The following is a 71,747-nucleotide window of genomic DNA, read 5'->3' as shown; positions in this document are numbered from 1 at the left end:
AAGCATTGTTTTCAGTTTCACTTGGGGTCATTTTAACTCGCAAGAGAAACTGAAGACAGTGCTTACGCAAAATTTTGGGGTGACAAACAAAGAGCATTATGGCATGTTATGACATTTCTGGAATGGGTTTGAATTCAGGATGAAAGACTTGAAGGGTAAAAGAAGGTAAATACATAAAAACCAGTTAGTTCGCCAATGGGTTCAGGGGCACATTGTTGTAACTAGTGGTGGCGTATCTGGCATTTGTCTGCTAATTATTCCCTTTCTATTTTTATTTTCAACGACCCCAGTTTTATTAACTTCCCCACCCTAATTTTTATTCATTAAAAACATTCGAGAAATCTTTAAATTCTCAAACATTAATTAAACCGATGACTCTGACCTTATTGAGTCATTCAGTTTTGAATGAAACAAGGGTGGATAAAGGTAAACACATAAACCTGTTCGTCTGCTAATGGGCGGACCCAGGAGACACTAGTGAACTTACGCAACAGGACGGGTAAGGAAAGACGACGGCTAACCTAGTGTGACAAGTGTGAAAATAATTTTGCTTGAAAAAACCTTCCGCCAAACTTCACATTCCTTTAAACAGATCTTTTTGTAGAAGAGCTTTAAACAACAATGTTAAGTGAATTCTTGACAAAACACGCAAGTTATAGGCCCGTCACGTTTGTCACACTCAAGCGTTTTGCCGTCCTCTTCTTTCTACCGTCCTGTTGCGTAAACTCACTACTTTGCGAGAGACGATTTACAGTCAACACTCTCTGAGACGGACACTTTTGGAATGGGCACAAAGTGCCCATCTTACACTCGACTCGCTCTTAACGGACACCTCAGTCTGTAAATCGGACACCTAGAGTTGGTCCCTGGTTTTCTTTACCCCTATAGTTTGGTCTGTAAGAGGGACACCTCCGTAAAACGGACACCTAGAGTTGGTCCCTGCCTTTATTAACTCACTTTCTTTGACTCTCTATAAGAAGAACACCTCTGTAAAACAGACACCTAGAGTGTTGCCCTCATGAATGATTAATGAGTTTGATTGGTCCCTGCCTTTCTTTACTCACATTATTTGACTCTCTAGAAGAAGGACACTTCTGTAAAACGGACACCTAGAGTTGGTCCCTACCATTCTTTACCCCTATATTCTAGTATATAAGACGGACACCTCCGTAAAACGGACACCTAGAGTTAGTCCCTACCTTTCTTTACCCCTTTATTTTAGTCTATAAGAAGGACACCTCTGTAAAAACGAACACCTAGAGTTGGTCCCTGCCTTTATTTACTCACTTTATTTGACTCTCTATAAGAAGGACACCTCTGCAAAACAGAGACCTAGAGTTGATCCCAGCCTTTATTTAGTCACTTTATTTGACTCTCTATAAGAAGGACACCTCTGAAAACTAGACACCTAGAGTTGGTCCCTGCCTTTATTTAGTCACTTTATTTGACTCTCTATAAGAAGGACACCTCTGTAAAACGGACACCTAGAGTTGGTCCCAAAGTTGTTCACCCTAGAAAGAGTTGACTGTAGAGATGTCCCTTTTATAGAGTCACTGAAAATAAGAGGGGTGGAGAAAGGCAGAGACCAACTCTAGGTGTCCGTTTTACTGAGGAGTCCGTCTTATAGAGGTGTCTGTTAAGAGAGAGTCTACTGTATTCATGGGCCAAACTGTTAAGTAGCGTGAACTTTGTCTGCTAGGATTTTGCTCTTAAATACAAAAGTCCGTAGACGCAGTTTACTGTCACTGGAGCTTGCCTACCTCAAGGTACGAATGACGCTAAACGTAAGGGTAGGCCACCCATTCATGGCTGGCGGAAACAAATTAAGTTCGAACCATTTCTGGTCTAAAATAAAAGGAGGAGAATAGGCAATCAGCCACGACAATATCATTCCCTCTCCAGACTCCGTAGCTAGTGCCACCTTGTGGAGAATTCTGCTGAGAAGTTGTCTTTAAAATCGTCACAATTACTTTTTCATGAAACAGTCAGGAGATGCTCCGTTCAACCGTGCCATGCTGTTTAACGTTGGCTTCAAGGAAGCACTTAAGTTTGACGAGTACAAGTGCTTCATTTTTCACGATGTGGACCTGTTGCCAGAAGAGTACCGCAATAAGTATAACTGCAATTCATCACCGAGACATATGGCAAACGCCATGGATACATTTCACTATCGGTAAGTATTTAGGGCCTGTCCACACTGATGCGTTTTCGAACGAAACCGCATCGATCGTTTGACGCCTACACTACCGTTTTGATGCGTTTTCGACTGTTCAAATGCACCAAAACGTTGGAAAACGATAGAATTGCACGTTGTGACGTAAGCTGAACTCTATGCGCATGCTACAAACACACGCACCCGCGACACTTTTTAGTCATCGTTTTCGTTTTGAGGCGTTTTTAGACCGTCTGCACTAATACGATATGTATGCTTATCCTTTTTTTCTTTTTCAAATCGACGCGTACTCAATGAAAATGCTCAGCGTATGTATATCAGGAGAGGACACAAACAAAAAATAAATTATATGTGAATCAGTATAAGATTGTGGGTGAAACTGCTCATCACCTACCCCTCTCCTAACTCAACGTTAACACTTACTTTCCCACTTAGGCCAAAATGTTGGGTTTGGGGAGGGGAGCTTTTAAAGCTATATTGATCAGTATATTAAAGATTCTAGGAATCTGCACCCCCACCCCCTCCCGTAACGCAACGTCAACACTCACTTTCTCACTTCGGCCAAAATCAGGTTGGGTTTGGGGAGGGGTAAGTAGACCTTCTAAAGCTACACGAATCAGTAAAAGATTCTAGGAAACTGTCCACCTACCCCCGGTATGTAAGCCTTCGTTTTCTATCCCTTGCTCGTCCCGAGACACACAGTAATCTTTCTTATTTCATCGCCGAACGTCAAAGTCACCATTTTCATCATTATTTATTATTTATCTACAGTTTACCGTATTGGTATTTCTTTGGAGGAGTAGAGGCGCTTTCACGGGAACACTTTGAACTCATCAATGGATTTTCGAACATATTTTGGGGGTGGGGTGGAGAGGACGACAACCTCTACTTCAGGTAAGTTTATTAATAATGGGATCAATTACCCCTCCCCTAAGCTAACATTAACACTTACTTCCCACTCAGGGCAAAATTATGGCTTAGGGGAGGGGTAGGTGGGCAGTTTCCCAGAAACCTAAAGTAGTGTGGCTGTATGATATAACAAACTCTTTTCATTGATTGGAAGATGCATGTGCCGGTCTACAATTACCATTTATTAACAAATACTAATCGGCTCCTGACAAATATAATTTTGCCTCCACTACACACCTGAATCCCAACACATTCATGGCAGCTGCATGGGACATTTGTTAACCAAAGTTATCCGCCGGGAAACTGAGATAAAGTCGAATCTTTTGAGTGCGCGACATTTGCAGTGTTCGAAGAAGTGCAAAGTGATCATGTGTCCGCGCGCTAAGCTGAGTTTCAGAAGAAATGTTTCGCTCATAGCCACTTCATCAATCTTGGCAAACGTTACATTTGTTACACTATTCGGTACGTTCAGTTGGGTTCAAATGTCCAGAGGTAACTAGCATGGTTATGGCTTTTTAATATTTAGGGCCTGGTTCCGCGAAAGATAGTTAAGTTAAACCCAAGATTAAGCAAAATTTTAAGCAGGGTTTTCTTGTCTAAGAACATGTGACTCAAACTTCCAAAATACTCTTGAGCCTTTATTCTGAGATACAGTAATTCCGTGGGATGCCTGTGGCACTCCCACGGTAAAAATCCGGTTCGGTTGTACCCAAAATTGCAAAGCCAGCCAATAGGATTGCGTAAAACCTTTATCGATTATCTCTTCTTCCAAGCCGACCAATCAGATTGTACAAAATCTGTATCGATTTTTAATCGATTTGCTTCCTCTGAAGAACGTTGAAATCAGAACGTTCCTTGCCAAATTTGCCGCGCTTGAGTTTTCCCACTCGTGGTTTAGGATGGCTTGTTAACCGGCGAAATCCTTCGGGATACTGGCAAGTCAAGAAAGGCGACCTATGCCAAATTATTTCTTTCCTTCATGATTCTTTTTTGTTTAGGTCTAGCTTTTTCAGAAGGTTTTAGTAGCGTCTGGTTGCGGGCGGTCATTTCCGATAGATTTTTCTATTCGGAGTTCGCCGGTTGTTGCCGAGCACAGCTGGAGTTCAGTTTTTTTCTTTTCTTATCGAAAACACCTTGACGATGGGAGGTTAAATCGCGTAAATTTCAACTCGTACCCTTGACGATTGGCGTTGAAATTGCGAAAATATTGTCCTCGTCGATCGACGACCCGCTCGCGGCATGGACTGGACTTCTGGATGGGACACGGATCAGACATGAGTAAACTTAATATGCCTTGGAATCAGGGATAATCATTGGAACTATGTTAACTTTAAGACCTTGGAAACACATTGCAACTAATTTTTAACCGTGTCAAGATCATCTTGGAATATTAAACTTTCATCTTGCATTAAAACATTGGAACTTTATCGAACTTTGTAACCCTGGGTTCGACCCTGGATAAAGCAAGCGGAAGTTTTGTTTTGTTTTGTTCCATTAACCTAGATAGAACGCCATTATGCTTCCATAGACCAACGCATCCCACGGAAACGACTTTAAGCGTCTTGTTATAACATAAAATGTAACTATAAGCAGTGCAAAGGAAGGTAAATACAAAAAGAGGAACGAAATTTTAATCCTAGATTAGCCCTAATCGGGCCTTTTAGGAACCGGGCCCACATTTTTTATATTTTAATAGCTTGATTAGCCTGTTACAGGCTCCGAGATAGTCGGGTCCGTTGAATTGAGAAAGAGCAATCACGTAAACGGGTGTGAGGTAACCTCTCAAAGTGATCTCTCATTTTAATTTGATCACGTTTACATGATAGGTGGGGTGACCATATGAGAGATTTTATGGACAGGCGGGTTACCCCACCTAAGCGTGTTACCTCACCTACCTGGGGTCCCCCACCTACATGTAGACTGGCTCTTAGACTATGACAAGAGATGACGGTGGGTAGGGTAGTACAAAAAGCCCCCGCAAGATGCAACCAGAGCGGTAGGTCCTGCCTGTCTACGTAGGGCGGTTTTAGCCACGTCCCTGACAGTAAACTTATTGTTGTTGTTTTGATTAGGGTAACCAGGAAAGGACTGAAGTTAACGCGTCCGGCCGTAGAAATAGGAAGATACAAAATGATAAAAGAACATCACACAGTGGAAGAGAAGCCTCCAGTAAATTTACGGTAATTTCTACAACAGTCCGCTCACGGGTGGCGTTCCGTGGCTTGTTTTAGACGTTCAAGTATTTATGGCGCGAAATGGAAAGGAGAGAAAAAAAAACGTCAGAGAGGGACTGGGAGAAAGGAAAGATTCTCTCTCTCCCTCTCCCTGCCCCCCCCCCCCCCCCCATTCCCCTCGTTTTTTCTCTTTGCCCTTCCCACGATCTGAACGTCTGGAACAGGCATGAGTCCCGCAATTGGTTCTGGGATTGTTACAGGGGACGCGCTGGTCAGCTATTGGCCAATTTTTCCCCTTCACCCAGTAGAAAAAGTCCCAGCGTCTTTGCGCAAAAGATAACTCGGCCCAGTTTCCTTATTTTTTTTTTTCTAGTTGCCTCTCATTTTTTGGTTGACTGACTTCTTAGAGTCACAACAACCGCGTAGCATGATACACTACACAACACCCAGAAAAAAATGAAAACCTGTCAGATTTTTCACCATAGCAGAGTTTTTCTCTCTGTTTTCTATCAGGCTTAGGAGAGTACGTGATGCTTTCAATCAGATGGATTCTGATGGACTTAATTCTCTTCAATACAACGCAAAGGTGATTGAAAACCGCCTCTATACCCTAATCAGAGCTGATCTACCTTACGAGCATCACACACAAGACAATGTTAAGAGGTGAAAAAACTGACGACTTTTTTAAAAACAGAAAAGCTAGTTGTGATTTCTGTTGTTATTGCAAAAACCTCTACTTATCTAATTTAATTTGTCCAGAAATGCACCTTACTTGGACTTTGGACCCTAGTAATTTCTAAATGAATTCATGCTTGCCTGCGTTTAGGCGAGCATCCACGCATATTTCAGATGTAAACAGGAGAGGAGGCCATTTCCAAAATTCTCACTTTCAAAACGAGGTCAATGCAAAACCGTACATGTAGAAATTGAGTTTTACTGACGGTGAGAATAACACGTATTTTTTGCACTCATCCTCGTTTGGAAAAGAGGCAACTTTAGCTTTTTTTCCGGTATAGGGCCTGTAGGAGGCTGGTATCCACTCTTTTGTATCCATTTCTGATCCATTTCTCACTTGAGAAAAGAGAAATAAACTGGAACCGATATGCGTCCCGCAATTGTTTCTGGGATAGTTACTAGGGAACGGCCTATCAGCTATTAGCTATTTTTTCCCTGACCCTAGCAACAGCCCCAGGAATATTTGCGAAGGTTTACTCCAGTTCGGCCTTTTCGCTTTCTAAGTGGCGAATTTATAACCTTCAGTTTAACGTCATACATTGTTATAACACCAAGGCTGGAGGGCGTGTAAACTGTGATTAGGCTTTGTTTAAGGGAACAGAACGCCATCCCTGCCACGAAAGACATAAAGATCACAAACGGGGAGGACACATGAACCCATCAACTGGAGCGTGCAACTTTCATACTAGGCCTATGTCACGGCGTTTTACGAATCGTTTTATTTAAGATGCATTTTACAGTACTCTCTATCGCGAAAATGGAAGCTCCGTTCCGTTCATGAGCGCATTATAAATATAAAGGAAAACCAAACGTCAGTAACAGGTTAAAAATGCCATTTTTAGGGGTTTTAGTTTTGGTGACTGGTTGGTGGGACCTGAAAGATATTCTTAATTCGCGCCAAAATCGTTATTAAAATAAACTGGTCAGTGAAAACACCGTTACACGGGCACATGGCAATTGCTCACTCCGGGTTATGGGCTCCTGGAGGACATGATTCCAATGAACCTCCTAATTTGGCTGAGGTACGAGTCCCCCGCGACCAGCTCAACAGCCGCGACTAAATCCTGGAGTCTAACTGTTAAGAAGTCATTGGCGACGAATTAGCCCAGGCTCCTGATCAGCTATACTCATATTCCCTCGTGTACGCTTAGAATAGACCTCTTTAGCTTTTATGTTTTGTCTTCCCAATTTCGGTCATGTGATAATACTCTAGGGAACTGTTTTTTTTTTTCAAATTTGGTCTTATCCACCTGCACATATACGCAAAATTTGTGAAAAGAAAATGAAGCAAATTCCCCTGAGTCCTGTTCCAAACATCGTACGTGCTTCTGCCCGTACAGAACTTAGCCTGCGAGCGTCTCCTTTCGCGTGCGGCTCTTGTGTAAATTCTCGCGACTCCACCAAGCTCGCAGACTATTCCGAACTCAATGGATCGACTTTAGCACGAAGTAGTACGACGTTTTTAACCAAGTTGTACGACTGCCGTGTATCACGGTGTAGCACCTTCATTGGTCTATTGAAGGTACATTTGAGTTTTCTCTGCCGATAGCAGTCTACCTATGAAAGGCCATGTTCGAAACACGATAACGCTGGGAAACGTCTTGAGATGCGTGTTTCCCTTTCTTAAACGGTCGTTGTCATCAGTGGTTACCAAGCCTCCAGTCATGATAAAAGAAATAAATGCTGTCAGTGGATAATGGTACAATAAGGGCGTCACAGCTAACAAAGAACTCAAGATACACGCAAAAATACGAGAGATAACATGAAGTTATACACTTATATAATTATATAGTGCGAGATACGAGAAGTTACAGCTGATAAAGAACTAAAGTAACAAGGTTATTGTGGTATGAACAATGTTAAATGTTTTTCACTAGATCAATAATTGAAGATGTCGAAGGGTACGAGTTTTCAGATTTCAGGATATTGGCTGTGGCCGCACTTGGCAAGTTAACCGAGTTAGTTTTTGAAAAACCCGGTAAAGAATTATTCAGAACGTAACCTTGTTAAAAGAGTTTAACCAGGTTAACTTTTATCAGCGGCCGGACTTAATTTAGACTTTTACAAAGTCATTCAATGTCACGCAAGACTTTTTTTTTTCGCTCGCTTGAGTCGCTCATGATGCTCGCCTAAGAGTGACTGACAAAATGTGACCCCTTATTAGTACTGAATAAAAAAAGAGTGGACTTCTTAAAACTCTTAACTCAATTGTGTTAAGAACGAAAAACTGAACTACTTGGAGGGAAAGAAGTACTGTAATTTCGAACTCAGTTGTGTTAAGAAAGAAAAACTGAACTTGGAGCGAAAGAAGTACAGTAAACTTTTGTGCTTGCGTTCATGGTAAAGCCAAAACGCGTAGACGTAGATGATCGACTGATTGGCCGTTTTTATACGAAGACGCATTATCCGTCTGGACGAATTTGGGCAAACAATTTGTAGTTCGTCTGGTTATACGTCTCCAGTATAAAGAAAGGCATAAGACGCATTATGCGTCTAGACGAACCAGCTTTCGTAGTGGTTCGTTTAAGACGTTTTTCGAAGGAAAGTTCGTCCAAACGCATAATGTGTCTTGTGCCCGTCTTTATACTTGAGACGCATAACCAGACGACTACAAATGTTTGCCCAAGTTCGTCCAGACGGATAATGCGTCCTTAGTATAAAAACGGCCATAGATGCATTACCCGTCTCTACGGATCATGCGTCCTGTAGTATGAAAACGGTCATTGATAAAGTTAACCCTTTAAGTCCCAATATTCACATACAAATTCTCCAAACTGGTCTCTATACATTTCCATAAAGAATGAGTTAAGAGAATTTGATAAAAGATAAATACAATTTTTCCTCAGGTGATTATTTTTTCAGTTCTCACAACCTATTCTCTTGATTGTGTATTATTTATTGTTGGGAGAAAATTGATGTTGGTCACTCTTGGGACTTAACGGCTTAAACTTCCTCGTGAGGTGGTTTAAAAAAACCTAACCAGGTTAAGAAAATCTACTGTTTTAGCTTGATTTGCATAAACCGGTTAGAACTGCGGCCGCACCCATTTATGAACATCATGATACTTATCTTTTACACATTTGTGACGGATCAGAGTCAGAAAGGTATAAAGTATCGGCGGGATTATTATGCCCGGTATATATTTTTTGGCTAGTAGCTCAAGAAACAGACGAAACAGTTTTCATCTCCTTGGAAAACCTAAGGCCGACGGCGCGCTTATTATACCATAATCTCTACATCAGAGGTCCGTTTTACGGGTATTTAGAGATACTAAAGCTAGGTATATGGAAATAAAAAAGTCCAAACAAGTATTTTGGGTCGCACCTGGGATCGAACTGACAACTCGGAACATCTCGCACAGAAAAAAAGCGCACCAGCCGTACAAGTCTTTTATCCTTGGCAATGCAGGAGGAGTACGGGTTCGATTTACGGTGATGATTTTTTTTTCATTGGTTAAGACTTTCAAAATCGCTTGAAAAAATAAAGGCATCTACCGTTTACTGAGGGAAAGTAACGGCAGAAACACCGTTTAACGTTTCCGTTTCCAGTCGAATTACGAACGCAGGGTAAAATTTAAAAAAAGCGAACGGCAAATTAAAAGGTAACAATTTTGCATTTTGTTCTATGAAAAATAAATGGAGAAAGTTAATTTTTCTGCTCTTTTCAAGTAGCAGAGTTGATCTTTTTGTAAAAAAGCAGAATTGCCGGAACCTTTCACTGATAAGAGCGGACAATATTGACGTCAAAATATCATTCACTCGAAAGATGAAAATACCTGACTTCTTTTCCAAAAAAAGGTAACTTTTCTTAACTTTTAACCTAAACGACAAGCATAGACATTAAAAAGGTAACAAGTTTGCATTTTGTTCTTCGGAAAATGAATGCAGAAACTTAGTTTTTCTGCTGGTTTTAACTAGGAGAGTTGAACTTTTTGTTAAAAAGTACAATTGCCGGAATCTTTCACTGATTGATGGAATTAACCATATTTTGAACTGCAGATAAAGCCTAAGTGAGCGTGATCTTCGCGGTAGAATGAACAGATACGATCTGAACAACCTAAGCAGTTGAAAAAGAGCGTGAAAAAAAATCATATAGGCGATCGAGTTTTATTTCCGAATAAGAAGAAAGCTTGAACCAAACCAGAAATGACACGGAACACATGAGCAACCCAGCAAATAGAAAGGAAATTTAATGTTTTGAATTTTAGAGTAAGGGTTTCTGTTTATCTTTTTCATTTTACCAATGAGCGGTTTTTTTTTTGCCGTGTTGTTTTGATCCGTGTTGTTCAGGGGTGTTGTTCTGGGTTTTAGTCATGCCATCCAAGAAGGTTTGTGATCGCAAAAGTTTTTGAAAGATTGGAAACTTCACCACCACATAAAATCATACTACGTGTTTGGAAGAAAGTTTTCGTAGCTAAGCAATATCAATCAATGTAACAAATCATTTTTTATTATTTGTTTATGCATTTCTTTAACAATGCTTATTGCGATCCAGTTGACTAAGGAGACCACAGAAAGCCAATAAACAGGTCGACTTTGTGATTAAAAAGATAATACATCGATTGCTTGGCTTCTTGCTTCAGGGGACAAAAAGCATGAAGTCAACGCCGCTTGTGTATAAACCAGAGTTTATTAGTAGTTGTTACTATTAAAATTAAAATCCAAGAAACAACAAAAACCTGTCACAGATCGCTTGAAGGCACAGTAACGGTCAGAAACACAAGGTTTATGACAGATAAGCCTCCCAGTTCCAGACTGTCCTGTCCAAAGAACTTACCATAAAAGGTATATAACTTTCTAATTTATCATCCTAAAAGAAATGATTTAGCCTTTCGTTCTCCATCGATGTGAATTAAATTCAGCCGTAACAGTAGGGATCGATGTATGCAAAGTAAAATCTCTCGCTGTACACAGATCAATCGTGGTGAATTATAGTGGCCAAGTATTCGTTCACACAAAAGAGCTGAAAATGCGGCGTTGAGACAAGACACTTAAGGTGGCCCGAACCTATTTATATGCTTGTTGGTTTTGTTTTTGATTTGCGTTTTTCAGAATGAAAGATTCAACCGATTTCTATGATACTTCCGGGTTTACCCAACGAGAATATAGTTCAAAACCACTTAACATAGCATTGTTGAACGTATTTTAGTATTCAAACGGTAGATATAGGCATATTTTTATCTCCTAAAAACTTTTCAACTGTTCGGATTTCCTAGCTGAAAGTCTAGTGATCCGAAAATTATAGGGATAAAAACTTACCTTCTCGAAAATTTCAGCCAGGAAAAGGCTTTCGAAAATTCTAGGTGGCCTTTTTTAGGGTCAAAATCCGTTAAGAATGGGTAATTATACCATTTTGTAGATGCTAGAAAATCCTAGGAGAGGCAGGCAAGCAAGAAATTTTACAACAAATGCTCCGAAAATTCTAGATGTCAAATCGTCTTCCGAACAGATATTTTCCCGAAAATTGCCGTTGGGTGCCCCTGATTTTTGGAACTTTAAGAAAATGTTATTTTTTTTCTTGTAGGTATAAAAACCTTTGAGATATCGGCATTTATTTAAAACCCAATTTTTGCGAAAAATGTAAATAACTTCGAAATCCCACGACAGATTTTTCCTCAACTTCAGTAAATGAGCCTCAGAGCTCTCTAGTTTTACATCTGCAAGTTTGAAGGCAATCGTGACCGTAGAACTCGCTGCACAAAATGCTCGTCCAATTTAACCTTAAAATGCTACGCTAACTCATTTGTGAAAGTTGAGGCACAAATAGTGGAAGACTGTCGACATACTATCTCCTACCTTAAAGAAAAATTTCGACCTAAAGCTTTATTGCAAGGAACAGAGGAGTGCGCGGTGATATTAAAGAACTTCTATTCATCAAACTTACGTTGTATTTGTCCCTCTCTTTTGGAAACAAATCTTAACAAAGCAAAATATAGCTTCTACGAAAAACTCTTAAGAGTTTTTAGCGTCGCAGGGTCCCGTTTTGAAGAGAAATAAGCCCACCAACTCCAGTACTTCTAACCATCCATTTTTCAGCTGCAATGAAAACCCTTGTATTTGGTAATTTAAGGCTTACTATCACATTGGCACTGACAGTTTGCTGTTGGGGATAATGAGAAGAATAAGACGGTTGCCATATACCTACGCCGCTAAAAACTCTTGACAGTTTTTCGTAGACGCTGTATTTTGCTTTGTTTAAGAGCCCTCTCTCACCGCCGCGTCTCGCCTTTCTCGCGTGGAATGATTTTCACGCGCGCTCGCGTTTCGCTCGATCTACTATCCTTGAGGAAAAATGGGGACTACTCGTAGTCTAAGCAAAGCCGTGAGGTGAAAAAAGTTGAAATCCGGGTCATTGTTTACATTACTGAATTCATCATGTTAACGACATCGAACGTCTCCAGGGTTTTCTTTGAATGTAAGTTGTCACCTAAATAATAAAAGGCTGTTAAATCTGCCATGAACAGAGGGATTATCTTTGCAATTATAATAAGGCAAATGTGTTAGGCTTTCCTTCAAATTGATTTTTTGACAGGAAGCCATCTTTTCTAGATTTAACTAGGTACTTAGCTCATCTAGATAATCTCATTCAAGTTGAACTATTCGTTAGCCTGCCTAAGTCTTCTATTGACTTTATAAGTTTGATCACTCTAGATTCGTGCGTCTAACGAAGAAGAATTTGGCCATTTTTAGCCCAACACTACTGAAATTGATGCGCTGTCTTGAATTTATTTGATAAAGGTGCTCTAACCTTGGTGTTAAGTGATCATAAATCTTTGCTTGCGCCAAAGAAGTTTCTGAACTGTAACCCAGAGTAGAGGGAGAAATACTTTACACTTCTCGTCGGTGGTTCATAACATTTTCCTTCGCCAATCTTCGAACAAATTTACAGATAATTGGCTGGGCCTAAAAGTCAGTTCCGGATTGGACAAGGTGAGCGATATCAAGTTGACCAGTTAATTCACTTGCACCGGTGGCTTTAAAGATTTCGAGGCATAGTTCAGGGGCACCCAACGTCAATTTCCGGAAAATATCTGTTCGGAAGACGATTTGAGATCTAGAATTTTCAGAACATTTTTTGTGAAATTTCTTGCCTGCCTTCCTCTCCAAGGATTTTCGAACATCTAAAATATGGTATAATTGGCCATTTTTAACGGATTTTTACCCTAAAAAGGTCACCTAGAATTTTCGGGAGCATTTTTTCTGGCTGAAGTTTTCGAAAAGGTAAGTTTTCATCCCTATAATTTTCGGATCACTAGACTTTTAGCTCGGAAATCCGAACAGATGAAAAATTTTTAGGGGATAAAAATATGCTTGTATCTACCGTTTAAATACGAAAATACGTTTAAAAATGCTATGTTTGAGTGGTTTTGAACTATATTCTCGTTCGCTGATTCATGTTCTTAGAGTTCGGGGAATCCCAAGTTTCATATTATATTGGTAGCTGTAATTTTCCATGCTTTCGAATGCTTTATTGATGTTTTTTACTTTTTCATTATAACAGCTTCAACCTTCTTACCGAGTCGCTCTAGTTCGGCCATTGCATTTGTTTTGAACCAAATCAATTCATCGCGCTTATTGCTAAAAAGGAAGCTTAAGCTGAGTCTTCTCACACCTTCACGACTCGGAGTAGCGTTCGTGTCAGTTGGTGGTTCACCCGGGAATTGCATGGAACTCTGTTGAAGCAAAAGTTTCATTTGCTCAACCTCTTTGGATAAAGCTTGGATTTGATCCTTCAACCTTAGATTTTCTTGTCTAAGCCTCTGGGACTTCACCCATAACATCGATGTTACAGAACCTACTCATGCCGCCATCTGCTATGACACTCTACATGCGCCTCGCCTCGACCTTTCCTTCAGGAATGAGACGAAAAAAAAAATCGTAAAAATTCAGCGTTGCTTTTAATTTGCCACCAAATCTGGTAGACAAAACGTAGACAGTTTTAGCCAATTACAGGGCTAGTTTCAGCTCCTCCGACCAGGAAAGTCTTGAACACACGAATTTTTGAGAAATATAAGAAAAATGTTAGCCCCCATTTCAAAAAACGCGATCCTTTGTGCGAACTGCATCCTCGGAGACCCAGGGGCGGTCAGTCGGGCCGGGAGAAATAGCGCGACAAACGTTTTCAAGTACAGGCGGAAAATCCCCTGGGTACCGACTCTCACCGGACCATTTCCAAACGGTCAAGCGAATGCTGGCTCCTGATTGGGCACAAAAAATGCTTTGTATTATTGTGCCCAATCGGCGAACAGCATCTCCTGAGTTCTTTTCGTGAGCTCGTACACGACGGCTATTATTTCGCCACAGTTGCCCGGTTCGTTCACCAAGCTTTCCTATGACCAGAAACAAAGGAACTACCGATGAGTCGAAAAACGTTTCGGATGCTATCAGCAGGAGCCGATTTGCACTGAGAAAATTCTGTTTCTGACGGATCACAATGTATCGTAAATATTAGGAAGTTCAAGATGAAGCGGCGACGAGAAAGTAAAAAAAGCAATAGCTTGACAAGGCAACACAACAACTTTGCACGTGCGTCACCCTTTTTGCATATATTTCTTTGCCGTCAATGCACGACTACCACGTGAAAATGCCTAATTTCACACGTTTAGTGAAGGACGTAAACAAGCAATGACAAAATTTTCTTTCTCTTTATGAACTTGGATATGGTTGATAGAAATTTAATTCGAGAAGATGTCGCTTGCATTTGACAAAGTAAGTGAGTTGGAATAGTCTAATCACGATAGAGACTGAAAAAATGTGAGTTCACTCTTCATGCGACGTTTTCGTGGTTTTTAGCTGTCGCGGCATATATTTAAGAAAGCTTGATCGATGCAAGCGTAAATACCTTTTGTAAGCTCGTCAAGCTTGTATTTTAGGAAAAGCGTCATTAGTTTTCGTGTGGAAAGTGGTTGTCTTTACACTAGGCTGTTAAGTAAGACTTAAGAGCTGCTAAGTTTTACTTAACCAAAATTGCGCGTGCGAAGGCCTAAGCAAAATCTCAAATAACTTTGCTTTGCATCTCATTAAAACCGACATAGCAAACTTGCGGTTTCCAAGCTTTCAGAAAGGCGAAGCATGTCAATCAATCTTAATTACGTTGCGTGGGAAAAACTGAAGTAAAAAGGATAGGTTGTGTGTGAAGCTTTCTTTTACTTGAAGAATTTAAAATTTACTTGTCTTGAAATATTTGTTAGCTTATGTAGGCCCTAGTGTAAAGACTACCAGTATTTTGAAATGCAGCGGTTATATCAAACTGAAAGATTCCTGATCGCGTGCATTTCTTTGGTGCATGAGCGCGAGCCAGACAAGCCGTAATTGAGTCAATAGCCGTCGTGTACGAGCTCACGAAAAGAACTCAGGAGATGCTGTTCGCCGATTGGGCACAATAATACAAAGCATTTTTTGTGCCCAATCAGGAGCCAGCATTCGCTTGACCGTTTGGAAATGGTCCGGTGAGAGTCGGTACCCAGGGGCTTTTCCGCCTGTACTTGAAACTTTTGTCGCGCTATTTCTCCCGGCCCGACTGACCGCCCCTGGGTCTCCGAGGATGTGCGAACCGCTGCCCTCAAACCCTGGGTTGTACACAGAGGTGGGAGGGAGAATGGTTTGTGATGGGCCACGAGATTAAATTTGTACGTTTGTTAATTAATGTTATCTACAACATTATAAAGAACTGAAATTTTCTTTTAAGGATACATAACGAGGCTTAAGCGGTAACATAGGACTTTTTAATTCCCATAAGTTGCCGAAATTTTATCAATACGTGTCCTCATTAAAGGTGTAGAGTTCGCAGATAAACTTCCCGTTCTTGAACGTCTTTCTTTTCAAATTTATTTCCACAAAGAACCCCGATCTAAATCTGTAATATACCCGATGGTGGAAAGGACATGATTAGAAATGAATGGAATATATTAATCATATTTTGAACTGCGAATAAAGCTTAAGTGAACGTGATCTTCGCGGTAGAAAGAACACGGAACACATGAGCAACCCAGCAAATAAAAAGAAAATTTAAGAGCGGCTTTCCGTAAATATCGACCCACGGTCGGCACAAGTTCAAAATTTGATTTCACTCATTTTTGGCTCATCGATAACCTTTAATGAGTAATGAATCATGCCGTAGTTAGTTTTCCCAAATAACTTGTTCTTTTGTTAAAATTCGAGAAAACGCATTTTGCCCGTTCTGAGCTCGAAATCCACTTCCGGTAAAGCGAAATTTTACACAAATTCCATTGACTCGTACGTCAAACCACAACGATTTGGCAGCCTTTGAAAAACATGAATAGTTTTTATGACCCTTTCTTTCTTATAAGTCGATAAATTTGTGAAAGCTGTAATAATTTTGTGGCGAAAAAGGTATTGTTAAGAATAGGCCCTATTGACAATTTCTGCAGTTCAAAATTATAGGGATAAAATAATGCAAATTTTTACAATGCGCCATAACTTGAAATTTCGCAAATTGACTTTCTACTGCTTCACTAGGCCCCAATCTGTCAGAAAATCGAAACATATCTCTGGGCAAACGATTTTAAGTAGGCCGCAACAGGGGCGGATCTAGGGGGAGGGTGCAGGGGGTGCGCAACCCCACCCCCTGAGATGACCTGCGGTTTTCTAATACAACTGGTATTCTGCAAAAAAAAAAAAAAAAAAAAACTATGTGGTTTATTGGTGTTGAAGTAGAGCAAGAGACGAGTGCACCCCCTCCTAAAAAAAATCCTGGATCAGCCCCTGCGCAAGACGTTGAGTTCAACCCTAATTTTGCGAAAAAACGCGACATTCCAGTGGTTAAAAATAGCGTTACACGGCCCGTCACGCCAGTGTTACCGATAGATACGCTTAAAGGCAGATTAAAAGCGAATTCGAAATTAAATTTTTCAGTAAACCTATTATTGTCATTGATTGCAGCATTTTCTTCAGATACAACATATAGGGTCGCAGGGATAGCGTCACACACTTTCAAGTTCAGTTTCAGACTGGCGATTTCTCTCAAAAAATGGTACATAAACAGAACAAAATCTAAAAACTAAAACTGATTACTGAATGAATTTTTGCATTGAGAGATATTTACGAATTAAATCATCGCCAATCAATGCCATTTGGTTTATAAAAACTAATTTCCTTGAAGCAATTAAATATTTTAAACTAAGTATTGGTGCAATAGTTCTTTTCGAAGTTTTTACCCTTGCGGGTTCTCAAAACTGAAAAAAAAAGCTACGTGGATGCCAAAGAGGAGCCTATATACTTGTATGATAACGTGTATGAATAATGAAGCTACTGCACGACTGTATATTTGACCCATTCAAACAAACTAAGAGGACACTTTGGTGCTTTGCCAGGCTTACCATTAACTCAGTTTCGGGTTGCTTTCGACGTTTCAGTGGAAAATTCCTGAAACAAATGGAACGTCTGAAAAGGCATTCGCCTGTTTTCCTGGTTGGAAACATCCAGGCTGAAATTCGGATTTCATGTCTTCAAACCTTTTTTGAGTGTTAGTTTCAGACTTTCGCGGCCGTTTTTCATTAAACGAAACTGACTTAGGCAAATGGGAAACGCGATTACCGAAAGGAATCAAAATTTATCGGTCCTGAATTCTCCTCACCATTTGCCCAAACCGTGAAGGAAGCGACCGGTTTACCCGTGTAAATAGTAGAAAAGCCTTGTGTCTAAAAGCCTGCGATACAGCTTCCTCTCATCGTTATCTGCCGCTAGGGACATTTCGTCAAAGAGCGGTGAGAGGCGGTGTGTCGCAGATTATGCGTCATATATCTTAAGTACCTTGAGGGGCCTTGTTAAGTGCATAGTAGATCGTAGCAATGGCAGATCGTTGCAATATCTCTAATTACTTATTAAGAGACACCAACAGAAAACTCGCTATTCCTGTACCCCAGACAAATGTTAAGCAAAATAGTTTTTCTGGAGCAGTTCTTTGGAATAGCCTTCCTATATATTGACTAGCAGCAGGCGAAGTCTCTTGGGGTTTTGAGGGCCAGCTGCAAACGATTCTTCTGGAGATCTACACGGTACCTACGTAAAGCAGACTTAGCTTTCAGTCTTATTCGGTTTGTGACAAAGACAAAGGTAAGGTTTTGGAGGCCTGCTTGGGCGTCTAAGTTGCATGGACTAAGGCTACAGAGGATGAGGAAAGTCCTCAAGTCTGTCTTTCCTTTTTAGGTGTTCCATTTCGTTCGTTACAAGATTCTTCTTAGCTTTAGTATTATACTTTATTTTGTTTCCCTATTGTTCGTTATTGCTTTTTTTTTTTGCGGAAAAGACGATGTTCTCTTTGCAAACACTGTTGAAAGAAACTTTCAATCTTTTAACCTGTCATCTGCAGTTCAGTATTACAGCTAGAGATTCCATGATACTAAAAAGTCAATCAGTGCAAAGTCTTTCAGACCACAAAGCAGCCCGTACTTTTTCCTTAAGCCAAGAACGCGGAATATTCGAGCAAATGGTCTGGAGCGGAACAAAATGGTCGTTTTCTCTTGTCTGGAGCAGATGGGGGGGCAGGGAGGAGAGTGAGTGAGACTGGGAGAGAATCAAAAAATACGTCTAAAAAATACGAAAGAAACAATAAAATACGATAGAAAAAATAAACGAAAAAACAAAAACAAAAAAACAAGAAAGAAAAAAGTAACAGTTTCGCAGTCTAAAAGCAGTTGAAAAGTTAGTACTACCAAATCAAATCCGTTTCTCCTGATAAATAACAAAGCACCAAAAGTGCTCGACGCTCAAGTTGAATATACACCATAAAAATTTGTAAATGAAGGACGTAATTAATCTGTAACAGGCCTTCAGATAGTTGGGAAAATGCAAAGAAAGGTGAGCTAGAAAAAAAGGCGAAGGGGCGGGGTTAGGGAGAGAGGGCGAAAGGTCTTCCTACTCTCTCCCTCTTACTCTCTTCCACGTTTGTTTTCCTCCGTTCCCCATTTAGCGCCACTGTCCACTATCCACTATCCACTATCCACTATCCACTGTCGACTACGCCTGAAACAGGCTAGTTCATAGTGGGCCAGAGAATTTTTTTTTCCAATGCCAATGCAAGGGATCTATAGATGTCCATATAGGAGCATCTGACATCTTTAAAAGCTCATACTCACGCTGCAACTATTCCTGCTTTAGCATTAGTAAAACGCGACTTTTTTTTCTATTTTCCGTTTTGCTGTAGAGGAAAGTTTTTGGCGATTTTTTTTTATTATGGTGTTTCATCGTCGATCAAAACGAGTTAAAATGTTTTTTACAATGTACCTTTATAAGCGTGATAGTAATACATCAAAACGTACATGTACACTTATACATAATTACTTGAAAGAGAAAACTCGCAAGAAAAAAAAAGTGTTCTAAATAGTTAATATTGGTTATCCCCGTCTTAAATTTAACGTATTTATGCCTTTTGACGCATGCTTCAATCAATAAAACACACCACTGTACTTCTTTAAAGTTTGTTTTCGTTGGGCTCGGTCGTCGACGTCTTGCCGACATCGCTGAAAAAAGCCGACTTTGGCCAATTCTACACTATATACTGTATCCAAACAAAATGACTCTTCTAAATAAGATAAGTGTGTTGAAAGATGTAATATAGATTGTATGCTGGAATTTGGCGTGTGATCAGCGTTGAATAGAAAGTTAAAAGTGTATCTGTCGCTAACACCGCTGGCGTGACGGGCCGTGTCACGCTATATGTCGCGATTTTTCGACGTCTTGCAGGCTACTTAAAATCGTTTGCCCAGAGATTTGTTTCTATTTTCTGATAGATTGGGGCCTAGTTAAGCCGTAGAAAGTCAATCTGCGAAATTCTAAGTTATAGCGCATTGTAAAGATTTACATTATTTCAACCCTATAATTTTGAACTGCAGAAATTGTCAATAGGGCCTATTTTTAACAATACCTTTTTGACCACAAAATTATTATAGCTTTCACATATTTACCGTCTTATAAGAAAGAAAGGGTCATAAAAACTATTTGTGTTCTTCAAAGGCTGCCAAATCGTTGTGGTTTGACGTACGAGTCAATGAAATGTGCGTGAAATTTCGTTTTACCGGAAGTGGATTTTGAGCTCCGAACGGGCAAAATGAGTTGTCTCGAATTTTAACAAAAGAACACGTTATTTGGGAAAACTAACTACAGCATGTTTCATTACTCATTAAGGGTTATCGATGAGCCAAAAATGAAAGAAGTTCGAATTTTGAATTTGTGCCGCAAAAAGTCGATTTTAGTCGATATTTACACTGACAGTCGCTCTTAATGTTTCAAATGAGAGTAAGGGTTTCTGTTTATCTTTTTCATTTTACCAATTAACAGTTTTTTTTTGCCGTGTTGTTTAGGGGTGTTGTTCCGGGTTTTAGTCATGCGATCCAAGAAGGTGATTGCAAAAATTTTTGAAAGATTGGAAACTTCACCGCCACATAAAATAGACCTTGTCACGGTTTTCGACGCCATCTTGACGAGTAGGCAAACGCATGAGAAATTACAGTGTTTGTATGAGAATCTAATGCCGAATAATTTCCGTAGAACGGCTGCTCTGAAAAAAATATGATTTGTAAACTAAAGCTTCACTCCTAAGGATTCTCCTGAAAAAAATTTGAGGGCGTTACATGCACTAGAAGACCTAGAACCACTTTTTAAAATTGTCTATACATTCTGTAAGTCCCGGGAAAATTACAGACAAATATATGGAAAATCTAAAGCAAGCGTCTGGAGAAATTTAAGCACGGGTACACCCTCCAATTTTTTTAGGACAATCCTTTGCTTTGTAGCTTTAGTTTACAATTGATTTTTTTTTTCAGAACAGCCGATTTACGGAAATTATTCGACATTAGATTCTCATACAAACACTGTAATTTCTCACGCGTTTGCCTACTCGTCAAGATGGCGTCGAAAACCGTGACAAGGTCTATTATACTACGTGTTTGGAAGAAAGTTTTCGTAGCTAAGCACTATCAATCAATGCAACAAATTATTTTATGCGTTTGTAAATTTCTTAAACAAGACTTATTGCGATCCTTGATTAAGAAGACTGCAGAAAGCCTAAGAGATAAACCGGACAACTTTTTGATTAGAAAGATAATAAATCGGTTGCTTGGCTTCATGGTTTAGGACGCAAAAAGCATTGTTTGGCAAGTGAAGTGAAGTCAACGCAGCTTGCGTATAAATTTAAGCCACTACGAGCCTCAGCGCTCCGGAAGTTAAAAAATTCGTACCGTCTGGTTGCTATGAAGTGACGTAATCATCCAGTTGAGTATCCATCACCGTAACACTTTTGCGGTCAACTACCGCAGCGCTCGTAAAGTACTTTAATTAAAACCGTGTTCAAAACCCTGTAGGAAGTCTGTTTATTTTTGAGTCGATTAATGCACTGCTGACTTTCACGAGGTCAACTTTTGCATAAATTATCAAACATTATGTTAAGCGGGAAATCTACCTTTTGGTTCGCGGGAGAAGCAACTTCTATAGCGGCGCAAGACAAATGTTTCGAGAGTGGAGGATGTGCTCACAAACTATTCACTATGTGACAAAAGGAGAAATCACTGGCATGATAGCTGCATGTAATAGTAATTTTATCAATCCAGGTCGCGCCGTGCTCGCTCGAGAACGCTGTGATAACCTCGTTTTGCGCGCTTCTCAATACTTCCAAAACATGTTGTAATCGGTAAGTAGACTTAAGCACTTAGTATCGCCAAGCCATTCGAATCAGTGTATACCCAATTCTTTGTCTGAAGATTCTCGCAAACACATATACCAAGTAAATCTGGCTGGAAGAGGAAATTGTCTCCTGAAACGCAGCCAGATTATATTTTGAAGGATGGCGGCACAATTCAACGCGTCTTCCAGGTCAGCCCTAATTTATAGTTCGTAAGAGTATAAATTGCGATCTCCCTATTAAGCTTTCTTTGATAAAACTTCAGTAGAAACAAAACAACGCAGACATGACAATCTCCTGCATAAGACACAATCGGCTGAAGGAAATATCTGTTTACAAGTCGGGTATTAAAATTATCCATTCTTGCGCACCGCGAAATCAGCTAAAATCAGTCGCTGGAAACCTGGCATATTATTAAGCCTGAGCGCTTCTAAGAATAACACGTTTAGAACTTCGACACGTAGAAAAAAAAGGTAGTTGTTCTATATCCTTTCTTGTTCATCCAGGTAGAAGTCCTGGCATATTATTATGCCTGAGCGCTTCTAGGATATATAACACGTTTAGCATTTCGACCCGTAGCCGTAAAAAAAAAAACATTAGGCAGTTGTTCTATATCCTTTCTGGTTCATCCAGGTAGAAGTCCTGGCATATTATTATGCCTAAGCGCTTCTAGGATATATAACACGTTTAGCATTTCAACCCGTAGCCGTAAAAAACAATTTAGACAGTTGTTCTATATCCTTTCTGGTTCATCCAGGTAGAAGTCCTGGCATGATATCATTATGCCTGAGCGCTTCTAGGATATATAACACGTTCAGCATTTCAACCCGTAGCCGTAAGAAAAAATTTAGGCAGTTCTTCTATACCCTTTCTGGTTCATCCAGGTAGAAGTCCTGGCATGTTATTATTATGCCTGAGCGCTTCTAGGATATATAACACGTTTAGTATTTTGATCCGTAGCCGAAAAAGAAGCATGATTAGGCAGTTGTTCTATATCCTTTCTGGTTCACCCAGGTAGAAGTCCTGGGTTGATGTTATTATGCCTGAGCGCTTCTGGGATATATAACACGTTTAGCGTTTCGACCCGTAGCCGAGAAAAAAAAATTAGGTTGTTGTTCTATATCCTTTCTGGTTCAACCAGGTAGAAGTCCTGGCATGATGTTATTATGCCTGAGCGCTTCTAGGATACATAATACTTTTAGCGTTTCGACCCGTAGCCGAAAAAAAAAAATTAGGCAGTTGTTCTATATCCTTTCTGGTTCACCCAGGTAGAAGTCCTGGCATAATGTTATTATGCCTGAGCGCTTCTAGGATATATAACACGTTTAGTATTTTGATCCGTAGCCGAAAAAGAAACATGATTAGGCATTTGTTCTATATCCTTTCTGGTTCACCCAGGTAGAAGTCCTGGCATGATGTTATTATGCCTGAGCGCTTCTGGGATATATAACACGTTTAGCGTTTCGACCCCGTAGCCGAAAAAAAAAATTAGGCTGTTGTTCTATATCCTTTCTGGTTCACCCAGGTAGATGTCCTGGCATGATGTTCTTATGCCTGAGCGCTTCTAAAATATATAACACGTTTAGCATTTCGATCCGTAGCCGAAAAAAAGAAATTAGGCTGTTGTTCTATATCCTTTCTGGTTCACCCAGGTAGAAGTCCTGGCATAATGTTATTATGCTTGAGCGCTTCTAGGATATATAACACGTTTAGCATTTCGATCCGTAGCTAAAAAAAAGAAATTAGGCGGTTGTTCTATATCCTTTCTGGTTCACCCAGGTAGAAGTCCTGGCATGATGTTATTATGCCTGAGCGCTTCTAGGATATATAACACGTTTAGCATTTCGACCCGTAGCCGAAAAAAAAATTAGGCGGTTGTTCTATATCCTTTATGGTTCACCCAGGTAGAAGTCCTGGCATGATGTTATTTTATAAAATAACTAAGATAGTACGCGCGCTCTGATTGGCCGAGAGCAGTGTTTGCATGAGAGTATGTAAACATGGTTGTGGCGTCAAGTTGTTTGGTTTTTCGCGCGCTAATCACGCAAGCACAAATTTGAAAAAGTTTTCGAGTTCAAAACTCAAAAAGTTTACTTTATTTACCCATTCCTTCGTCGGCTGAAACTTGGAAAATCGTTACAAAGAAGGTGTGTACATTTTTCTTGGCTTAAGCTGACCGTTTTAAGCGAGAAAAATCCGTATTTTGCAAAGCATCTTTTTGCAAAACAAGAACTGATTACGCGTGCAAGACTTCGTGGACAAGATTTTGCGACTGGTAAGAATTTCTCTTTTAATCAGTGCCTTACAAAGAGTTTTGCGTTTTTTTCTCGGGAAAGTTATTTTATAAAAGCAATAGAAAACTTTTTTCCTGTGTTTGCGTAGCCTGATATAAACACTTGAGGCGTTGGGAGAATTCTCGACAGTTATGCAAACCCTCGACTTCGTCTCGGGTTTGCATAACTGTCTCGAATTCTCCCAACCCCTCTCGTGTTTATATCAGGCTATGCAAACATGGAAAACGTTTTCTATTGCTTAAATGCCTGAGCGCTTCTGGGATATATAACACGTTTAGCGTTTCGACCCGTAGCCGAAAAAAAAAAATTAGGCTGTTGTTCTATACCCTTTCTGGTTCACCCAGGTAGAAGTCCTGGCATGATGTTATTATGCCTGAGCGCTTCTAGGATACATAATACTTTTAGCATTTCGACCCGTAGCCGAAAAAAAAAAATTAGGCAGTTGTTCTATATCCTTTCTGGTTCACCCAGGTAGAAGTCCTGGCATAATGTTATTATGCCTGAGCGCTTCTAGGATATATAACACGTTTAGTATTTTGATCGGTAGCCGAAAAAGAAACATGATTAGGCAGTTGTTCTATATCCTTTCTGGTTCACCCAGGTAGAAGTCCTGGCATGATGTTATTATGCCTGAGCGCTTCTGGGATATATAACACGTTTAGCGTTTCGACCCGTAGCCGAAAAAAAAATTAGGCTCTTGTTCTATATCCTTTCTGGTTCACCCAGGTAGAAGTCCTGGCATGATGTTATTATGCCTGAGCGCTTCTAGGATATATAACACGTTTAGCATTTCGATCCGTAGCTGAAAAAAAGAAATTAGGCGGTTATTCTATATCCTTCCTGGTTCACCCAGGTAGAAGTCCTGGCATGATGTTATTATGCCTGAGCGTTTCTGGGATATATAACACGTTTAGCATTTCGACCCGTAGCCGAAAAAAAAATTAGGCGGTTCTTCTATATCCTTTCTGGTTCACCCAGGTAGAAGTCCTGGCATGATGTTATTATGCCTGAGCGTTTCTGGGATATATAACACGTTTAGCGTTTCGACCCGTAGCCGAAAAAAAAAATTAGGGTGTTGTTCTATATCCTTTCTGGTTCACCCAGGTAGAAGTCCTGGCATGATGTTATTATGCCTGAGCGCTTCTAGGATACATAATACTTTTAGCATTTCGACCCGTAGCCGAAAAAAAAAATTAGGCAGTTGTTCTATATCCTTTCTGGTTCACCCAGAAAGAAGTCCTGGCATGATGTTATTATGCCTGAGCGCTTCTAGGATACATAATACTTTTAGCATTTCGACCCGTAGCCGAAAAAAAAAAATTAGGCAGTTGTTCTATATCCTTTCTGGTTCACCCAGGTAGAAGTCCTGGCATAATGTTATTATGCCTGAGCGCTTCTAGGATATATAACACGTTTAGTATTTTGATCGGTAGCCGAAAAAGAAACATGATTCGGCAGTTGTTCTATATCCTTTCTGGTTCACCCAGGTAGAAGTCCTGGCATGTTATTATTATGCCTGAGCGCTTCTAGGATATATAACACGTTTAGTATTTTGATCCGTAGCCGAAAAAGAAGCATGATTAGGCTGTTGTTCTATATCCTTTCTGGTTCAACCAGGTAGAAGTCCTGGCATGATGTTATTATGCCTGAGCGCTTCTAGGATACATAATACTTTTAGCGTTTCGACCCGTAGCCGAAAAAAAAAAATTAGGCAGTTGTTCTATATCCTTTCTGGTTCACCCAGGTAGAAGTCCTGGCATAATGTTATTATGCCTGAGCGCTTCTAGGATATATAACACGTTTAGTATTTTGATCCGTAGCCGAAAAAGAAACATGATTAGGCATTTGTTCTATATCCTTTCTGGTTCACCCAGGTAGAAGTCCTGGCATGATGTTATTATGCCTGAGCGCTTCTGGGATATATAACACGTTTAGCGTTTCGACCCCGTAGCCGAAAAAAAAAATTAGGCTGTTGTTCTATATCCTTTCTGGTTCACCCAGGTAGATGTCCTGGCATGATGTTCTTATGCCTGAGCGCTTCTAAAATATATAACACGTTTAGCATTTCGATCCGTAGCCGAAAAAAAGAAATTAGGCTGTTGTTCTATATCCTTTCTGGTTCACCCAGGTAGAAGTCCTGGCATAATGTTATTATGCTTGAGCGCTTCTAGGATATATAACACGTTTAGCATTTCGATCCGTAGCTAAAAAAAAGAAATTAGGCGGTTGTTCTATATCCTTTCTGGTTCACCCAGGTAGAAGTCCTGGCATGATGTTATTATGCCTGAGCGCTTCTAGGATATATAACACGTTTAGCATTTCGAACCGTAGCCGAAAAAAAAATTAGGCGGTTGTTCTATATCCTTTCTGGTTCACCCAGGTAGAAGTCCTGGCATGATGTTATTTTATAAAATAACTAAGATAGTACGCGCGCTCTGATTGGCCGAGAGCAGTGTTTGCATGAGAGTATGTAAACATGGTTGTGGCGTCAAGTTGTTTGGTTTTTCGCGCGCTAATCACGCAAGCACAAATTTGAAAAAGTTTTCGAGTTCAAAACTCAAAAAGTTTACTTTATTTACCCATTCCTTCGTCGGCTGAAACTTGGAAAATCGTTACAAAGAAGGTGTGTACATTTTTCTTGGCTTAAGCTGACCGTTTTAAGCGAGAAAAATCCGTATTTTGCAAAGCATCTTTTTGCAAAACAAGAACTGATTACGCGTGCAAGACTTCGTGGACAAGATTTTGCGACTGGTAAGAATTTCTCTTTTAATCAGTGCCTTACAAAGAGTTTTGCGTTTTTTTCTCGGGAAAGTTATTTTATAAAAGCAATAGAAAACTTTTTTCCTGTGTTTGCGTAGCCTGATATAAACACTTGAGGCGTTGGGAGAATTCTCGACAGTTATGCAAACCCTCGACTTCGTCTCGGGTTTGCATAACTGTCTCGAATTCTCCCAACCCCTCTCGTGTTTATATCAGGCTATGCAAACATGGAAAACGTTTTCTATTGCTTAAATGCCTGAGCGCTTCTGGGATATATAACACGTTTAGCGTTTCGACCCGTAGCCGAAAAAAAAAAATTAGGCTGTTGTTCTATACCCTTTCTGGTTCACCCAGGTAGAAGTCCTGGCATGATGTTATTATGCCTGAGCGCTTCTAGGATACATAATACTTTTAGCATTTCGACCCGTAGCCGAAAAAAAAAAATTAGGCAGTTGTTCTATATCCTTTCTGGTTCACCCAGGTAGAAGTCCTGGCATAATGTTATTATGCCTGAGCGCTTCTAGGATATATAACACGTTTAGTATTTTGATCGGTAGCCGAAAAAGAAACATGATTAGGCAGTTGTTCTATATCCTTTCTGGTTCACCCAGGTAGAAGTCCTGGCATGATGTTATTATGCCTGAGCGCTTCTGGGATATATAACACGTTTAGCGTTTCGACCCGTAGCCGAAAAAAAAAATTAGGCTCTTGTTCTATATCCTTTCTGGTTCACCCAGGTAGAAGTCCTGGCATGATGTTATTATGCCTGAGCGCTTCTAGGATATATAACACGTTTAGCATTTCGATCCGTAGCTGAAAAAAAGAAATTAGGCGGTTATTCTATATCCTTCCTGGTTCACCCAGGTAGAAGTCCTGGCATGATGTTATTATGCCTGAGCGTTTCTGGGATATATAACACGTTTAGCATTTCGACCCGTAGCCGAAAAAAAAATTAGGCGGTTCTTCTATATCCTTTCAGAGGCGTAACCAGGATTTTTTCAGAGGTACGCACAATTCTCCAAATCGTTTTGCACTTCCCCCCGCCACCCTCTCTCCAAAAAGAAACTTCCTTCATCAAAGATGTGGTTACGTTGTAAGCCTAAGAGTTTTTTTCTGCATATGAAATGACATTAGCAACTTATGACTGATGTACGTCAATCATCTGTCATACAATAAGGCCACATACTCTTCCGGATTCGTGACTTTACTTCGTTACTGGGTTCGTTTCGTCTTTTTTTAAGCAGATGCAGCGCGTGAATCCGAATTGAAATGGTGCCGATTTGGTCAAGTCTCTATAGATTTTGAATCCGAAATTTAAATTGAATCCGATGCTTTGTAAATTCGCAATGTTTTGTACTGTAAACAATTTGTCCAATTATCCGGATACCTTTCCGCATTTGATCATACGAGTTTGCAGTAAAACCAAAATGGAACTGTCACTTTCATGGATATAAGGGCCCCTTAGGAACGACGACGGCGAGGGCAACGTAAACATCCCAAGCTATCATGAAAATGAATGCGCGTTTTTTTACTTTTATTTCAACTCTCTTAAAATGGCAGGTATATAGGTGAACCCATCCCTATGGAGTCTTGGGGACCGCACCCAACTTCGGACTGAGAAAAGTAATTGAATTGGTCCCTGTGTTTACTTCCTCCAAACAACGCCGCAAAAGGAAATTTACGGTTGTGTTCGTACGGGTTGTAAAGAAAAACGCGCTGCGAAGGAGACTTTTTTTTTCACTAGATATACAGGTATACGTTACTCAACATTCCGTCCATTAATGAATTACTCAGTCGTTTCTCTGGAAACCGACATTTGGGTGGAAAGAAAAAAGTGCATTCCAAAGAAGCAAACAGAGTTGAATGAATTGAGGCAAACTGTGCTCTTAAAATAATCATCTTTAGATACTTTGCTTTCCTTTTTAGAATTAACTTTTCATTTTTTATTATTTATTCATTCTATATCCTTTTTGTGCACGACTTTTTCAGGTACGCACGTGCGTACCGTGCGTACAGGCAGCTACGCCCCTGCCTTTCTGGTTCACCCAGGTAGAAGTCCTGGCATGATGTTATTATGCCTGAGCGTTTCTGGGATATATAACACGTTTAGCGTTTCGACCCGTAGCCGAAAAAAAAAATTAGGGTGTTGTTCTATATCCTTTCTCGTTCACCCAGGTAGAAGTCCTGGCATGATGTTATTATGCCTGAGCGCTTCTAGGATACATAATACTTTTAGCATTTCGACCCGTAGCCGAAAAAAAAAATTAGGCAGTTGTTCTATATCCTTTCTGGTTCACCCAGAAAGAAGTCTTGGCATGATGTTATTATGCCTGAGCGCTTCTAGGATACATAATACTTTTAGCATTTCGACCCGTAGCCGAAAAAAAAAAATTAGGCAGTTGTTCTATATCCTTTCTGGTTCACCCAGGTAGAAGTCCTGGCATAATGTTATTATGCCTGAGCGCTTCTAGGATATATAACACGTTTAGTATTTTGATCGGTAGCCGAAAAAGAAACATGATTCGGCAGTTGTTCTATATCCTTTCTGGTTCACCCAGGTAGAAGTCCTGGCATGTTATTATTATGCCTGAGCGCTTCTAGGATATATAACACGTTTAGTATTTTGATCCGTAGCCGAAAAAGAAGCATGATTAGGCTGTTGTTCTATATCCTTTCTGGTTCAACCAGGTAGAAGTCCTGGCATGATGTTATTATGCCTGAGCGCTTCTAGGATACATAATACTTTTAGCGTTTCGACCCGTAGCAGAAAAAAAAAAATTAGGCAGTTGTTCTATATCCTTTCTGGTTCACCCAGGTAGAAGTCCTGGCATAATGTTATTATGCCTGAGCGCTTCTAGGATATATAACACGTTTAGTATTTTGATCCGTAGCCGAAAAAGAAACATGATTAGGCATTTGTTCTATATCCTTTCTGGTTCACCCAGGTAGAAGTCCTGGCATGATGTTATTATGCCTGAGCGCTTCTGGGATATATAAAACGTTTAGCGTTTCGACCCCGTAGCCGACAAAAAAAATTAGGCTGTTGTTCTATATCCTTTCTGGTTCACCCAGGTAGATGTCCTGGCATGATGTTCTTATGCCTGAGCGCTTCTAAAATATATAACACGTTTAGCATTTCGATCCGTAGCCGAAAAAAAGAAATTAGGCTGTTGTTCTATATCCTTTCTGGTTCACCCAGGTAGAAGTCCTGGCATAATGTTATTATGCTTGAGCGCTTCTAGGATATATAACACGTTTAGCATTTCGATCCGTAGCTAAAAAAAAGAAATTAGGCGGTTGTTCTATATCCTTTCTGGTTCACCCAGGTAGAAGTCCTGGCATGATGTTATTATGCCTGAGCGCTTCTAGGATATATAAAACGTTTAGTATTTTGATCCGTAGCCGAAAAAGAAACATGATTAGGCAGTTGTTCTATATCCTTTCTGGTCCACCCAGGTAGAAGTCCTGGCATGATGTTATTATGGCTGAGCGCTTCTAGGATATATAACACGTTTAGTATTTTGATCCGTAGCCGAAAAAGAAACATGATTAGGCAGTTGTTCTATATCCTTTCTGGTTCACCCAGGTAGAAGTCCTGGCATGATGTTATTATGCCTGAGCGCTTCTAGGATATATAACACGTTTAGTATTTTGATCCGTAGCCGAAAAAGAAACATGATTAGGCAGTTGTTCTATATCCTTTCTGGTTCACCCAGGTAGAAGTCCTGGCATGATGTTATTATGCCTGAGCGCTTCTAGGATATATAACACGTTTAGTATTTTGATCCGTAGCCGAAAAAGAAACATGATTAGGCAGTTGTTCTATCCTTTCTGGTTCACCCAGGTAGAAGTCCTGGCATGATGTTATTATGCCTGAGCGCTTCTAGGATATATAAAACGTTTAGTATTTCGACCCGTAGCCGAAAAAGAAACATGATTAGGCAGTTGTTCTATATCCTTTCTGGTTCACCCAGGTAGAAGTCCTGGCATGATGTTATTATGCCTGAGCGCTTCTAGGATATATAAAACGTTTAGTATTTCGACCCGGGGCCGAAAAAGAAACATGATTAGGCAGTTGTTCTATATCCTTTCTGGTTCACCCAGGTAGAACAGGGGCACCCAACGGCAATTTTCGGGAAAACATCTGTTCGGAAGATGATTTGAGAACTAGAATTTTCGGAACATTTGTTGTAAAATTTCTTGCTTGTCTGCCTCTCCTAGGATTTTCGAACATCTACAAAATGGTATAATTACCCATTTTAAACGGATATTTACCCTAAAAAAGGCCACCTAGAATTTTTGGGAGCCTTTTCCTGGCCGAAATTTTCGAAAAGGTAAGTTTTGAACCCTATAATTTTCGGATCACTAGACTTTCAGCTAGGAAATCAGAACAGATGAAAAAATTTTAGGGGATAAAAATATGCCTATATCTACCGTTTAAATACTAAAATATGTTCAACAATGCTATGTTAAGTGGTTTTGAACTATACCCTCGTTGGGTGCCCCTGGTAGAAGTCCTGGCATGATGTTATTATGCCTGAGCGCTTCTAGGATATATAACACGTTTAGTATTTTGATCCGTAGCCGAAAAAGAAACATGATTAGGCAGTTGTTCTATATCCTTTCTGGTTCACCCAGGTAGAAGTCCTGGCATGATGTTATTATGCCTGAGCGCTTCTAGGATATATAAAACGTTTAGTATTTTGATCCGTAGCCGAAAAAGAAACATGATTAGGCAGTTGTTCTATATCCTTTCTGGTTCACCCAGGTAGAAGTCCTGGCATGATGTTATTATGCCTGAGCGCTTCTAGGATATATAACACGTTTAGTATTTTGATCCGTAGCCGAAAAAGAAACATGATTAGGCAGTTGTTCTATATCCTTTCTGGTTCATCCAGGTAGAAGTCCTGGCATGATGTTATTATGCCTGAGCGCTTCTATGATATATAACACGTTTAGTATTTTGATCCGTAGCCGAAAAAGAAACATGATTAGGCAGTTGTTCTATATCCTTTCTGGTTCACCCAGGTAGAAGTCCTGGCATGATGTTATTATGCCTGAGCGCTTCTAGGATATATAACACGTTTAGTATTTTGATCCGTAGCCGAAAAAGAAACATGATTAGGCAGTTGTTCTATATCCTTTCTGGTTCACCCAGGTAGAAGTCCTGGCATGATGTTATTATGCCTGAGCGCTTCTAGGATATATAACACGTTTAGTATTTTGATCCATAGCCGAAAAAGAAACATGATTAGGCAGTTGTTCTATATCCTTTCTGGTTCACCCAGGTAGAAGTCCTGGCATGATGTTATTATGCCTGAGCGCTTCTAGGATATATAAAACGTTTAGTATTTCGACCCGTAGCCGAAAAAGAAACATGATTAGGCAGTTGTTCTATATCCTTTCTGGTTCACCCAGGTAGAAGTCCTGGCATGATGTTATTATGCCTGAGCGCTTCTAGGATATATAACACGTTTAGTATTTTGATCCGTAGCCGAAAAAGAAACATGATTAGGCAGTTGTTCTATATCCTTTCTGGTTCACCCAGGTAGAAGTCCTGGCATGATGTTATTATGCCTGAGCGCTTCTAGGATATATAAAACGTTTAGTATTTCGACCCGTGGCCGAAAAAGAAACATGATTAGGCAGTTGTTCGATATCCTTTCTGGTTCACCCAGGTAGAAGTCCTGGCATGATGTTATTATGCCTGAGCGCTTCTAGGATATATAACACGTTTAGTATTTTGATCCGTAGCCGAAAAAGAAACATGATTAGGCAGTTGTTCTATATCCTTTCTGGTTCACCCAGGTAGAAGTCCTGGCATGATGTTATTATGCCTGAGCGCTTCTAGGATATATAAAACGTTGGCAATGAAATCGACCGCAGACTTTAAAATGTTCTTTTTAGAAGGCACTGAATTATTTTTTCCGGACATTTTGTTTGATATCGCATTTTTAATTAATGTTATTTGTCGCCCCAGGATGATGACATGATTGCGTGAAAATTGACGCCTCTATCATATTAGACGCGAAATACGATCAGAGATTAAGGGAATAGGGAATGTTGCAAGCTACTAGGTATCCAGCTGAGATAGCTGACTTTTACTCAGCTATCTCAGCTGGATACTGAGGGGTTTTTTTGGTTGCTAAGACCGTGCAGCTAAGCACTATCAATCAATGCAACAAATTATTTTATGCGTTTGTAAATTTCTTAAACAAGACTTATTGCGATCCTTGATTAAGAAGACTGCAGAAAGCCTAAGAGATAAACCGGACAACTTTTTGATTAGAAAGATAATAAATCGGTTGCTTGGCTTCATGGTTTAGGACGCAAAAAGCATTGTTTGGCAAGTGAAGTGAAGTCAACGCAGCTTGCGTATAAATTTAAGTAGTTGTTATTATTAAAATTAAAATCCAAGAAACAACAAAAACGTGTCACAGATCGCTTGAAGGCACATTACAGTAACGGGCGGAAACACAAGGGTTATGACAGATAAGCCTCCGAGTTCAAGACTGTGCTGTCCAAAGAACTTACCAAAAAAGGTATATAACTTTCTAATTTATCATCCTAAAAGAAATGATGTAGCCTTTCGTTCTCCATCGATGTGAATTAAATTTAGCCGTAACGGGAGGGATCGATGCATACAAAGTAAAATCTCTCGCTGTACACAGACCAATCGTGGTGAAAAAAAAAAGAATTATAGTCGCCAAATATTCGTTTCCATGAAAGAGCTGAAAATGCGGCGTCGAGGCAAGACACTTAAGTGTCATTGTCTGAGAAAGTGTTCCAGGGGCCAAAGGTTGTGGTCAACCGATTTGGCTGAAACTTGGCACAGAAGTTGGGTATAATGAGATATTTCAAAAGCCACTTTGGCTCACTTCTCTGAGTTTTAGTTTTGGAGTTACAGGGGGGTCTCATTTTTTGCCCTCTGAGCACCAAAAATCCAGCCTTCCAGGGGGCATTTTGAAAGTGTGATAAGACCCCACTGGTAAATTGTGCTGCCAAATGAATTTAACCATGAACTCTACTATAATAGAGCTTTCAGTTCATGCATGTAACTTTGTCCTCAAGGTATTGCACAGAGAGGAGCCTGGGGCTAGAGTTTGGCCAAAATTGATGTCAAAATTACAACCCAAAATAGCCATTTTTCAAAATTTCACTATATTCACCTGCCTTCTTGCATAACATCCAAACCTATACCCCTGTTTACTTTAGTCACCCAGTTATCAAAATCAGTTGAGAAAAATTTGGCTTATTATGGTTGATTGAATTTTTGGAACAAACACTTCATGCCCCTCTAAGGCGATGCAAAATAGAATTTTGAGCCTAATTCACGCCATAAACAAACCAAATTGTTGACAAGAAGCCCTTATTCTGTATTTGGTAAGTGAAAATGAATTGTCAAAGCCAAATCAGTTTCGTTGTTTAGAAATGCACCGATTCTTACCTCAAAATTGATCTAAAACGGGCCTCTAATTAGCGTAACAAACACATAATTTAGCACAACAAAGGTGATTTTATTCTTTGAAAACCTAATAACCACCATAGAACACAAATGATGATGTTCTGATGTACATATAACAATCTTTTTACAAGATGCTTAAATTTTTCTTTGATTTATAGTCAGTTTCACGTCATATTTCCAAGCATTACTCCAAGCATGGAAAGTCTCCATATTTTGACAGGCCCATTTTTTTATATTTTTACCAGATAAATTTAGCTTATCAAAAGGTTCGTTAACATATAGACTTCGTCTGACCTTGTAATAGCCTGAATAGTTGTTTTCAATACACATCAGCAAAGGAGCATGACCATACATACGTAGATTACACAGACATATACGAGGTTCAAGGAGCAGTATCGAGGTGAACTGTGATTTTCCGAGTCCTTTACAGCTGAAAAAATGAAACCATCCATCCACGGTTAGGAGAGCTGGATAACAAAAAGCTTGTTTTGCTTTTATAAAGAAAATAACCCAAACAAAGCCTTGCATTGAGGTGATGCACTTGTTATTACATCAAACTAGCTGGCCCGCCTGGACGGGAACTCGGTCCAGTCCCCACACACTTCAAGTCCAAAATGGCGGGCCAGCTAACTTGATTGTAATTTTAACATCAATTTTGGCCAAACTCTAGCCCCAGGCTCCTCTCTGTGCAATACCTTGAGGACAAAGTTACATGCATGAACTGAAAGCTCTATTATAGTAGAGTTCATGGTCAAATTCATTTGGCAGCACAATTTACCAGTGGGGTCTTATCACACTTTCAAAATGCCCCCTGGAAGGCTGGATGTTTGGTGCTCAGAAGGCAAAAAATGAGACCCCCCTGTAACTCCAAAACTAAAACTCAGAGAAGTGAGCCAAAGTGGCTTTTGAAATATCTCATTATACCCAACTTCTGTGCCAAGTTTCAGCCAAATCAGTTGACCACAACTTTTGGCCCCTGGAACACTTTCTCAGACAATGACACTTTACTTCATCTTCCAGGGTGATCTTCGACTTGAATTCATTTGAAACTCGTCCTTCTTCTTTTAAAATTCTACACTCTTTTTTTTATAAGAATATATTTTATAAGAACATCGAGGCTGAAATTTGCGAAATTTTAAGAACATTTTAAGAATAAAGCCGAGGCTGAGATTTTGAAAAGGATAGATATAATTTTGTGTGTTGAAACATCTGTCAATACAATACAATTTTATGTTTTTAACTTAACAGTATAAAATTATTTCATTCTCTGAACGGCGACACTAGCCAACAAAGCGAAAAAACCTGCACTAGCTTTAGCAAAATGTTCAACGCTAATGACAGCTCGATGAACGGTACATGTAAAAAAAGCCAACGCATTTTGGTTAAAGACAGAACGGCCAAGTGTCGTTTGACGTGACATCTTGACCTCGCTGACTGCAACGAAAAGTGATGCAACAAGTGCACAATGCAACGCGAAACTCAAACTCAAACTCAAACCTGGTACTTGAAATGTCTTTGAAACAAAAACTTGGTTTATTTGAATCACGTCTTTACTTCAAAGAAGTATCGTATGAGAAACGAAGTATATGTATTGATAAATAACTTCGCGGATATATTAAATTCTTCGTTGGCTCCCGAGGCTTAGGGAAGTAAAAGAAAATGTTTTATCCATCCCTGAACCTTAGCCTGCGAGCAAGCTGTCCGGGGCGCTCTGGCGGCGGGGCAGGAAAAGGAAGGAAAGCTTGGCAAGGGGGGTACTCCTGTGAATACTTGGTGGGGGTGTGCCGCCCGGTTCTTCAAATCCTGACCCTATTTCAGACCAAAAATTGTAATTTTCCCCTCCCGTTTTCAGACCAGACCTCTAAAATCCATATCTGTTTATGCAGACCTGACCTTTAAGCCGAAATTATGTTATCATTACGTAGATTAGGGCGCAAAAAAAAAAAAAAGAATTCTTCAAAGCCATTTCGAATTCGCATATTTGTCATATTTGGCTTTCTTTCTTACTCATTTGGAATTGAAACGATGAATACTTTCATACACTCCCGTAGTTCCCTCAAAAACGATACCCGATTCCAGACCTAAATGGGTAAGGTTTATACCGGTTTTCAGAACAAAACCCTACCCGATGGGGTGGCACATACCTATAAAGCTTCCCCTCCCCCCGGGCTCTAGAATTTGAATTCCATCGCCAATTCCCCCGTGGCTCCCTATCGACTGAGCTGTTAGATTCCCACCAATCAGCGCCCCCTTCCCTTTCTCACCTCTCCTCCTCCCTCGCTGTTATTTTTTTCGCGCTCCTTTTTACTTCGCACCGCTCCCCACTATCTGAACGACTGGAACAGGCTAGCACGAAGCGGAAAAGAGCGCGAATGTAAACAAACAGAGAGATTAAGATTCAGGTTTACAGAAAACGGCAAACAGCAAACGTCAGTTGAGAATTTCTCAGAATAGAAAATAAGCAGATAAAAACAGTCCAGAACGATTCTTCTTGGTAAAACTGGCAAAAAACTACTTATTTTTATGTAGAGGCAATAAACAGTAAACGAAAAATAAGGGGAAAACTTGGTCACGTGGTACAAATTCACGTTTGCCGTTTGGCGTAAACGTGAATCGTTATCTCTCTATTAAAAAACACGTGCCAACGGTAAAGACGTCAATACTAATATCATCTCCGCGCCAATCAGCATTTCGCATTGACATTTTTGATGCAGAAATTCAAATTCCAGAGACGTAGTTGCAAGCTCTCCTTACTTTTCCAGCCCCGCCGCCAGAGCGCCCCGGAGAGCTTACGTACTCGCCGGCTACTGAACCTCAAGGCAATTTATTTTGTTCAAGATACGAAACCATTCAGTCGACTCGAAATCCCGGCGAAAACTCCAGATTTCTCAGCTGCGCTGTCTATTACTGAAATTAACTTTGAATACATTCCCCCTTTTTTCCTCAAAGAAAGTGGGAGAAATGAAATACACCAAGAGCACGAAAGCTGCCTCCCTATCAAATATTTTGTATTCATTAGAATTTGTTTTCCTTTAGACTGAGAAATGACTTCATTGCGCAGACTAACGAAAAAATTGTTTCGGGTACCGATCTTGGCTTTTGCTTTGTACGTCGGAATAGTTCTTTACTACGTGTTCAGCTCAACAGAACACTTAACGCGACCTAAAAAAGCTGGTGGATTGTTCAATAATGCAGTTTCCGTCCGGACTTTGAATATTTCAACGACGCATGCCCCATTAAAGGAGATAATAGACAGAAGTTATGGCCAAACAGATCCCGGCCTAAAGCAAAGCCAACCCGAAGTTGCTTTAAAAGAAGAATGCCAAGAAAATAGTTTTCTTTTGGGTAAGTTTTATCAAGTGTTTTATCGCGTAAGATTAAGATTTAAGATTTCAGCTTAAGCTAAGATTTTTTAGTAAAACAAAATGCATTTAAGGAAGCACGCGCTGCCAAAGATGGTCGCACATGGAGGTTCGACTAGCTGTATTGAATTTTACAATCAGAAAATATATAATCATTGTTCATTTTTGTCAGCTGGACCTATACCTCTGGATTTGTCAATACCAACAATGGATGATATTGAAAGGCAAATTTCTCGGGATTTTGACGGCTGGGTCAGCAATGGCGGAATTTGGAGGCCAACAGAGTGTGAAGCGAAGGTCAAGGTGAGCCATAATATATCACCCAGGAGCGGGTTGTGTGAAGGGTTATTAGCACTAGTCCGTGATGATGATGTATTAATGATAATTAATGAATTAATAATAATAATAGTAATAATAATAATAATAATGAGGATAATAATGGTTTATTTAACAGATCCACCTTCTTTTCTGTTAAATTACATTTAAAATAAATAAAATTACGTTATTCACAATTAAAAAACAAGAGTGATGTATAAAAAAAGTAGAAGCATTACTGACTAACATATTTGAAGTTAATGTAAAATTAACTAATCACTCTGTACTCTATTACATAAAAGTTTCCTTGAAAGTTTTTAAAAGGTTCTGTAATCTCAGTACAGTTACTAATAAATTCTGGTAGACTCAGTTAAATAGCTTCGACGCATTATCTTGGAAAGTGTTGTTTTCGGTCGGGAAAGCTAATCTAATGGCATTGCTTGAGCGTATGCAGTTCCTTGCGACATTAATGTTTTATTATTATTAGATCTGGCCATGATTAGTTGCCACTGCTACTCAGTGCTTAGGCTTACCAGCCTTGTCCCCAGGGCTCTTCTCGTACTATTTTCTCAAGGATAAACCCTAGGGTTTGGGGACGAGGTTGAAGGCTTACATAAGTGCTCCAGGCCACAGAAACGCCTAGGCGGATCTCACTCTCGTAAAAAGTCATTGCCAACTTAAGACACGTAGAAAATTTTAATCTGTCAAATTTAAAAAGTCGCTCAGCTCTAAGAAAGAAGTTCACAACCCAAAATAGAATCCCGGCCATCTCCCCTGCGCCATTTCAATACCACTCCGAAAAGTTTAAGTATATATTTTAGTAAATCGTCTTTCATAACTGATACATGTGCAACAGATCACCCTAGGCCTTTCCCTAAACTTCTACGTAAATTGAACGTGTGGCTAGACTACGTTCTTTATAAAGTTATTTAAAAATCTATAGTTTGCCTCGATGTAACCAGGAGTAATCGGCTCATGTTGTAACTTGTAACTTAATCCAGAGAATATACTACACCTACAATGTCTAAAGGCTTGGTTAACAATGGTCATTAAAGGAGGAACCGCGCTTGATTTGATACTGAGGCTTTTGCTTATGTTTCCTCTACAGGTAGCATTCATTATCCCATTCCGCAATCGTTTCGAGCAGTTGTCCGTCTTTCTTCGTCATATGCATCCTTTCCTAAAGAAGCAGAAGTTAGATTACAGGATATTTGTTGTAGAACAGGTAAACATACGAACCATACATTACATGAAGTGATAAGGAGAGAACTCGGCAAAAAACGTTTCCACGAGAATTCATTTTCCAATCTTCTCTTGGCATTGGCCATTCTTAGCTTGCGCATGCGTAGACAGGGTCGATGTTTCGTCAAATAGGCCACTTTCGATATACTAAAATTCAGTACGATAATGAATCTTAATTAGAGGAAACAAAGAAAGAAAATAAATAAACCTGTATAATATGTACGAAAACAGTGGATAGTGTTTTTCGCGCGCTGATTGGCTACTCTACCTTCGGATATCCAGCACTAATCACTGATTCACCTCCGAGTTTCCTCCGAACGAGCGACCGCAAACTCGCGTAAGTTACGAGTAAAATGGTTTTCCGGTTTTTTGCTTTAACAAACAAAGAAATTTCACAAATAATCAAACAAGCTGTTGCAGAAATACACGAAGAAGGTAAGGAACACCGGTGAAAAAGGTTTTTGTTTACAAATGCAAACTAAGCTTAAGTCTTGTGTTACTATATTTATCTTACATGTTCATAAATAAGCTTTAAACTGAATTTAAAACTTTTTTACAGAATTGTTTTTAATACAAAGAGAATTCGAGACCCCTTTTAAGAAACTTCCCCGAAAGAGCTAGTAAAGCAATGCCTTTAAAAGTTTTTATTTGTCGGCAAGAAAACGCAAAGGCCGTTCGGTCATTGCGCGCAAAATTGTAATGAGATCGTTGGCAAAATGACCAAAAAATCATTATTTTTGTGCTTAATTATCTCACTGTTTCAGTATATACTAAATAACAATTATTCACACCGAAGTGAAGGTGGCTAGTGGTGAGTATTTACCTCGCCGCTTAATAAATATCCACCGTTAGCCACCTTCACTTCGGTGAATAATAGTTTCATTTAGTTTGTTTTTAGAAACGCTATCATGCTGAATTTTAAAATATCGCAAGTGATCTACAGGCCATTTTCGACTTCCAAATACTCTCACTTTCAAAACGAGGCTAAGTGCAAAACCTTTCCTGTGAAAACGAGTTTTCTTTGCGTGAGAATTAAAACTCATTTTCGTATCAATGGCTTCGCAGTTAGTCTCGCTTTGGAACAGAGGCAACTCGAAAATGGTCTATTGACCACTCCAGAAAATACCATAACATACCATAATGCTCTTTGTTTGTTACCCCAAAATTTTGCATAAGCATTGTTTTCAGTTTCACTTGGGGTCATTTTAACTCGCAAGAGAAACTGAAGACAATGCTTACGCAAAATTTTTGGGTGACAAACAAAGAGCATTATGGCATGTTATGGCATTTCTGGAGTGGTCAATTGCACGACTGGTTTGCTTGGGGGACGCCAACGCTCTTCTGTTGGCTATTACGAATAATATCATTATGGGCGCAGTACGCCGGTTTACTTTCTTTTTTGGGGGAGGGGGGGGGGGAGGGGGTGGCTGGAATGGGTTTGAATTCAGGATGAAAGACTTGAAGGGTAGAAGAAGGTAAATACATAAAAACCAGTTAGTTCGCCAATGGGTTCAGGGACACATTGTTGTAACTAGTGGTGGAGTATCTGACATTTGTCTGCTAATTATTCCCTTTCTATTTTTATTTTCAACGACCCCAGTTTTATAAACTTCCCCACCCTAATTTTTACTCATTAAAAACATTCGAGAAATCTTTAAATTCTCAAACATTAATTAAACCGATGACTCTGACCTTATTGAGTCATTCAGTTTTGAATGAAACAAGGGTGGAAAAAGGTAAACACATAAACCTGTTCGTCTGCTAATGGGCGGACCCAGGAGACACTAGCGAAACTTACGCAACAGGACGGGTAAGGAAAGACGACGGCCAACCTTGTGTGACAGGTGCGAAAATAATTTTGCTTGAAAAAACCTTCCGCCAAACTTCACATTCCTTTAAACAGATCTTTTTGTAGAAGAGCTTAAAACAACAATGTTAAGTGAATTCTTGACAAAACACGTAAGTAATAGGCCCGTCACGTTTGTCACACTCAAGCGTTTTGCCGTCCTCTTCTTTCTGCCGTCCTGTTGCGTAAACTCACTACTTTGCGAGAGACGATTTACAGTCAACACTCTCTGAGACGGACACTTTTGGAATCGGCACAAAGTGCCCATCTTACAGTCGACTCGCTCTTAACGGACACCTCAGTCTGTAAATCGGACACCTAGAGTTAGTCCCTGCCTTTCTTTACCCCTATAGTTTGGTCTGTAAGAGGGACACCTGGTCCCTGCCTTTATTAACTCACTTTCTTTGACTCTCTATAAGAAGAACACCTCTGTAAAACAGACACCTAGAGTTGGTCCCTGCCTTTCTTTACGCACATTATTTGACTCTCTATAAGAAGGACACTTCTGTAAAACGGACACCTAGAGTTGGTCCCTACCATTCTTTACCCCTATATTCTAGTCTATAAGACGGACACCTCCGTAAAACGGACACCTAGAGTTGGTCCCTACCTTTCTTTACCCCTTTATTTTAGTCTATAAGAAGGACACCTCTGTAAAAACGAACACGTAGAGTTGGTCCCTGCCTTTCTTTACTCACTTTTTTTGACTCTCTATAAGAAGGACACCTCTGTAAAATAGACAGCTAGAGTTGGTCCCTGCCTTTATTTACTCACTTTATTTGACTCTCTATAAGAAGGACACCTCTGTAAAACGGACACCTAGAGTTGGTCCCAAAGTTGTTCACCCGAGAAAGAGTTGACTGTAGAGATGTCCCTTTTATAGAGTCACTGAAAATAAGAGGGGTGGAGAAAGGCAGAGACCAACTCTAGGTGTCCGTTCTACTGAGGAGTCCGTCTTATAGAGGTGTCTTTTAAGAGAGAGTCTACTGTATTCATGGGCCAAACTGTTAAGTAGCGTGAACTTTGTCTGCTAGGATTTTGCTCTTAAATACAAAAGTCCGTAGACGCAGTTCACTGTCACTGGAGCTTTCCTACCTCAAGGTACAAATGACGCTAGACGTAAGGGTAGGCCAGCCATTCATGGCTGGCGGAAACAAATTAAGTTCGAACCATTTCTGGTCTAAAATAAGACTGAGAAAGAGAATGGGGAATCAGCCACGACCATATCATTTCCTCTCCAGACTCCGTAGCTAGTGCCACCTTGTGGAGAATTCTGCTGAGAAGTTGTCTTTAAAATCGTCACAATTACTTTTTCATGAAACAGTCAGGAGATGCTCCGTTCAACCGTGCCATGCTGTTTAACGTTGGCTTCAAGGAAGCACTTAAGTTTGACGAGTACAAGTGCTTCATTTTTCACGATGTGGACCTGTTGCCAGAAGATTACCGCAATAAGTATAACTGCAATTCATCACCGAGACATATGGCAAACGCCATGGATACATTTCACTATCGGTAAGTATTTAGGGCCTGTCCACACTAATGCGTTTTCAAAAATATGCGTTTTCGCTGTCATCGAAAACGCATCGATCGTTTGACGCCTACACTACCGTTTTGATGCGTTTTCGACTGTTCAAATGCACCAAAACGTTGGAAAACGATAGAATTGCACCTTGTGACGTAAGCTGAACTCTATGGGCATGCTACAAACACATGCGCCTGCGATACTTTTTAGTCATCGTTTTCGTTTTGAGGCGTTTTTAGACCGTCTGCACTAATACGATATGTATGCGTATTCTTTTTTTCTTTTTCAAATCGACGCGTACTCAATGAAAATGCTCAGCGTATATTAGGAGAGGACACAAACAAAGAATATATTATATGTGAATCAATATAAGATTGTGGGTGAAACTGCTCATCACCTACCCCTCCCCTAACTCAACGTTAACACTTACTTTCCCACTTGGGCCAAAATGTTGGGTTTGGGGAGGGGAGCTTTTAAAGCTATATTGATCAGTATACTAAAGATTCTAGGAATCTGCACCCCCACCCCCTCCCGTAACGCAACGTCAACACTCACTTTCTCACTTCGGCCAAAATCAGGTTGGGTTTGGCGAGGGGAAAGTAGACCTTCTAAAGCTACACGAATCAGTAAAAGATTCTAGGAAACTGTCCACCTACCCCCGGTCTGTAAGCCTTCGTTTTCTATCCCTTGCTCGTCCCGAGACACACAGTAATCTTTCTTATTTCATCGCCGAACGTCAAAGTCACCATTTTTATCATTATTTATTATTTATCTACAGTTTACCGTATTGGAATTTCTTTGGAGGAGTAGAGGCGCTTTCACGGGAACACTTTGAACTCATCAATGGATTTTCGAACATATTTTGGGGGTGGGGTGGAGAGGACGACAACCTCTACTTCAGGTAAGTTTATTAATAATGGGATCAATTACCCCTCCCCCAAGCTAACATTAACACTTAGTTCCCACTTAGGGCAAAATGATGGCTTAGGGGAGGGGTAGGTGGGCAGTTTCCCAGAAACCTAAAGTAGTGTGGCTGTATGGTATAACAAACTCTTTTCATTGATTGGAAGATGCATGTGCCGGTCTACAATTACCATTTATTAACAAATACTAATCGGCTCCTGACAAATATAATTTTGCCTCCACTACACACCTGAATCCCAACACATTCACGGCAGCTGCATGGGACATTTGTTAACCAAAGTTATCCGCCGGGAAACTGAGATAAAGTCGAATCTTTTGAGTGCGCGACATTTGCAGTGTTCGAAGAAGTGCAAAGTGATGTGTGCGCGCGCTAAGCTGAGATTCAGAAGAAATGTTTCGCTCATAGCCACTTCATCAATCTTGGCAAACGTTACATTTGTTACACTATTCGGTACTTTCAGTTGGGTTCAAACGTCCAGTGGTAACTAGCATGGTTATGGCTTTTTTGTGGTTTGGTTGTGGCTTTGTCTAAGAACATGTAACTCAAACTTCCAAAATACTCTTGAGCCTTTACTCTGAGATACAGTAATTCCGTGGGATGCCTGTGGCACTACCACGGTAAATATCCGGTTCGGTTGTACCCAAAATTGCAAAGCCAGCCAATAGGATTGCGTAAAATCTTTATCGATTATCTCTTCTTCCAAGCCGACCAATCAGATTGTACAAAATCTGTATCGACTTTTAATCGATTTGCTTCCTCTGAAGAACGTTGAAATCAGAACGTTCCTTGCCAAATTTGTCGCGCTTGAGTTTTCCCACTCGTGGTTTAGGATGGCTTGTTAACCGGCGAAATCCTTCGGGATACTGGCAAGTCACGAAAGGCGACCTAAGCCAAATTATTTCTTTCCTTCATGATTCTTTTTTGTTTAGGTCTAGCTTTTTCATAAGGTTTTAGTAGCGTCTGGTTGCGGGCGGTCATTTCCGATAGATTTTTCTATTCGGAGTTCGCCAGTTGTTGGCTAGCACAGCTAGAGTTCAGTTTTTTTCTTTTCTTATCGAAAACACCTTGACTATGGGAGGTTAAATCGCGTAAATTTCAACTCGTACCCTTGAAGATTGGCGTTGAAATCGCGAAAATATTGTCCTCGTCGATCGACGACCCGCTTGCGGCATGGATTGGACTTCTGGATGGGACACGGATCAGGACATGAGTAAACTTATTATACCTTGGAATCAGGGATAATCATTGGAACTATGTTAACTTGAAGACCTTGGAAACACATTGCAATTAATTTTTAACCGTATCAAGAGCATCTTGGAATATTAAACTTTCATCTTGGATTAAAACATTGGAACTTTATCGAACTTTGTAACCCTGGGTTCGACCCTGGATACTCGGCAAGCGGAAGTTTTGTTTTGTTTTGTTCCATTAACCTAGATAGAACGCCATTATGCTTCCATAGACCAACGCATCCCACGGAAACGACTTTAAGCGTCTTGTTATAACATAAAATGTAACTATAAACAGTGCAAAGGAAGGTAAATACAAAAAGAGGAACGAAATTTTAATCCTAGATTAGCCCTAATCGGCCTTTTAGGAACCGGGCCCAGAGTTGATATTTTAATAGCTTGATTAGCCTGTTACAGGCTCCGAGATAGTCGGGTCCGTTGAATTGAAAAAGAGCAATCACGAAAACGGGTGTGAGGTAACCTCTCAAAGTGATCTCTCATTTTAATTTGATCACGTTTACATGATAGGTGGGGTGACCATATGAGAGATTATATGGACAGGCGGGTTACCCCACCTAAGCGTGTGACCTCACCTACCTGGGGTCCCCCACCTGCATGTAGACAGGCTCTTAGACTATGACAGGAGATGACGGTGGGTAGGGTAGTACAAAAAGCCCCCGCAAGATGCAACCAGAGCGGTAGGTCCTGCCTGTCTACGTAGGGCGGTTTTAGCCACGTCCCTGACAGTAAACTTATTGTTGTTGTTTTGATTAGGGTAACCAGGAAAGGACTGAAGTTAACGCGTCCGGCCGTAGAAATAGGAAGATACAAAATGATAAAAGAACATCACACAGTGGAAGAGAAGCCTCCAGTAAATTTACGGTAATTTCTACAACAGTCCGCTCACGGGTGGCGTTTCGTGGCTTGTTTTAGACGTTCAAGTATTTATGGCGCGAAATGGAAAGGAGAGAAAAAAACGTAAGAGAGGGACTGGGAGAAAGGAAAGGTTCTCTCTCTCCCTCTCCCTACCCCCCCCCCCCCCCCCCCCCTTCCTTCCCCTCGTTTTTTCTCTTTGCGCTTCTCACGATCTGAACGTCTGGAACAGGCATGCGTCCCGCAATTGGTTCTGGGATTGTTACAGGGGACGCGCTGGTCAGCTATTGGCCAATTTTTCCCCTTCACCTAGAAAAAGTCCCAGCGTCTTTGCGCAAAAGATAACTCGGCCCAGTTTCCTTATTTTTTTTTTTTCTAGCTGCCTCTCATTTTTTGGTTGACTTACTTTTTAGAGTCACAACAACCGCGTAGCATGATACACTACACAACACCCAGAAAAAAATGAAAACCTGTCAGATTTTTCACCATAGCAGAGTTTTTTTCTCTGTTTTCTATCAGGCTGAGGAGAGTACGTGATGCTTTCAATCAGATGGATTCTGATGGACTTAATTCTCTTCAATACAACGCAAAGGTGATTGAAAACCGCCTCTATACCCTAATCAGAGCTGATCTACCTTACGAGCATCACACACAAGACAATGTTAAGAGATGAAAAAACTGACGACTTTTTTAAAAACAGAAAAGCTAGTTGTGATTTCTGTTGTTATAGCAAAAACCTCTACTTATCTAATTTAATTGGTCCAGAAATGCACCTTACTTGGACTTTGGACCCTAGTAATTTCTAAATGAATTCATGCTTGCCTGCGTTTAGGCGAGCATCAGACGTAGGGGACACTCCGTGACGTCCATCATGAAGCGCATGAATCTCATCCACGCATATTTCAGATGTAAACAGGAGAGGAGGCCATTTCCAAAAATTCTCACTTTCAAAACGAGGTCAATGCAAAACCGTACATGTAGAAATTGAGTTTTACTGACCGTGAGAATAACACGTATTTTTTGCACTCATCCTCGTTTGGAAAAGAGGCATCTTTAGCTTTTTTCCGGTATAGGGCCTGCAGGAGACTGGTATCCACTCTTTTGTATCCATTTCTGATCCATTTCTCACTTGAGAAAAGAGAAAGGAACTGGAACCGATATGCGTCCCGCAATTGTTTCTGGGATGGTTACTAGGGAACGGCCTATCAGCTATAAGCTATTCTTTCCCTGACCCTAGCAACAGGCCCAGGAATCTTTGCGAAGGTTTACTCCAGTTTCCTTTTCGCTTCCTAAGTGGCGAATTTATAACCTTCAGTTTAACGTCATACATTGTTATAACACCAAGGCTGGAGGGCGTGTAAACTGTGATCAGGCTTTGTTTTAGGGAAAAGAACGCCATCCCTGCCACGAAAGACATATAAAGATCACAAACGGGGAGGACACATGAACCCATCAACTGGAGCGTGCAACTTTCAGACTAGGCCTATGTCACGGAGTTTTACGAATCGGTTTATTTTTAGATGCATTTTACAGTACTCTCTATCGCGAAAATGGAAGCTCCGTTCCGTTCATGAGCGCATTATAAATATAAGAAGTGATAAAGGAAAACCAAACGTCAATAATAGGTTAAAAAATGCCATTTTTAGGGGTTTTAGTTTTGGTGACTGGTTGGTGGGACCTGAAAGATATTCTTAATTCGCGCCAAAATCGTTCTAAAAATAAACTGGTCAGTGAAAACACCGTTACACGGGCACATGGCCATTGCTTACTCCGGGTTATGGGCTCCTGGAGGACATGATTCCAATGAAGCTCCTAATTTGGCTGAGGTACGAGTCCCCCGCGACCAGCTCAACAGCCGCGACTAAATCCTGGAGTCTAACTGTTAAGAAGCCATTGGCGACGAATTAGCCCAGGCTTCTGATCAGCTATACTCATATTCCCTCGTGTGCGCTTAGAATAGACCTCTCTAGCTTTTATGTTTTGTTTTCCCAATTTCGGTCATGTGATAATACTCTAGGGAACTGTTTTTTTTTTCAAATTTGGTCTTATTCACCTGCACATATACGCAAAATTTGTGAAAAGAAAATGAAGCAAATTCCCCTGAGCCCTGTTTCAAACATCGTGCTTCTGCCGTACAGAACTTAGCCTGCAAGCGTCTCCTTTCGCGTGCGGCTCTTGTGTAAATTCTCGCGACTCCACCAAGCTCGCAGACTATTCCGAACTCAATGGATCGACTTTAGCACGAAGAAGTACGATGTTTTTAACCAAGTCGTACAACTGCCGTGTATCACGGCGTAGCACCTTCATTGGGATAACAAAAAAAGCTAAAGAGGTCTATTGAAGGCGCATTTGAGTTTTCTCTGCCGATAGCAGTTTATCTATGAAAGGCCATGTTCGAAACACGATATCAGTAGTTACCAAGCTCCAGTATAAAGACAGGCATAAGACGCATTTATGCGTTCAGACGAACCAGCTTTCGTAGTGCGTCGTTCAAGACAAATTTTGAAGGAAAGTTCGTCCAAACGCAAAATGCGTCTTGTGCCCGTCTTTATACTTGAGACGCATAACCAGACGAACTACAAATGTTTGCCCAAGTTCGTCCAGACGGATAATGCGTCCTTAGTATAAAAACGGCCGTAGACGCATTATCCGTCTCGACGGATAATGCGTCCTGTAGTAAAAAATCGGCCAAATTGAGAAAGTTAACCTGCGTTAAACTACCTCGTGAGATCGTTTAAAAAAAACCTAACCAGGTTAAGAAAATCTATTGTTCTTGCTTGATTTGCATAAACCAGTTAGAGCTCGGTTAAGACTGTAGAAAAGCCGCACTCGCCGCACTCGCAGTTTAAATTTTTTAAACGAGTTAACTTTAATTATTTAATTGGGAATAACTCGGTTAAGTCAAGCGCGGCCGCAGCCATTTATGAACATCATGATACTTATCTTTTACACATTTGTGACGGATCAGAGTCGCAAAGGTGTAAAGTATCGGCGGGATTATTATGCGCGGGATATACTTTCTGGCTAGCAGCTCACGAAACAGACGAAATAGTTTTCATCTCATTTAAAAACCTTAGGCCGACTGTGCGCTCATTTTATAACATAATCTCTACATCAGAGGTCCGTTTTACGGGTATTTAAAGATACTAAAGCTAGGCATATGGAAATAAAAAAGTCCAAACAAGCATTTTGCGTCGCACCTGGGATCGAACTGACAACTCGGAACATCTCGCACAGAAAGAAAGCGCACCAGCAGTACAAGTCTTTTATCCTTGGCAATGCAGAAGGGGTCCGGGTTCGATTTACGGTGATGATTTTTTTTTTCATTGGTTAAGACTTTCAAAATCGCTTGAAAAAATAAAGGCATCTACCCTTTACTGAGGGAAACTAACGGCAGAAACACCGTTTAACGTTTCCAATCGAATTACGAACGTAGGCCAAAGGTAAAATTTAAAAAAAAAGCGAACGGCACATTACACAAACAAAACAAAACAAAAAACTGTGACGCATCTAGTTTCAATTTAAATGATAAATACTTAGAGTTAATATATTTTAAAAGATTACAGTATCAAATCGTTAGAACTACGCTCCAAAAAGCAGCTATAAGATAAATGCGTTTCTTGACACAAACAAAGGTATTTGAATAAATCATTTCAATTTGCCAAGTTTGAGATGTTTTCCAGGCGACCGAAAATTCTGCCTCTTTTATCTCGTTACTTCAACGATCGCATTAAAGCTTTAGCGTTGCGTGATATTTGATTCAATTTAAACTTATAGTTTACAGTTAATTGCATGATTTAATTCGGTACGCGTGCCACGAGCTTCAGTAGTCAAGTTTAAACAGCCCATCTTCTAGCTTCAAAGGAAAAGAAAACGAATGCGATCTAAAATTAAGTTAATGAAATGAGCGAAAACTCGTTCACTCTGTTGCGATATGATATGAAATGTTTTCTTTAAAATATGCTTGAATAAAACCGAATATTGAATTATTCACTTTGGCACGTGCTTCAGACAAGAACTGGACGAACAAGATACATAACTCTTGGGTGGACGGAACCGAAAAAGAAAGCCTTTCCGTTCTTTGATCTTTCTTCAATGCAAATTAAGCACTTTGAGGACAATTGCAAAATGCATTTGGATGAAGTGAACTTAAAACAACCACAAAACACAACACCTGCGAAAACTAACAAAAATGCAAAAGCCGAGACAATGTAGAATTTAAAACAATGCAGAGCGAACCCAACAAAGCTCACTTGCAAACAATCAAAGGTTCATGTAAATATTCGAAGCTGAAGATCTCTAAACAGCTGTCTTGGGAGTCTCAAAACAAATATCAACTAAGAGCGACGCGGCATTTTAATAAATTCGATCCATTTTATGATGTTTTTGTTTTAAAGAGCGCCATTAGCCTCTAGTAAAAATACAATTATCAAACAAATTCGCCGTTGTCAGCGCACCTGTTTCGCGGAGCAAAGAAAACCATTTAAATTTGCCCGAAATTGACATTCAAAGTGTCACGCTCGCCATTGGTAAACAATCGATTGAGGGGTGGTGGAGAATGAGTGTTTGCTGCGATAAATGGTAAACAATCTCGGGACTCTTTGTGCGGTGGAGCAGGTGGTCATCAAAAATGCTAATGGACATGACAGATTTTCTGATATTTAGCAGAACAAGAAAACATCATTCTGTAAAGGCAACCAGGTGTCTTAAGCGACTGTCATCGCTACCACTTCGAGCGAAAAAACTGAATTTAACCGAAAAAACCTGGTCAAATCATCACTTTTTCCGAACGGAGAGAAAACGTTATCAATTACGGTGAGAAAACCACAAATTAAGGGCACCGGGCGCGACAAAGCCTTTTTTCAACGTGTTTTCGGAATTTCCATGTGTGAAACTAGCTTGATAAAATCGGTATATGGGCAGCCTATGGGATCATTTAACAGAGCCGTCCACAATCTCGAAGGCGAATCGACCAGGCCCTCGATGATCGCAGAAACAAAACCATGCCCAACGATGGAACTAGCCAATGAGGAAAACACGGCGGATGGTAAAAAGAAAAAAGGACCGGGCGCTAAAAGGCCACGGACGAAATTGAAAAAGGCATTGTCTTGGCGGCAATCGAACAGATCACGACGTCTAATCGCTAATGCTCGGGAGCGATCTCGAATCCACATCATGAGCGAGGCCTTTGAAGGGCTAAGAAGAGCAGTACCCAGTTACTCGAGAGATCAAAAGTTATCAAAGTTGGCAATCTTGAGACTGGCTACAAGCTATATTTCAGCTTTGTCTTATTTGGCAGAGAACGATACATCGAGTAAATCACTTAAACATTTCGCCGAGAGCGTGGACCAGTGTACTCAAGCACTTCAAACCGAGGGCAGAGCAAAACGGAAAGAGTAAGTATATTATTGCAAAACTGAACAAGAAATATGACTCTAAAATGTACGGAAGTAGATTGGAAATGAAAAAAAACAAGAAAGAAATAAAGATTAAATTTAAAATTAAAATATGACAAAATACTACTCCGCAGTTTTCGTTTGAAGCAAATGGTTACATTAAGAGTCTGATTCATGGGCTCAAAGTTTAGAAACATTGTGAAGCTTATAATAAGCTTAAACAGTACTAAACTGCACTGGGAAATTCTGATTTGTATGTATGATCACACTAGGATTGAGCTACAGGTTCAGAAAATAAGAAACACTGTACGGCATAATGACAGTAACTCAAGGAATACTAAGCTGAAGTTTATATTTGAATATAGTTAATTTAGAATTTCATCCAGCGAAGTAAGTACGCCGTTTCGTTGGTTCGCCTACGCGCCATCGCAGTGGCTTTGTTTTGCTTCCTTTTTGATCGAATGATCGCAACATAATAATCAATCTCAAACGCCGGCAAAAAAATTCAACGATAAACAAAGAAGCTCTTAGCTATTTTGGGGAAAAAAGAAAATTGGCCATATATCCATTTTCAGATCTCGCTTTTGAAAAGGCCTTTATTCCTGCTTTCGCGATGGTAGAAAAAAAAGCCCGTTTCAATCATTACATTGTTTACACGTTTGACCTTTAAAACTTGCCGGACAATTTCGCTACAAAGAATAGCGTTTATGACTCATTTTATTTTACCTTAAAAGACTGCCGTCATTCTCAAGGTTGGGAAACAATTAAGACAAATGTATTTTTTTTTTTTGTACGATCATCCTTTAAAGATTCTGTAATGTAAGATGCAGTAGTTTTTTTTAATCGCAAACCGAAAGGATATATTGCGAGAGCAAATGCATACTAAGCGCTAAACACCTGGAGTTTTGTTGAACCAAACTTCTATTTTGTTTTCTATTAACACCCTCGAATTAACCAATGAGCTTTCTGCTGGTTTCGAGACAAAAGACAAGTAATTAACTCGGCACACCTGCACGGCAAACGAAAATCCAAGAAGTAATAAATTGATTCCGATAAAAACAGGAAAGAAAAGGAAGCTTATTTTGGGTTTCCCGTATTTTTCTTTGTTTAATACCTTGAAATTATAAGGATCTGCGACGATTAATGAAAACTCCTGATCGGGAAAGCTCCGTGATACCTTGTAGTAAATCTCGGTATTTTTCCAGTTTTCAACAAAGAAATTGCCTTTTATCAATTTTGTTTGTAGTACAGATCAGTACGTTTTACTTTTAACGTAATCGGAATATTTTAAGGTGGAAAAAATGCCAACCAACCAACCAACAAAAAACAAAACCGCTGCGAGATATTTTTATTACGAATAATGTTATAAAAATAATACAGAGAAGTTTGACTTTGTTTGCTTATTTTTTTGTTACCGCAGGGTGAAAAAGACAGTCAGTGAAGGAATAATTACAGATATGACTTTGGAATAAATTATTCATGCCTCGCTCAATTTCCCTCAAGCTTGGACAGCTGTCTCCGCGGATCACAGAGAAAGCATAAACAACGTTAATAGAAGATTTATGGCGCAAATTTATGACAATGTAAATACCTCCCTCTAAAAGATATCTGTAAATATTCAATCTATACATGACAGTAAATTTAAAGTGAAGCACACAGGGGTAACGTATCATTCTACTCAATAGGGTTGTCTGTCGTCTTGAAAAAATATGGGCTATCAAGACCATTTCATGTAATATTTATTGTATGTACATGCAAAGAATATAAAACAAACGCAAACGTACACTCTTATTCAATTTTATTATCGCTTTCGCGAGTCTAACTAAACATAAGTCAAAAAACAAATAAATAAATAAACGTGAAATGTTCTTTTTCAAATGAAAAAAGGGACACTTTCCTAGAAATTCTTGCTACAAGTTTTAAAAACGTAAAGAGCAAGCTCTCGCTGATGAAAATACAGTTGTGAATATAAGACGTCAAACCTCTGCAAACACAAGAGCATCTAATTTCCGACGTTAAGTAACGAAGGTTCAATGTTTCAGGTTCATAATTCAAGGAGCTTAAGCAACGATGACGGCGTCGGCGGCAAGACGAATTAAAACTGCCATAATACAATAGGTTTAATAAGCAAAACAATTACTTTGTAGGTGCCGTAACTGAACCACCACGTTCCCTATTGCAAACCTATAAGGTGAATGACCCTCGTACACAGATCTCCCTCTGGCCGTGAGAGATCTGGGTACAAGATGAAGCCCCTCCCGGCATTCGCGATTCTGGTCAGCGGCTCACGTATACCCAAATATTGATCGAGTACCCCCCGGGGTTTCATAAACACTTATTCCACAGCAAGAAATCATTTTTTAAAATTAACTCACAAACTAGGCTGTAATGTTTTTTAAAAACCGCGAAGGGGAGGAGATGGGGGAGTGGGAAGGGCCCAGGAAGGCGCAGCCTTTCACCAGTTGCAATTTCTACAAAGAAAAGTAATGGAAACAAAATGGAAAGGTGGGGAACAAGATCGGGACGACAAAGGGCAGTACTAGAAAGTGAAAAAAGGAACCGGGGGTGAATGACATTGGCAACACGTTGAGACAAAGTAAGGTGAAAGGACGCGGAAGAAACAAGTTTTACAAATTGGAAGAGAAGGGTTGGAACATAGACGTACAGTACAAGCCTTCCACAGCATGCGCTTCCTTAACATTTGGCGCCATTTCTTACCAGGAACTTTCTGGTGGAAAGAAAAGAAAATCGTGGCAATAGAAAGCCACAAGGGTCATCCTCATCTTCAGTGTCCGCTCTGCTCCAGAACCTCGTACCCAGATTTCAGTGGCCAGAAGGGATAGGTGGTCGAGGAAACGGGAAGCGAGTAACCTGATGATAAAATCTTTTATATTGGTTTACCCTTTTAAAAACTCATCGCTTTTTTCAAGGCAGGTTAGCGCGCACACACATAGAATGAAGAAGCTCTGGTCTCTGGTTACTTAATAGTAAAAGAACTGGAAAATCATCAGAGAATCGCACGTCAAGGTCCTGGCCTGATTATCTGATTACCTTAGCCAGTGCTTCACGCTTTAAAACTCATAGCGTCAATAAGACAACTATCACGATTACTAATTCAATGTCCCAATTCTTTAATTTCCCTCAGACATGTCAACAGATGATACCGACAAGCAATTATCAGACGTGTCTGACTCCCGGAATTGGGGGGGGGGGGGGGGGAAGCTACTCAACAAGGTTTCATATGGGGACGCTCTGCCCCGAGGTCCAACCCATTATCCTTCAATATACTATTTTTGTCAGAAAAGGTGCCCCTTTCGTACACTTTCTGTTGACAGTTAGTACCCTTTTCACACACCTTGTTTAGAACTTTGCATCCCTTTTAACTGCTGTAAATGTATTGTCTTTAACTATGAATTAATCACAAAACCAGAACGTTTTCTCCACTTTATGACGGTCATGAAATGCATCTGTCACTCCTTTTGAGCCTTTTTACCTACCGAAATGACAAATTTCCCTACTATTTCATACACCTGAAGCCTGAAAAAGGTGCTCCTTTCACGCGGAGCCCCCTCGTACAGGCCACCCCCACCCCCCGGGGTATGACTTGACATTGGCCTTCATAACACGTGGACTAAAAGCACTGTTTATATTGAAAGCTTTAGTGCCGAACAAGGAAGTGATAAACAACGGGTCACGTAACATAAGAATGTATATTGTTTTTTTTTTTTTTCTGAGATGTTTAAATTTTGTGCTTCTTTTGTCTTCAGTCATCCTGCGTCGCAGACGTAATCTAACCCCAGTTAACCCTTTAAACCCAAAGATCAAAATTTGAATTCTCATTTGTTGCCCCTATTCATTTCCAACAGACGTAGTGGGGAGAAGTTGATAAAATATCAAGCAAAATCATCTTGTGTGATCATGTCCATAATTCTCATGACCACTCTGTTTCACAAAGCATTGATATTACAAGGAGAAATTTGATGCTGATCACTCTATGGCGCAGGCTATTCTTTAGGCAATATTCACGCTCTACCGGAAAACCTTTCCTGCCAACACGAAAAAGATCTAGAGAAAGTAAAGGTAGGTCCAGCTAGAGTAAAATCTCCTTTTTGGTGGCACTCAGACACGCTACAACTCGAAGCAAACCATATCGATCGACTCAATCGCTAAGACGCGCAGTCAAAATATAACTCTCGAGGCCTCATTAGCCTCGCTTTCGCGTAACTAGACCCGGGCCGGCCGAGAGGTCCGCCATATTTGCATTCGGTTCGTGCCGGCGCAAAAGCTACCCAGTATATGATGAAAATGGCCTTAGTCTAGTATCAAAAGTTATTTTTTCTCACAGAATTCATTAACATTTTTTCGCAGAATAGTCACTGTGTTATTGATCTCGATGTTTTGAAAATTTGAAAAATAAGTCGAACTTAGCGACCACCGAAAACGTGAAGATGCGGTGGTCGGTTACGAGATTTGAACCACACGAAACTCTTTTCGAAAACTCTAAGTATCCATACCAACGAAACTCGCTCCTCAACTTCTCAAATTACTCTAAATTTTTGAGTTTTTAAATGTACAAAGAAACGTTTTCTCGGGTGTTGGCGTCAAAAGCTAAAAAGAGATACCTAATGACATTTTAAAAGTTATCTCAAAAGGCCTTCACAAAAGAACTTAAAATTGAACAATATAACGATTCGTATTTTGAATTTGATGATATAACGTCAAAATTCAAAAACTATAAATTAACTTTAACTAACCATAGATTAAAAAAGCTACATTAGAATATCTGTCTTTGCTGTGTTCTTTTCACAGCAAAATTGATTACACACACCTCGTCTCCTTTTCCGTTAATTCTACCGCGTGGCACGAAATTTTTGCGGGTTCTAATTTTTGAGTTTTTTGCGGTTTTTCCAGCGATCCGCAAAAATAAGTTAGTTCCCGCAAATAAAAATTACCGCAAACATTTTTCCCGTAAAAAATTTACTGCAGAGTAAATATTCTCTAAATTAAACTCGCTACACAATAATACAGTACTAAGAAATCGTGTCTGTTCAATTACAACTTGTCTCTTTCATTCAGAAACACTGAAATACTGGTTTATTGCTTGAAAATATGTATTTCTATTGCACGTACACAATAAAAACGAAAATATTATCAATGCTGGGTGCTGGGTACTTTCTGAAAATCGCAAAAATTAATTCCCAGCAAGAAAAACCAATCTGTCCTAATCGCAAAAATTAGTTCCCGCAAAACACAAAAAATCGCCAATCCGTAAAAATAAACTCCCGCAAAAATTTCGTGCCACACGTTATTTTATTGTATCCTATTTTCAGTTCAAACTTTTTTCTTTTGTATTTAATTAAATAATTCACAAAAAAAATTAATTAAGAACTGACCCGCCTCGATTAGCCTTTGCTGTCTGCGGGTCAAACCATTTACCATATCACTGTTTTGTAAAGTTTTAAAGTGCATACAGCGAACATAGAGATTACACCATGCGTCAAATGGTCGCTCATGTCAGCCCAAAAACCGACCGCGGTCGCTTACGACAGATTTGAACCATAAGGTTTGACTGGGAACAACGACAGGTTGTCAACAATCATTATAAATGATTTATTGTGTGCTTATGCATCTGCTTTTATAGGCGCTTATTGGATTATATTCCCAGGATTAGAACCTCAGCTATACTTCCACAGCATACTGAACTTAAGCTACGGTAAAACGGCCGACAAAATCGTGCAACTTGTTCCAAAACATTGCGGCAGTGTTGTGCGTTTTACCAACCACTATCAAACCTGTTTTGCAACAAATCAAGTTCTTGCAAGTTGCGAGAGTACTGACTTCTACAGTAGACTTCTGATTGGATAAAATAACGCGGGAGTCACGCCATACACGAGGGTTACGTCAGTTGCTGTAAAACAAGTTGCCTTGGGCCGGTAAAATGCACAACATGTACAGAGTTTGTTGCAAAAAGTAGAACTACTGTCCACTTTCTACAACAACTTTTCGCAACCTGCAACAGCCTGATTTGTTGCAAGACAGGTTTTGAAGTGGATGGTAAAACGAGAAACATTGCTTTCAAGTCGTTTTGTAGCAATGTCGCAAAACACGCTGCGCCGCGTGTGAACGAAGTGCCCGGTCAAATTTTTCGGCAGGTCGAAAATTTCTCCGGTGCCGTGTGATTAAGGCAGCTACCATGATCCTATTTGTGCGGTGTTGAAGAAGGCAAATGCTTATTCTGAGGATCTAGCGAACTACAGACCTGTATCCAACGGACTCCTGATCCAAACTCAAGTTTGTTGTAAAATTAATTCAAAAAGGCCGTTTTTTAACAGTTGAATAACTACTTGACTGCTTCTGATCTTCACGTGACTTCAAGCGCCGCCCACAAAATTTCACTCAGCATGCGCGTATCTTACTAAAGAGGTCCCAATCTCGACCCCAGAGCTCTGCGCAAGGAGTCGGAAGCATAGGCACTAGGGTCGAGACTGAGAGGCTGCCGACAAATTCGGGCAGGAATTTACGGTTTGGAATATGCCACATCATAGTCGACGATCATCAATAAAAGCCGAGAGGGCTTGACTTTCTACGTACAATGTACACATACACGAAAAAAAGGAAGCGTCTTTACGGACGCTAGTTTCGAAGTTGGAAGTGGTTAGTTTAATTTGCTTCATTCACGCAGACACTAACTGAATCTCTTCAAAAGAAGTAAATTTGAGTTTGAATATCACCTTGGATTTTGTCCCTAAACGGGAAGATGCCCTTGGTCATGCGGTTGTAACCAAAACCTTTCAATTAAGCGGTATGAGCCAAGGGCGGTTCGCGGTAAGCGAAGGGCAACTCTTATCTATAAGTCTTCACTCGTCCCCTTAAGGCGGTTTTTCATTAACTTTAAGACTGTAAATTAAATTCTTAAAGTACAACGACCAATTCAATTACACGCTACATAGGAGTTGCCGACAACTATATTTAAAGGGCGAAGTTTGTTTCCCATTATCTTGCAAAAAAAAGTATAATCCTCTACCTTCATTACAGAGAAATTATCACCGTTTATTGCAGATAATAGTTTAACAAAATCATATTAATTTAAATTTCAGCTTTTGCTCTAAATTTAAAATAAAACTATTTCTTTCGCTCCTAGAATCAATTAAGAGAGATGTGGTGAAATGTTATGGAATTGAGCTTTTCTGTATAAAATGCTAAGGTCGATCATTCCAGTGAAACTCCATGGCCGGCAATTCGCCTGAAGCCATTCAAATTCAGTATTTGGCAAATAGATTTTAGCGTTTCTTTGACTTTTGAGTTTTCACACTCTTGGGAATAAAGCCGTTAAAAGAAAACCACAAAGCCCGGCAAAGTTTGACAGCTCAACAAAAGCGCCCATTCTCGAGCACGCGCAAAATCGGAAGCGTGCGCACGCTTTGTTGTGGTAATGAGTATAGCCCCTGCACGCGTGCAGTGGAAAAAAAAGATATGTTACAAGTGACACAATAGGCAATCAGTTAGCGATAGTCGAAAGACCAGCTAGAGCGGGAAAAAGCATCTGCGAGGCACACCACTTGAGTAGAAATTATGACAAAAGGAGCTGGTGAAGACAACAACGCAAGCGATCAAATTGTTCCTGCAAGCAAGGAGGTGAACAGCTCCGGTGATAGCTCAAGGTACCGCAAGTGGGCACAACTTGACCGCAGTCGAAGACTAAAGGCCAGTGCTAGAGAGCGCAAAAGACGACATGTTCTGAACAACGCTTTAGAACTGTTACGAAAGAAAGTTCCCTGTGTGGACCAGAATCCACAGAAACTTTCTAAAATCGAGGTGTTGCGGATGGCTATTGATTATATCGCCATGTTGAGTTGCTATCTGAAAGGCTCTCCTCAAACTGCAGCAGTTCTATCCGGACCGTTTACACCCGTTGAAATGACATCAGCTATTGCGCCAAATATTCCTGCTGGTTCAAATTTGATAATGCACGATCAAGCCGTTACACTAGTTGTACCAAAAACCTTGGACCAGTTTCCGGTGAGTAAAAACATTATTTCTTCGTAAGTTTTCCGCTTTACCCAAGTATCACACCTTGCGGCGTTCAGCTGCCCTAGAAAGTCCAATGGTACAAACATAATCCACCATTTGTTCGACTGTTATTTCCTTCTATTTCAGCTGGTAACCGTTTTGTTATTCATTTTCACAGGGTGGCGATCATTACGGAATTAAAAGTTCAGAACTGGATGTGTATTTGAAAGGATTTCAGGACTATACTCAGTCATGACTGACTCAGAATTATGACTTACTTTTTACTATCTGTAAAATATTGTAGATACATTGCAGGAATCGCATTCCTTTTCCGCCCCTTTTTAAAGAAGCGGTTAGATATATAGTACTGTATTATAACGTCCGTAGACCTTGAACAGCTTTTATTGACTAAAGTATCTTTATTAAGCGACCGTACAGCTGTTTCGTGTTAACATGTTATTGAAATAAAACCAATTATATAAAGTTGTTTTTAAACAACCACTGATTTGCTTTCTATTTTTTGTATCACTCAAACATCCTGGGCTTTCAGTGGATCTCAAAACGCAAGCGCGAGAAGAGTTTTTGGCGCGACGATCGCATAAAACGTTTAGCGTAGCGTGTCTCATTGATTCAAACAAACAGGAACTATACAGACAATTGCTTTGTTAAGTCTAGTAACTAGAAATGTTTAGTCAAACTGCTACTGCTGAAGTTCTCTTCGCGGAAACGTAAAAACGAAGACAATTTCGCAAGAGACGCGTTGAAATTCGAGAACAAGAAAAAGAAAAAAAAAAGAATCTTTCTTTTTCGCTCCGGTGCGTTGAAAAATTCAATGAATAGAAATCATGAATGCACTTACGTTTTCAAACGCTCAAATAAGGCGCCTTAGTGAAGTCTTTTGTCTACAAACCACGTGGAAGATTAGAGTAAAAATCACGCAGTCAACACGAAATCTAACAAAAACTTCTAAATAGGCGCATGCTTGGATATAAGCGGTAGCAACGCTTTTAATACCGAACTTAAATGCTGGAAAAGAAATGAAGCAGAATTGACTCGGAAAAATCTTGTCTGATTTATCCTACCATTTTATTATGACAATGTGAATAAATCACTCACTGTTAACACAATATACAACCCGTAAGAAAAAACAAGTATGGCTAAAGGAAGTAGGAACTTAATAATTGATAAAATCAAGTCAATGGGCTGGTTTTCAGAAATGATGTAAATCAAATTAAAACAAGACTTGGTAGTTTAAGTTAGCTCATTGTCGCCCAACAAAGTTTACATTCCGTGTGTTCGCCTTGCTAACTACACGTGGTCTCAGTTGTAATCCGAGACCACAAAACAAAGGAACTTACTTAACGATTTTCTCATTCTTTCGGCAGTAACCTAGCAACTTGTAGAAAAGACTTCAAGGTTACCTTTGAAAACCCTAAAGTTTGTATCTGAAGTGACATTTTTAGAAGAAACAAAAGGATATTTTAGCGGGTCGCGTAAGAAAATTGAAGTTCCAACTTTGGAATCGATGTTTCGAATACATTTGTAGGACGCGCATCACTTAAAATTCTGGTCATTTTTACGGCGTTTGTCTAGATTGAATCGTAACCGCCTCAATTTTGCAAATATTGGTCACATTTTACCCCAAATTTCGAGAATGCGGATGAAGTAGAGAAGCTACCTACGTGACTCAATTTCTCTCAGACTTTCCTTTTGTATGGAAATATATTCACAGGGCCTGACCAGAGACAAAAAAAACTAATTATATTTTGTAGATAATTATGCTAATAGTAATTATAGACATCATATTGTACGCCGGCACTGTAGGTTACTTAATATCACCACAAAGGAAATTTTTAAAACGGTTCGGCCTAATCGTAACTTGTTTGCTTATGAACAATAGTTTCTTTTAGAGCCGTTTCATTTGCTGTACATGATGTTGTGGTCTAACATTTTCACGTATTGTGGGTAGAATACTAAACTTTTCACAATTCACATCAAAATGAACAGTGCTTTCCTGTGGTGCTGTTTATAACGTTGTACAAAGCGATTCCAAATTTTGAGTCCGTGAATGAGTTTCTAAAGTGGGTTCGTTCAAACAACACTTACTTATGGTTTTGTTTATCAAGTCGGGTAAAGTGGTGCTGCCACGGAATCTGTGAATGGAATACTCCAGTGAAAGCTGGAGAGAAATTACTAGTGTAGTTCTGATCAAATTTCGACCCTGCTCGCCATAGAGCCCCTAGTAGGTCAGTGGCTAGAGAATCCGATCTAGAACTCGGTCGGAATTTTTCTGAGCTTTCTGGTGTAACAATACCTCTTCTTCCGCAAATGTAATATAAGCTTATTCAAACCTCGTTCGTCCTCTACGCAAAATTCTGGTAGCCCATTGGCTGACTGGGATGTAACAATGGATTATATCAAACAGCGATTTTCAGGCACTCCAAGAAGTCTATAGTTCAATAAAAATTCTTTGAAGAAAAAATTCAGCTTGCAACAGAGCCTTAATGCATTACAGGAAGAAGTCTTAATATCGATACTGAAATAAAGTCAATTCTAATCCAGATCGTACAGACAAATTCCCACCCGTATCGAAGTAAAGAAAAAGCGGTATCGACTCCTTTCTTTCCTAAGGTTTTGGGAACGAGGTTCACTAACGGATGCTCGTCGTTTTACTCGACACTGACACGACACTGGCCGCCTGCAGAGAACCGGAATAAAACGTCGGATCGTCCTGAAAAGTGATCGTTAAAAAAGGAACAATCTTACTGTCGTTCAGGTTTTTGCGCGTTAGCATTCGAAAACTGTATCGTTTAACCGGGAGAAGAGGCTTCGGGTAGCAGGAAAAGATAACGTATTCTAAGTTCGTAATAAAAAATGCTACTTGAAACACTCTTTGTCTCCGCATAAACATCTCTTTAATGATGGTTTGTCCGATAACTTTTAAATAAACACATTTACAATTTTGTTTGGTTGGCTGGTAAATTGTTTGCCTAGTATTTCAGATGGCAAGAATACTGCGCACATAGGCATACACTGTAAAATATAATTTTGTAAATCTACCGTAAACTTGCTGTTGCAGGCTCCGGTAGGTGAAACTCAGGGTTGTCGAAAATTAGACTTCGGCGGCGGGGAGACCCGGTTTTCTGTGGTGTATACAATGTTAAGGATGATAATAACTCAAAAGAGGGCGACAGTATTCACCGCTCGCTGGAATAATTAAATTGGTAGGAGGCAACCAGTTGGTTTTTTTAAAGCATGGCCGATGAGTTGAACTTGGGACTACCGTGACATAAGATCAGGCGCCGAGAGGTAAGTCTCGCGAGTAGACCACTCGGCCGCCCTGCCTTCTTAGATCTCCAATGCGCAATCAAAGCTACCCTGAAAAAACTACCGACATTTCCCGACACCACCATTAGTTTCTGCACGAAATGACGACTAAGAAACGATCGCAGAAATTCCATACTGATGACGCGTCAGTACCCAGATCAGGGTAGAGCTTCTGATTGGTCCTGCCACGTGGGAAATTTGCTTCAGCCAATCATCACTATGGAATTTCTGCGCTAGTTTCTCAGACATAATAGGGACTTTAAGATCCAACGACGCGACGGAGACAAGAACGTCGCTGAAAAAGTGAATTTGCGTTCTTTCAGTCTTTATAGCGCGGATTATTCCTGGCCACTTACTTTGTCAAATGTAGGCGAACCCTCCTGAAGCTGAATTTCAAGGGACCATGTTCAAGCTCAGAAAGAGAAATAAAATTTCGTCGTTGCAGGCATTTTCACGTCGTAGTCGTGCAAAAACGGGAAAGAAATGTACAAAAAAGTGTGATGCACGTGCGAAGTTGTCGTTTTGCTTATGAAACCTATTGTTTTTTTTCGACGTTCTCGTTGTCGTCCTCGTCGTTGGATCTTAAAGTCCCTAATTTCGCGGGGAAACTAGTAGTGGCGTGGCGAAATGTCAGCGGTTTCCTCAGGCTAAATCAAAGCTAAAGGCCGCTACTTTCAAAGTTGAATAAGAAAACTTTTGTTACTGTGTACTATCTGAAAGGATATTTGTGAAGAAGTTTGAACATTCCTGTACCGATGTTCATTGGAATACCCATAATGATACACTCGCTTACACCTACAACGAAACAAAACTTATTAATTACATACATGTAAAAACATCCTAACAATTTCTTTACAGAAAAACAAGAAAAAAGAAGAGGCAAGGCTAGCCTGAGTACCAGCTAACCCTTTGAACCCCTAAGAGGGCTTGGGGCCCGTTTCTCGAAAGTCTCGATAATTAACGGGCCCGGAGAGTAGTTACTGTTTATATTCAAGATCGAGGTTTCCATACTTTCGCAGATGATATGACAAAACTTTCAGTTAACAAAACAAAATGAACCAGTCTGTTAGCTAGAACTCGCGCTTTTGATTTTAATGTTTGGTTTCGAGCCTAGAGAAGTTACTGCCAGTTGTCGAGAAACAGCCCACTGATACTCAGGTTAAGGTGAGGATCTCCTGTTGAAAACAACAGAACGTGGTGCGGCGACTCGACCATACGATGACGATGATGATGACCTCTTTGTCAATCAGAGAAAACGTTAACTAAACTAAACAGTATCTTTTAAGTTTTAGACAACAAACACTTACATTTTTACATCTCCCAAGATGAAGGTGAAAAAAATTGTGTCATTTAAAAGGGTGCAAAGAAAGTCATTTTTACAGCTTGCCATTCGGGCAAGCTGAAGCTAACATTTACTAGCCCAAATATCATTTCAACTAGCCCAAAAAACGTTTTGATGAGCAGATTGATTTCACACTCGGCAGTTCTTCTGTAATTTGAATTCCTCAAAAAAATTCACTTGCCCGTCGGGCAAGTTGATAACAGAATTCCCTAGCCCGATAGCAAAATCCACTAGTACATGGCTACCGGACACTACTTTCTTTGCACGCTGTTTAATATTTTCAGCAGTTCTTCGATCGTCGTATTTTACTCTTACCATCAATAGAGTCTGTCTGTCCGTGCAACGCTGCGTCGAACAAATGATCCGACGTCTTTTCGAACTACGAAAGAAAATTAAATTTACATGAACAAAAAGCAAGGTAGACCTTTTTGACTTGAGGTTAATTTTCCCACTTAAGACCACTTGACTGTAGTTCAGAGAACTGATTCCACATGCATATGTGTGCACAACTTATGAAAACACAAAAAGGACAAAATTTCCTTGAGAACACCACGTGGTCTGAATTTGGAGAACGCAGCATACAAGCCGAACTGAAAAGGACTATTTAACAATTATTCCACGAGTGCGCGTTGGATATGAGATGGTAGATACCCAACGAGGCGCGTAATATCGAGAATTCTTCCTGACTTTATTTGTAAAAACAGCCGATTTTCAGCTTGTTTTTAAATTTGAGCAGACGCGTACAGTTACCATATTGGAGAGCATGGTATAATGGCTCATATACCATGACGGCTAAGCTAATCAGAGCTCTAGCAATGCCTTATAAAATGATTCAGTTTTTAATAATGTAGGCCACTCTTAAGGTACCGTAAAACGGGCAACACTGACTGAAAACGAATTGAATACTGTCTTGGCTGCCTACTATTGACCTTTTAATAAAGTAGGTATGTATCAATGATGCGCGTTTTACTACCCACGAAAAAAAACCTTGTCACCTTATTTGTTGCAAGACAAGTTCGAACGTGAGTGGTAAACCGCGCAATATCGTCAAGTTGCAAGTTTTTTGTTGGCCGTTTTACTGTAGCTTAAATCTGCTACACAGCCGTTCTTTGGGTCGTCTCGAAGCTATCCTCCCCACAAACGTAGCGTAACTACACAAAAAAACGGCTGCGTAGCAGACTAATGCTGCCGTTTGCCGTGCTTACTCTCACCCCCACCCCCACCACCGACACCTCGGATTACCTGTTACAAGATGTTTGCCTGATATCAGCTCAGCCTGCCTCCCTCAGATCACCCTTTACAAGAGATACGACTTCATAAAAACTAACCTCCCATCTATTAAATCACCTGGCAAAAGAGGCTCAATTGCACTGGCCAACTTACCGACGCAAGCATAAGAACACTTTCTTTCATCTTCGCCAAACCGAACCTTGTTATACCAAGCACTTCTCCCTAAGAAGAGAAACCGTATTTGATAGAGGATTCCCACAATTAAAGGGAATCCAAGACAGCCTTGGATTCTGGACTCCACGCAGTGGATTCCGGATTGACGGTGCTGGATTTCAGTCTTTGTCAGTGAAACTTGGATTTTGGATGCCAATCGTTAGTGGGATTCCGGATTCCTTCAGCTGTATTCTGAATTCCAAAGTCCAGGATTGATTCCGTATTCCACAATCAAAATTTCTCCGGTTGTCGGATTCATAAGCAAAAATTTCCCGGATTCCGGAATCGGGGCGAGAGGATAGAGAGATTTTAATAGCTGACAGAAACAGATGCTTAAAGGTTAAAGGGTTGTTTATAGCGGAAAGTGCACTTAGTTTATCCAGCTATTTTACAGGCACGCCACTCAAATACTTAGAAACAAATAATTCAGATATGACATAGCAGGATTAAAAAACTCAACTTGCAGCTTGAGGCAACCCGTTGGCTATTTACAAGCGTGGCCGAGAGTTTGAACTCGAGATATCCGAGAACAAATCCAGCAAGTAGCGAGACCGCGACTCGAACCCTGGACCGCCAGATTGCGAGTCCAACGCACTGACCACTCGGCCACACTGCCTCGCTTGGGATAGGAAAATTCTCTTCGAGACCGAGATATTCCATAGACGCTGAAACCGACTCTGATCAAGGAAGGAAGCAGTCCGACATTTCATGGAATTGTTGGACAAGGCGAAAGCTTGGGATTTACTGTACCCGGTCACAACCGTTTTTCAAACGATGGAAAAGTATTTCATTTGGAGGCCCCCTTCCCACCCCCACCCCGTCCCCCCCCCCAAAAACAGTAAACATGTACCACACTATCTATAAATAGATAGTGAATGTGGATTGACGTTACCTTATATGTCATCAGATCAGCCAGTAACATCACGTGACGAGCATCAATGCTCATGCCATGGCTCTTCATTGTCACGTTGATTTCATTCATGATGGTTGACCTGGCAACAGGGAACACATGACACCTTCAGTTGTTAACACACGCAGTAAGAGCGTGCTTAAAACATAAACCAATTTCGATATATAAAAATTCATACCTGGCTCCAAGGCTTGGGGGAATAAAACAAAAGAAATATATTATTCATTGCTGAGCCTCAAGATGATTTCTTTTGTTTTATTCCCCAAGCCTCGCAGCCAAGTATGAAATTCTATATATGGAAATTGGTCTATTTACCATTTTTACCTACACGATAATGCACCCTCCAAAATTTTGCATAACCATTGTCTTCGATTTCTCTTGCGACAACTGTAATACCCAGAAGAAATTGGAAACGATGGTTATGCAAAATTCTGGGGGGTAAATAAGGTGCATTATGGTCTATGTGAAAATGGTGAGTATTAGATCGTTTTCAGATGACATCACCGCGGCGATTTTGGTGTACAAAAATAATCCTGTGAAGATTCAGTTTAAACTCTTCTCTCACGTAAAACCTTTTTGTATTCCAAGAAATTTGCGCGCCTACTGACCACGTGAGTGGAAACGTTCTATATATTGAGAAAGTACAATTCTTAGATGAAAAATCGTGTAAAGAAAAATTTTGCACATTTTGACGCACCGATTATTTATTTGCTAGTTTACTTTTTGGAGAGGGGAGAGCGTTACTTGAGTAGACATGGATCACAGGATACCCAAACAACCACAGCTTAACTATGTTTTATTGCAGCAATGAAGTGCCAGGAACGTACGCCCTGGATAAAACGTACCCCCCTACTTTCCCAGTCCATCACGGGGTTACTAGGTTTGCCAGAAAACAATAAAGCAACAGACAGTATTCCTTTTCTAGCAGTATAGATTACTAGTTCACTTCAGGATTATTTTAGAAATTTAAGCCAACAAACCTGGCGGCCTCGATTCCGAGAACCTTTTCAACTTCAGCTGTATTGTTTGAGGTAGTCGCTGTACCCTTGACACCTAACAACAAACGCACACACAAGTAAGAATTTTAACAACTCAATGCAAAGAAGAGGCGGACTGTGAATTACATAAAACTTTAGAGACTCAGTCCAAGTCTAAACTTTGGATAAAGACATAACCGCTTCTCTTTCTTTTGTACCCCCTTCTTCACATCTCCTGTTCCTCCTGGCTTACTTTGCTTTATCCCATAATTAAATCGCTGCTTTCTCCTAGTTCCAAGCTATCATTATCCTCTCATTTGCCCTGATCTTCCGCTTCCTGTGCCCCTGGCCTTAATCCCCTACCCTACCCCTATGCTACCCTTATTCCCTGCTATACCCTGCTCTCCACCTTCGTTCCCCTGGTGCTACCCCATCCCATATTCTACTCTCAATCTCCCATCTAGCAATATCCAAAACTCAGTTACAAACATCTCGTATTTCGTAGAACGTGTTTGGTTCAGGATGCTCAATCTGAATATTTAAAGAAGCTTCACCATAAGCAGGGATGTACGTTTAGGTTTGATTCCAGAAACGTACAATCCAGGTGATAAATCGTAATCGTATAATAATGACTCTTACCCACAGTGGACATAACAGACAGCAAATCATCTCCTTCCACCAATAACTTGTAAGTGTCTCCTTTCGCTTCATCCACATGGATAATCGCCCTGTTTACGTTTTTGTGCCCCTGTAAACATAAAACAAAAACCCTGTTCACGTTAGATTTTTTCGCTCTTTTTTCATCTGAAACCGTTTGAAATTCTCTCTTGGTTATGCTCAGATTACGCGCAAGCACTCGCAAGATCACCCAAACACACGCAAGAACATGCGCATCGTCATCTCTCTTGTAGAGCAGTGTGAAGGATATGCAATTTCGCTGCCAGGTTCCAAGGAAAGGAGAAGAGAGACCCTGGGAACTAATTTGGAGACGATGTTGAAGCCTTTTTTCCTCGATATTCCTAATGAACAATAACAAAAACAACAAGACGCTCCACACATTTATACCTTGATGAGGACGTCAGGCAAGTCTGTCTTAAGTGTCTGCATCGTGTAATGGAGAGATGATTTGCTGCTCTCACTCGGATAAATACAAATCTCTGAGTTACTGAGGGCGGTTACTTGCTAAAAAGGAGACGATAAATATGACGCAGTCAATAGCTAAACGAGTAGGTGAGCAGCTAACTTCACTGAGTTAGTTACAGCATTTTTTAACGAAGGCTATTACATTGCTCACGGCTACCAGGCAACGATCTTGAAAGCAATAAATAAAAAAAATAAAATAAAATAAAATAAAATAAAATAAAATAAAAAACTACGGGGGGAGAGGCGGGAAAGACAAAGGATAGGTATTTTTCCTCGCCTTCCCCTTCCCTCCTTTCATTTTCAACTCGTTGTCCTCTTCCCTGGAGTAATTTTTAACTCGCCCTAACTCTCTGTCAGTTTCAACGTCCAAACCTGGAAATGGCGGGGATGCATTAGTCCCAATGATAATATCATTGCTCGAACTACAAAATACGCCTGCTTTGCAGGCTAACTTAGTTATTCTCTCAGTTAGTAGTAGAAACACAATAGACCCTGGATAAAAGGACTTCTTGACACACTTGACCAAGCGCATTATAAAAACGCTTGACCAAGAGAAGGCGGAGCTAAAAAGTAATGACCTGAATTTGTTGACACACTGCACACACCCAATTCACTATCTTACCTGAGGTTTTAACTTAAGTTTCTTCGCATTACAGATAGAAAATCGTATTGAGTCGACATCAACCTCGAGCTGCCAATGAAAATAAAAATGATTGAGTTAAGAGGTAGCCAGAACTCACTGCCCGCTGACTTATTAAATTGCAAGTCATTATCTGATTTTAAGTTAAATTTAGGAAAGCACGTGAAATAAGTGAAGTAAATTATAATTTTGAATTATCATCTATTTATTTTGTTATTTGACATATTTACTTTTATTCAACTTATACATATGTACATATATATATATATATATATATATATGAACTCAGACGTATTTCCGGTCATCGCTTCTCTCCAACCGATAAGAGGAAATACGTCTGCACTCGCTAAAAATGTGGAATTAAAAACAAAACGGCTATTCGCTTAGCGAAAACAGGCCTATGTTTAGCTGCCTAGAAAAGTAGTTTCTGAATGTTTTCCAGCACTTTTGAAGGTCGGGCATTTTGGCACCACCCGAGGTACTTCTGTCATCAGCTTTTAAAACACAATCAAACTTCTCTAACCAATCGAAGCCAAGCAGCTGTTTGCCGTGATTATCAGCTCTAGTTTCAGCGGCCAGGTTTCCATATATCGTTTCGATCGTATACGACAATCGTTCCCAAATATCGAGGCGATCAACACGTTCCAGGCGATTCACATGATATGGAATCTTACCAATCTCAGCTGTCTTCACCCACGCTTTCAGGAGATCGGGCAGTGTCCTCGTATAACATCTACACTGATCACGAAAACTATACTCGTTAATTTACCTATCTCAATTAAAAACCTCACCTTTAGTAACTTGATTCTGTCCACCGCAAGTTTGACGAGAATAAAACAACTGTCCGGCAAGAAAACCTCTTCGATGTACTCGGAAACCTTCAAAAACATATCCAAAAGGTTATGCCTACAATCGGCGACAAAACCGTTGGAAATTGTTTGACACACTCTTTGATAATCTAGCTACTTGTTTGTTACAAACCTCCCCTAGTAAGGTCTTCTCGATCCGCCCTTTGACCGCTCGCGCATCTTCAGGATTCTTGTCGTTCATGAGCTGTGCCGAGATGATTGGTGTGCTGATGAACCGTGAGGCATTTATGATTTCCTTTATTCGAGGAACACCAAGAGTAATGTCTGTACCATTAAGAATGATTAACAACAAAGAAATGCACTCGTTTTGATTAGTGTCTGAAAAGAATTGAATCTTGTTGAAAAACGGCGGGCGATTCTACAGCCAAATTGAACTTCCTGAGTGAAATAAAAATGAAATTCGTAGACATAAGTATTACCGGCAAATGCACAAGAAACAAACATTTCCGCCTCTTTGTCACGTGGTAACCTAAAATCTTCACGTGATACCCATGTGAATGACAAGTGATCGGATGTACATGTTGTGGTTCAATTTTAATCGTTGGTTTAAATATTATTTTCTTTTGTTTCAAACTCATTATCATACATTACCTTACCAAAAACAAAAGAACATAAAATTTAATTCAAGGATAAAATTAGTAATATAAAATGTTCAAGGATACTCATGGAAGCAACTCCGGCAAAATGAAACGTTTTCAACGTCATTTGCGTGCCAGGCTCCCCAATACTCTGAGCGCACAGGGCACCCACTGCAGTTCCAGGTTCAATCTTGGCTCTGGAATATTTCTCTTTACACAGGTTCAGAAAGTCGACCAGTTGAGATCTTGTACAGCGGTCTAACCAAGACAACACTGATAAAAAAAAAATAAACACCTCAATATTTATGGTTTTTTTTTTTTTGTACAAGTATTGTCAAAGTTAACCTTAACCGCCATTAACTTACGTCTTGATAAGATAGCTTTGTTTCCGCATCTACCAACACAAGTTGACGGCCTGAACGCTTACTTACACCTCATGCACAAGTGTCCGGATATTTTTGAAAACGTGGGTTTTTTCTCCGTTCTCGAAGAAATACGCGTCCACACTTTGCGTATTTGATTCGCTTTCGCCTGTACATACGAAAACGCTAAAACAATGGCAATACGATAGGATCCCTTACAGAGCATACGCTTAATGATGTATGACGTCCTCGTATTTGAAAACCTCAATTTTCGTCCGTCTACGCGAAAACGATAATCCGGCGTTTTTAAAAAATCCTACTCTGGGGAACGTTTTCAAAAACCTGCGTTTTTGGTGCCCGAAACCTTTGTTTACGTGTGGACGGAAAGCTAGAAAGAAGAAAAATCTCCGTTACAGTAAGAAATATCCGCATACGTGTGGAAGGAGCCTAAGGGGAACCTTCACCGTTAGCCAGAGAAATTCACAAAAGGAAAAAAGAAACCTCTTACCTTTTGGGAGTTCACCAAGTTTACGTGACCTGCAAAGATGAAGACACTTGTTACTCAAGACAAACCTCCCTTTGGCAGATTAGGAATATGAGCAAACCAATATTTTAACGTACCTGTCGAGGCTAAGCTTTCGATGCTTCATTTCAACTTTCTCCGCAATGTCTTCCAGGAAAGACCTGAGAAAAAGGCTAAGTTAGGCCACTTTCACACGGCACCGGGCTCCTGACGGCACCAGATGAATTTTCTACCAGTTCATTAAGAAAATTTAGAGGCCTAGCCGTTCAAAGTTCCATGTGAGCAGAGCAAAAAAAATATTGTACGATCCCGTGTGAACGAAGTGTCCGGTCAAATTTTCAGGTCAGCCGGTCGAAAATTCGTCCAGTGCAGTTGTTTTGGATCAACTTAGGTTTCTGGGAACTTGCCCACCTGCCCCTCCCCTAAGCTAACATTATCACTTACCTCTCACTTAGGGCAAAATGTTGGTTTAGGGGAGGGGTGGGTGGGCAGTTTCCCAGAAACCTCGATTATTTGATCCTTTTTTTTTACTTTCGTGCGTTTTTAAAACGTTACAAGAACATTCGCACCCCAACCTTTATTAAATGTACCACGATATACGTCTACTAAACGCTAGTGTACATTAAAGCAACCACAATAACTTACTTCAAATCTTTCTTGAACTCCGTTCCGCAGTCTTGGAAATCTGACCCATCGATAGCTTGTAGGGCAAAACTACGAATATCTTCTGGAGATAAAGGAGATTCGTCTTTCATAGGTACTGAACA

General features: G+C 40.2%; 4 protein-coding genes and 1 pseudogene across 4 annotated transcripts in view; 4 read left to right on the top strand and 1 right to left on the bottom strand.

Moving 5' to 3' along the window:
- The window catches only part of LOC140945471 (beta-1,4-galactosyltransferase 6-like), a 13,304-nt gene extending 7,219 nt beyond the window's left edge, over positions 1-6,085 (top strand). Inside the window, exons 4-7 of the mRNA XM_073394491.1 lie at positions 1,986-2,173; positions 2,945-3,067; positions 5,155-5,262; positions 5,776-6,085. Coding sequence (XP_073250592.1) covers positions 1,986-2,173; positions 2,945-3,067; positions 5,155-5,262; positions 5,776-5,923 — 567 coding nt within the window. The 3' untranslated portion in view covers positions 5,924-6,085. The remainder of the gene's footprint in view (positions 1-1,985; positions 2,174-2,944; positions 3,068-5,154; positions 5,263-5,775) is intronic.
- Positions 6,086-37,685: 31,600 nt separating this feature from the next.
- LOC140945470 (beta-1,4-galactosyltransferase 6-like) lies at positions 37,686-47,570 on the top strand. The gene is made up of 6 exons (XM_073394489.1): positions 37,686-37,811; positions 38,932-39,048; positions 42,236-42,423; positions 43,176-43,334; positions 45,362-45,469; positions 45,980-47,570. Exons 1-6 carry the CDS (start codon positions 37,716-37,718, stop codon positions 46,131-46,133), a joined length of 822 nt encoding a protein of 273 aa, XP_073250590.1. The 5' UTR covers positions 37,686-37,715; the 3' UTR covers positions 46,134-47,570.
- LOC140945469 (uncharacterized) lies at positions 47,215-52,880 on the top strand (annotated as a pseudogene).
- Positions 52,881-58,287: 5,407 nt separating this feature from the next.
- On the top strand, positions 58,288-59,364 carry LOC140946112 (neurogenic differentiation factor 1-like). Its single transcript, XM_073395187.1, has 2 exons — positions 58,288-58,875; positions 59,045-59,364. Exons 1-2 carry the CDS (start codon positions 58,429-58,431, stop codon positions 59,120-59,122), a joined length of 525 nt encoding a protein of 174 aa, XP_073251288.1. The 5' UTR covers positions 58,288-58,428; the 3' UTR covers positions 59,123-59,364.
- Positions 59,365-62,798: 3,434 nt separating this feature from the next.
- LOC140946208 (DNA-directed RNA polymerase III subunit RPC1-like) overlaps positions 62,799-71,747 on the bottom strand; it is a 33,035-nt gene continuing 24,086 nt past the window's right edge. The window contains exons 28-41 of the mRNA XM_073395293.1: positions 71,626-71,747; positions 71,079-71,141; positions 70,966-70,994; positions 70,180-70,368; positions 69,630-69,781; positions 69,440-69,526; positions 68,631-68,699; positions 67,931-68,047; positions 67,505-67,613; positions 66,869-66,941; positions 65,871-65,970; positions 64,919-64,987; positions 63,851-63,914; positions 62,799-62,988 (exon numbers count right to left, since the gene is read on the bottom strand). Of these exons, the coding sequence (XP_073251394.1) occupies positions 62,903-62,988; positions 63,851-63,914; positions 64,919-64,987; positions 65,871-65,970; positions 66,869-66,941; positions 67,505-67,613; positions 67,931-68,047; positions 68,631-68,699; positions 69,440-69,526; positions 69,630-69,781; positions 70,180-70,368; positions 70,966-70,994; positions 71,079-71,141; positions 71,626-71,747 (1,329 nt within the window). The 3' untranslated portion in view covers positions 62,799-62,902. The remainder of the gene's footprint in view (positions 62,989-63,850; positions 63,915-64,918; positions 64,988-65,870; positions 65,971-66,868; positions 66,942-67,504; positions 67,614-67,930; positions 68,048-68,630; positions 68,700-69,439; positions 69,527-69,629; positions 69,782-70,179; positions 70,369-70,965; positions 70,995-71,078; positions 71,142-71,625) is intronic.

Source organism: Porites lutea, chromosome 8 (assembly GCF_958299795.1).
Source record: "Porites lutea chromosome 8, jaPorLute2.1, whole genome shotgun sequence".
Lineage (NCBI taxonomy): Eukaryota > Metazoa > Cnidaria > Anthozoa > Scleractinia > Poritidae > Porites > Porites lutea.
The sequence above is the reverse complement of the archived record's forward strand: the minus strand, read 5'-3'. Positions and strand labels throughout refer to the sequence as shown.

Coding starts and splice junctions, on each gene's coding strand:
- LOC140945470 (XM_073394489.1), top strand. CDS start 37,716: ATGGATGATATTGAAAGGCAAATTTCTCGGGATTTTGACGGCTGGGTC. Junction 39,049..42,235: donor GGATATTTGTTGTAGAACAG/GTAAACATACGA, acceptor TTCATGAAACAG/TCAGGAGATGCTCCGTTCAA. Junction 42,424..43,175: donor ATGGATACATTTCACTATCG/GTAAGTATTTAG, acceptor CGAACGTCAAAG/TCACCATTTTTATCATTATT.
- LOC140946112 (XM_073395187.1), top strand. CDS start 58,429: ATGACAAAAGGAGCTGGTGAAGACAACAACGCAAGCGATCAAATTGTT. Junction 58,876..59,044: donor AAACCTTGGACCAGTTTCCG/GTGAGTAAAAAC, acceptor TCATTTTCACAG/GGTGGCGATCATTACGGAAT.